General features: G+C 44.2%; 2 protein-coding genes across 2 annotated transcripts; both read left to right on the forward strand.

Moving 5' to 3' along the window:
- The first annotated feature begins 38,008 nt into the window (after nt 1-38,008).
- LOC103633583 (40S ribosomal protein S20-2) lies at nt 38,009-44,225 on the forward strand. The gene is made up of 3 exons (XM_008655281.4): nt 38,009-38,380; nt 42,248-42,361; nt 43,721-44,225. The coding sequence occupies exons 1-3, from the start codon at nt 38,095-38,097 to the stop codon at nt 43,861-43,863; spliced, it is 543 nt and encodes a 180-aa protein (XP_008653503.2). The 5' UTR covers nt 38,009-38,094; the 3' UTR covers nt 43,864-44,225.
- A 2,520-nt stretch (nt 44,226-46,745) lies between these two features.
- On the forward strand, nt 46,746-48,770 carry LOC103633593 (UDP-glucuronate 4-epimerase 3). The gene has a single exon (XM_008655290.3). It carries the CDS (start codon nt 46,938-46,940, stop codon nt 48,375-48,377), a length of 1,440 nt encoding a protein of 479 aa, XP_008653512.1. The 5' UTR covers nt 46,746-46,937; the 3' UTR covers nt 48,378-48,770.
- The last annotated feature ends 12,178 nt before the right edge of the window (nt 48,771-60,948 follow it).

The raw sequence follows: 60,948 nt of genomic DNA on the forward strand, positions 1-60,948 counted from the left end.
ATTGCACAATGAAGCAAATGTACAAAGGATCGTGTATATATAGGCTAAAGGATAGATAGTGTAATGGATTATAAACATCAGATATGTACAAAAACTCTGAAAAGGCTAAGTTCTGCTTCTGAAAAGGCTACATGTCCTACGATAATGTAGGATATTGTTGATTCTGAAAAGGCTATATATACAATCCTGAAAAAGCTATATATACATTCCTGAAAAGGCTATTCATACACTCTGAAAAGGCTATATATACATTCCTGAAAAGGCTACGAAATGGATCTGAAAAGTCTAGATGCTAGTCCAAAAATTAATGCTTCTGAAAAGGCTATGTAATAGTTCTGTAAAGGCTACATGACATAACCAACGATTTCACAAAATTTCGGCAGAGTTTTCTCTGTTTTTTGTCAATCCAACATATACACATAGATAAGCATAACATACAAGTGCATACAATTGTAAACAATTCCAAGCAAGCTCATAAAAGTCTAAACAAGTGCATTACAAGTCCATAGAATTCATACAAGTCCATTAAAATGTCATACAAGCCCGTAGAGGCCAAATGAGTCCATTACAAGTCTATATAATTCATACGTTACATAACAAGTCCATAGAGTCCAAACCAATTCAACGTCTCCTAGTCTTACCCTTGCCTAAAGCGTCGGTGCCTGGAGTGTAACGTTGTGGAGAGCGGTGTCGCCTATGATCTTGTGGTTGTAATGGCTGTGTCGAAGGAGCCCCCTGAAGCTGTGAAGGTCCTATCTCGTCGTGATCGTAGTCGAAGCCAGCACCAAGACCTGTGGAGGGCGTTGCTGTGTCGGTACACGATGGTACATGGACGTCATGTGCAACATTAGTCCTGCAGCCACAGCGAGCAGCAGCTCCACGTAGGCGCCTAGATAAACGCTGCATGCCAAAGACATATTAGTTTACAACATATTCATAACAAGCTAAAGGCTATAAACGATGCATGTGGGCTTACCTGCAAGAAGCTGCGCATGCTGCTGTCGCCCACAGTCAAAAGTTGGCGACCAATGTCCTCTACCGACCGTCGCAATGTGTTACCCTGTACAACACAATTTGCATCACACATACAATTTATACATGTCGAGTATTAAAATCGAGTAAAACTTACCACTCGATCTAATATGGGTGCCGCCTCCACTTGGGTTCCCAGTCTAGTGGACAGGTCATACTCCGTTTCTTCATCGTTAGAAGAATCAATGTCGGCGTAGTCTTCCGTTGTCCACTGCTGGCGAAGCTTACAACGAGTCGCACCCTGGTACCAAGCTTGGTACCGCCTGTAATCACTGTTGTTGTGCAACTCATCGTTGGAATATACATTCTCAGCACCCGATTTCCATTCATTTATAAATATCAGATGATGTTGACGAAAGTCCGTTATCTTCTTTTGCTTCCGCAGGTCAAATCTACACACAAATCATATCATATAAAGAACACAAAGTTAAGAATGATTGATGTTATAAATTGCAAACTGGATTTATAGATTGCAAACTTACTTGTGTAGCTCCTTAGAAGTAGGAACATCTTCAACCGGCCATAGCTGGTTCCTACCAAACTGTCTCTGAACCCTGTGAGGTAGGTGCCACTCAACACACCAGAAACAGATCAAAGGACATTGCATCATATAGAGTTCATCTTCACTGCTGCATACTTCACTAAAGATCATCCCAGCATACTCAGGTGCGTTGTATGGCTGCCATGTGACTTGAAATAAAAATGAAGCAATCTATGTTAAGTATAATAAAACAAATTTCATAATGATAAGATATACATGTTGAGTACTTACGCTAGAGGCAGAAAGGGTGTCAAACTCGTTAACATACTCCATGTATGCCCGCTTAGCTCTGGCAAAAGGAGCTGCCACTTGGTCCCAAATATAAGCATACGTCGGTCGAAGACGTTCATTTCCATAAATCATCCATGGCCAGGGTCTAGGCTGGAAAACACGTGGTCGACCAACTGGTATGCGAAACCTACAAAATGAAATTTATGTTAGTAAGTAATATAGCCTTATTAAATAAAATTTTGAAGATGTCGGTCGAAGACGTACCACATCCATATCTGCAGGAGGTAGACGCAACCGCCTATAGACGAAGAGGAGGACGTACGACGACAAGCCTCACAAAGCTGCCGGTACAAAAAAGAAAGCACAGCGGAGCCCCAACTGTAGTGTCCAGCTGTATCCCAGTCGGTTAGACATGGGATGTACATCCAGGACGCGCAGTCTCCTGTGGCGTCTGGGAAGAGGACACAACCAAACATGTGCAGGATCCAAGCTCGACAATAGAACTGGACTGTATCCTCATCAGCATCAGCAGGGCACACACCAAAAGACTGACGGAGCCATGTGATGCCTACTCCAGCAGTCCTTTCAACGCCCTCAGTAGGAAGCTCTCTACCAAGAAAGGCCTCAACTCTAGCCCTCCAACCGTCAGAGTCACATTGGCCTGTCACTGCTCTGCCACCAACATCGAGTCCAAGTATCTTCTGTGTATCCTCTAATGTGACTGTCATCTCACCAAAAGGAAGATGAAAACTATGTGTCTCTGGCCGCCACCTACATAATTAAAAAAAATAGTGTAAACGAGCTCAATGATTCAAGAATAATTTTACAAAATCCTAACAATACCTGTCCACAAGTGCAGTAATGGCCGCCGAATCAATAGTAGGCAACCCGCGTCGTAACTGGTACGATATTACATCTAGACCTGCTCGTCTGAGGTAATTAGTGTACCTGTCGTCGAACACCATGTCTAGGAACCCATTGTGTGTCCTAGAATGAAGCGTTGCTAGGTCCTACACGGAAAAATATTATATTAGCAACACCATTTGTACAACAACAAATCTACAAAAGATATTTACAATTAAATACCTGGCCTTCCGACAGAAGGCGCCCCCGGTGGCTCTCGTCGTAGAACGGGTCGAGGAGGTGGAACTGTGTCATCCTACAAAATGAAATTAATGTTAGTAAGTAATATAGCCTTATTAAATAAAATTAAGGTAGTATCATTAAACTAAAAATACAAACCTCGCTAATCTGCCAACGACAAGTGCGTGAATTATGACCAAGTCTACCGCACTTGCCACACTCATACTGCTCGAGGTCGGTAAGAAATGGTGTTCTCCTTCCCCTTCTACTCCTACCACCAACCTGATCCATAACCATCTTGTGCCTCGTCCTCTTCCTGGATCCACGCTTGGTCCAACGACTGCTTGGATCAGCGACATACTTTGGGCCATCGTACGGAGGCCACTCACCCGCGTCACGATAAGGAATAAATCTTGGACTCCAAGTCAACACTAGTTTATCAATAGTAAACTCTTGAGGTATCCTCCTCTCTAAGTCAAAGTTACGAGCTCGAGCAGCTGCGATTAGATGAGAACATGGAAAATGGTATTGCCTGGGTGCGCCACAAGTACATGACAAGTCATTAAGGACAACCACATGCTTCCTCGACTCTTGTGACTCGCCGTCAGAAGTAGTACCAGCTTGAAGGAATACCTCATATGTCCCTGACTGTAAGTCAAAACAATCAACAGTGTGTGTGTTTGCCCTTTCCTTTGCCTTCTCTAGAAAGGTCTTAGGCTTTGGAGCCCATCTCTCTCCCTCATTTTGCAATCCAACTGCATGGGTGTGTCTATCATTAAACCATGCCACAAGCTTGTAAAAGGTAAATGTCACTATAGCAGTGACCGACATACCACGTATGCCCAACAATAATTTGTTGAATGACTCGGCCATGATACTACACTGGAACTCATATCTCCATCCACCTAAGTCGTGAGCTCTCGTCCACTTCTCCAAATCCGGCATCAATCCATTCAACCAATCTCTACCTTCGGCATTTGTTGCGACTTTGAGCTTTTCTAACTTTTCTCTAAAGAACTTGTCTTCCAGCTGTCGACATGTCTCCTGGAAAAGCTCAAAGTTATCCTTGACACCATCCTTACGCAGAAGATTCTCAGCAAGGTGTCGAGTACACCACCTGTGATGCAAAGGAGGGTACCCATCGATCTGCTCACGGACCGCGTTGAGTATTCCCTGGTGCCGATCTGATATTACACCAACTTCCTGTCCTGGGCCAACCACATGTATCCGGATCAGTCGCAGGAACCACCCCCAACTGTCTTTGTTCTCTTTCTCAACCAGAGCAAATGCTAGAGGAACTAGCTTGTTGTTTGCATCAACGGATATGGCAATTAGAAGAGTGCTCTGGTACTTGCCGAGAAGAAATGTGTCGTCAATTGAAAAGATAGGACGACAATGCCGGAAGGCATCCACACACTGGGGAAAGCACCAGAACGCACGGAAGAATATCTGTCTCCCATCAATCCATGCATTTGGTTTAGGGATGTACTCATAATGCATGCCTGGATTGACCGCCTTCATTGCATTTAAAAGAACAGGTAGCTGCTCGTACCCAGACTCCCAGTCCCCATATATCATCTTCCACGCACACTGCTTAGCCCTCCAAGCTTTACCATATGTTATCTTGTACCCATCAAACACATTCTCCACGATCCTCATGATTGTCCTAACCTTCATATTTGGTTCCGACTGCAGTATTCCCATAAGTCGCTTCCCAATGAGGGTTGATGTCAATTGGCGATGTTTCATCGTTAACTCATGTTCAGCACATGTGTGTGGCCCCACTACTTTTGTTATCTTCCACTTTGCGGTGATCTTTTGTATCCTAGCACAAACCCTCCATGAACAGTTATCCTTGTCGCATACAACCGTGTAACAACGTTTCTCGTACGAATGAAGTACTCTATACGGCCTCTTACGTAAGACTGCGTAATGCTGCAACCACCTCTTCAAGGCAGTTAGGTCCTTGAAGACCCTACCCTTTTCAATCATCATGCTAGGACCGACCTCAGGAGCGTCTAGCACCTCATCATCCCTTCCTTCTGCATTTGCCTGATGAGAAAGACTAAGATCGCTGAACTCATGCACTCTAGGATCCCGACCGTCTGGAAAAACACGTTGCAACATCTCAATGTCACTCTCTGTGAGTTCACCAACCGGGCGATCATCATCTGAATCGGCAGCCATAGCAAAGGCATATGGCTCCTCTTCATTCCTAAACTCAGGACTGTTGGAGGCAATAAAACCATCACCGAAGCAGCCACGTGCCTCGGTCTGAGGATCAACCACAAGAGTAGGAGTCCCTCCTGCAACATGTACAAGATGATCAGTCCCACGTCAAATGGAATGAGCAAAGTGCTCATGGTCCAAAATGAAGATGTAATGCCAATAAGACTTACTGCAATTGGTTTGTGCCAAAGGGATACATGCAGCTAAATCTGTCTGCAGACCATCTCCTGGCTGACTTAATGGGATCAAATTGGGGCCAGATTGAGCATCAGGAACAGTTGGCACGTCATCGATAGCACGATCAAAGTCTTCAGGGGGACGGTCTACTACAACCGGACGCACCACAACCTCCATGAGTTGCAAATGGGTCTTCATAGCCGAAGTAATATAATTATCCCAATCCAGTTGACAATCAATTGGGATGACTCGTCTTATGACATTTGGTGGATGACCAATATTAAGCAATCTGTCAACCGCAATGTCATCAGCTTCATGGTAACCTAACTTTTGTTTAGCCTTTGTAAACACATCTCTCAAGGAGGGTCTACCATCGAATAGTACCGGCACGTGTCGCATGTCAATGAACTTGGCATTTCCATACGGATCTTGTTCCACATTGCCTCCATGATACAAGCTCAAAAAATTGTCCATCTATTTGAAACACCAATTAAACATTTAATATAAACTGCGGATGGTTATTACCTAACCACAAACCACTAATTACTACCTAAATAAGTATAAATATAACCACCACCCACTAATATACTAACCACCTTATAAATTACTCATATATAATAATTGCAAATTTTGACAGCACCTCCCCTGCACGGGGAGGATAAAAAACATGCACATTTGACTCACATTCATAATATTCAATCAAATTAGCATTTATCACAATAACTAACATTCATTACATTCAAAAACAACAAATCATAGCAATACAATCTAACATATTTAACACAAAATGCTTACACAATAACAAAAACCATATAAAATTTACCTATACGGTCGGGGATGAACGACGACGACGCAGTCGAGGAGCGGGCGCGGCCGAGGGAGGAGCGCGGCCGGGACGGGACGTCGGCCGTGCGGCGGCTGTGGGAGGTGTCCGGCCGTGTCGGGGCGGCGGTGCTTGTGGGGCGCCGGCCGTGGCGGGGCGGGCGGCACGGGCAGGGCTGGCGGGGCGGGCGGCGCGGTCGGGCAACCGGGTCGGGGCGGCGGCGGCGCTTGTGGGGCGGGGCGGGGCTGCCGGGTCGGGGCGGCGACGCTTATGGCGCGTCGGCCGTGGCAGGGCTGGGCGGGCGGGGCGGGCGGGGGTGACCGGTGCGGCGGCGGCGCTTGTGGGGCGGGACGGGGCTGGCGAGTCGGGGCGGCGGTGCTTATGGCGCGCCGGCCGTGGCAGGGCTGGGCGGGCGGGGCGGGCGGGGGTGCCCGGGGCGGTCGGGGGCGGGCGGGGCGGCGCCGGCCGGGGGAGGAGCGCCGACCGTGGAGAAGCATGGGCCGGAGGAGGACGGAGGGCGGCGCCGGGATGCGGCGACGGAGGGCGGCGCGGGGTCCAGTGGCGGCGGAGGGCGGCGCGGCTGGCTTAAGGATGGCGGCGTGAGTTCAAAATTTTGGGACAGAATTTTGTCCCACGTTGAATACAGGGGGTCGGCGCCAAGATCTATGGCGTCGACCCTCCTGACACGTGTACCGCCGCCGACACGGGGGTCGGCGCCAAGATCTATGGCGCCGACACCCTGACACGTCACTGCCAGCCAAGACTCCACGTCAGGCAGACAGGCGCCAATATTATTGGCGCCGGCACACAGAAGCTCGGCGCCAATGATGACGGCGCCGAGCTAAGGGTCCATTTTTTGAAATGAAACTGCCAGGGGCATAATTGTGCAAAAAACACAAAAAGGGCCAATTTGCAAAAAAAGTTGGCGAAATGGACCAACTCTTAGGTTTTTGTCCGATGACCATGCGCTCCACATGAAGTTGCTTCGTCTTGATAGACCCTTCGGTGTGATGCCACGTGGCGCCACAGGTTCCCTCTGGAACCGCCATCACCGAGTTTTGAGGCCCAAACTCAACAAAATCTGCCACCAAACCCATCGTGAGTCTCGCACCACGTGCGCGTACTCCATGACCAGACGCGTGTCCCACTAGTCCTCGATTGCGCCGGCAACATGGTCCACTGGACCACGTCCTCACGCGAGTGCGTGTCCTTGGTGTCAGCCACCACGACTAGTCACCTGGCTGCTCCGGTCCATTAGTCAAGACCCAACACCGCTCTTGGTCCATCAGCATGAGCCCGCATGACCTCCACCTCAGTCGTCGACCACCGTCTTTGTGCTCCACACCTGCACACCACAAGTCGACCGACATGGTTGCACAAGCATAATCTCACACGCTGGTCAGTCAACTAACTACCCAGAGTGCTACTCGTGGACAATCACTCATCATCAACCTAAACCACAAGGGACAAGTAAACCTCTTATATAGTATAAATCATATCAAGTGTTTGATAGACCTAAGTTTGGTTTGAAATGAGCTAGAAATATGACAAGTAAAGGGGTACACGGACATTTAATTGTGGAGTGTTTTAGCACACATTTGGTACTCCAAGTTGAACATCAGGACCAAAGATGATGAAGATTTAGTTTGAGTTCAAATAATAGTTGAAAATCAAATGGTTGAAAGAAAAGGACTCAACAAATATTTAAGGATCATACATCAAGTTGGGTTCATTATTCTAGTGGATAAATCAAATAGGTGTCTTCAAATTTGGTATCAAGAAGTGACCTTAGTTAATGATCGACTTCACTCCAAGTGCCTATGGTAGGTGCAAACATGGCTAATGGAGTGCTCGAGCTTTTATGCTCACAAGGCTAGTGAAGTGGTGGTATAAAAGGACATCAATTGCATCAAGATGAAGAGTCAAGAGATAGATCAAGAAGTAATATGATGAATCAAATAAATCAACTTCAATGAGTATCAAGAATTGTTCTTGGGAAAGAGATTGACTTCACCCTAGGAGGTATGTCGCCCTAAGTGGGATAACCGAGCAGTTGGCTTGGAAGGATAAATGGAGTGGTTATCCAAGGAACATTAGTGGGAGTGGTACTTGATTTAAGCAATCAAAATATTTATTGAGAAAGAGAGCAATCAACACACCCAAAAGCAAGAAAAGCATGGAGAACTAAAAATATCTATGTAAGTGGTATATCCTCACAAAGGTATTCCCACAGTTGGCAACCATAATAATGAAATATTGTACTTGATCATAAGTAGTTTTTTACTTCGTATGGGTGAAGAATTGATTTCTTATTGTTAATTGGTCTTCACGAAGCTATTCTTTTAGACTCCACATTGCTATCGAAGAGTTAAATTGGAATCTTATTGACTATCTTCTACTCCAACATAGCAAAGTTACTATTGTAATGTGTATGATCATATCCGTTACTAGTTTGTGGTTAGTGCATATAGTACATACTTAATCGGATCATGCATAACAAATAAAAGGTTTAAATTCATGTTACACCACTATTGGTTGATTAAAACTACTTGTAGCATATGAGTTTATTTATGAGCTAGTGAACCCAAGTACTTGATCTATTTTGGATTACAACAAGTTATAAGTCCAACCTCAATAATATAACCACTTAATGTGTGTGAAGAAGGCTAGAGAGGGTTCAAACTAGACTTGGAAGCTTAGGCAAGTCTATTTGGTTCAAGTCACATATTGAGAAGTTTATGAAAATGACTAGTGTTCAAGAAGACAACAATGAAAATGGATATTAAAATATACAAAGTAGCATCTAGACCCATATATTTTTTCAAGAGGTATTTACAAGTGGTGTCGAGGTCAATCTTACAAGTGATATCCTACAAAACTTCAAGTGATCTTCAACTTTCAAATCAACTCAACTAACTCTCACCTGTAATAAATTCATAAGAGTGGTGTCAAGACATTTGTTGTAGAGATGGATTTTGGCTAAAGGTCCACATTTAATGAAAATGGTCGTTGTAGTTTGTTTCCAAGAAGTTTGAACCATGTGTCCGAATTAGAAGCTTTGGTTGGCTCTACATCAATGAACAACAAGCCAAAGGAGTAGGAAGAGATGAAGCCTCAACAAGATTGTAGCACTTTTGGATGTAACAGCAAGGAGGTTCCACATTTAATGAAATATGCATAAGAGGGTGAGTTCGACATGGATATGGACTTAGTGGTCTATTTATTAATTGAATCAGAATGAGTGAAAGGATAGATGGTGATCGATTTTTCTTGAATAAGAGAAGCACACAAGTAGGGGAGCAAGCTCATGGTTATATGTTTGATGTGTTTGATGCACATCACATTTGCTTGCTTGCTTGTATCATATTTGTATTAAATTAATACATGCTTGTGTGTAAGTGTTTACTAGAACTAAGACTTGGATGATGATTGATTGAAAAGTGGTATCCATAGCATAGTTTTAGTGTAGCAAGGGGTAAATATAACCTTGTTTATAATATTTTATACTTTAGCATCACTTAGTAGTGATAGAACTCCCACAAATTTCATGTCCATGCATGTGTGTGAGGTTGAAATCAAAGCTTTTTTAGCACACATGTAAGGGCACTACCAAGTTAGGTTCTAGAGTGCCTATACAAATCTTAACAAGTGGTCTTATCATTGATAAGTAACTTAAAATCCAAACCAAGTTAGCAATCACTCTTGTGTGAAATGCAAGATTAGAATGAGCTAATTTCCAAATCTTTGTAGAGTTGTCATCAAATACAAAAATGGGAGATTGTAAGAACTTTGTTTGTTTTTTTATAATTGAAAGATAACTTAAGTGGACTATATGTGTTTATGTTGAAATATACATATGATTAGTCCATGGGTACACTAATGTGAGCTACTTTGAGCCATGGTGGTGAATTGTCTTGGTTATGTTGGCATGCTCAAAGGGTGCGACAAAGGAGCTCATGGCATACGAGGCATGACAAGGTGTTAGGTGGCTAGATGAAGAAGATCAAGAGACATGGCTTGACTATGATAGACTGAGTTGCTAGCACAAAGGGCAAGTCGGAAGCTCATGTGTGATGAACCATGAGACATTGAAGCTAGAGCAAGGACCTAGCACTAATGGATTGGGTGAAACAATTAAGAGCAAGTGAAGTTGTGATCAACGAACCAATAAGGCCATGTGATGACGTAAAGTGGATCATATCATTAAATGCAGTTCAAGCCAAATGTTGATTTATGTTGTTTTTAAGTGGCTTGATGAAAAATGATGGAGGAACTTCATGCTATGAACAATGATAAAAGGCATCGATGTTTCAAACAAGCACCAACTAGTAAATTTTTGTATGCACATTTTGGATCCAGATGGTGTGCTCAGTGGGCGCAAGATATATACTAATTCAAGTAGAATGTCCCTACTTCCAGTCTTCAGTGGCTCGCGCTACTGGCAACTTGTTGCCCGATAAAAGGTGGCATGGTTGGCTACACAATGTATGATTAATGTTCATCATTCGATGAAGGATGATGGATAAACCTCATGCTATGAACAATGATCAAAGGTATCATGGTTAACTACACTATGGATGATCATTGTCCATCATTTGATGAAGGATGGTGGAGCAACATCATGCTATGAACAATGATTAAAGGTTGTGTGGTTGGAAACACCAATGGATGATCATTTCATGAAGAACATTAGATGATATGAAATGGAATGTGCATGATAAAGGTATGACATATATGACATTTCATTTCACTAATCAAATGGTTTGTAGAGAAGTGCATGACTAGGTTTGGGATAGATGGTCAAGTATTAAGAAGGGCAAACTTGTTTGCATATCGATCATCTATTGCTACTAAAGCAATCTTACTTTGAATGTATTGCTAGGATTGAGTGGTGAGTGAAAGTTGAGAGAAAACCCTTTAAAAATGGTTTGAAAATGCTAATTAAGTATTAATGCCATTGATCATCCCAAGGGAGACCATTTGGACTTGGCATTCTTTTGAAAAAGGGTTTTTGGTCTTCTCTTAACTAAGGGTTGAATCTTTGCACTAGAATTTTAGATTGATCCATTATGTTTTGGATCAATTATTCAAGTGGGTTGTGTAGCCTTTTGAATAAGATTTGTAAAAAGTCCAAGATCTTCAAAATTAGAGCTGGGTGAATAAGTTATGGTCATTTTTGGTTGAGCTAGAGAGTCTTGGTTAGAATTTCTAAACACTTGGTCAAATTTCTGAATAAGCTAGCTCTATAAGATGTGTGGGCAGAACCCCATATTTTCTAAGTTAAGGTAGCTAGAAATTTTTAGGTGGGAAGTGCATGTGCGATTTGATTTCTTTGATCAATCGTTGTGCCATGGATAGCCGCCCCAGAATTTCCAAGGCAGGAAGGTCAGAATTTCTTATGTGAGTGTGCATGCACGTGCTGACCATGTTAATTGACCATTGGGGTTGGTTTTAGAAACTCTAGAATTTACTAGGGTAGTGGGCTAGAAATTCCAAGGTGAGGGATAAAAGTCCCCCAATGACTAAATTTTTGCTCTCTCTTTAAATAGAGGAGGCGGTCGGACTAGTTTCAAAAGCAAGTATCCTAGAGGACTTTGTATCCATGTTTTGAGTGGCTTAGTGCCCTCGAACTCACAAGTGATTGATAGTGTTCACGCTCTATAATGAGTGAGCATTTCTAGTGCAGTGCATTGAGTGAGTTGCTTGAGTGGCACTAGATGGAGTGTTGCAAGTCGATGGTGCTTGTTGCTCTTGGAAGTTACCACCAATTAGAATGCTTGGTATCTTGTTGTCGGTGTTTGGACTCGTGGTCCTAACCAACCAGTGAAATAGCGTCGCGTGCCCCAGACCAAGATGGTGATGCGAATTGACACAAGTGATTTATCCTAGTTTAGGCCACGAAGGTCCCTACTTCCAGCAGAAGGGGGATGAGGCTTATATTACTTGCACCAAAGTGCTCATAGTGGGGGTTACAAGCATGGTGGGAGAGGGGAGGACCCCAAGTCCCTGGGAGTGATTAAGGCAAGTGCCAATACCGTATGAGGGATAATACTACTCAGTGTTTGCCATCTCCCCTTGTGGAGCCGTCGACTGTCCTACTTATAGGCCAAGGGAGTGCTAACTTGTAGACGAGATCCGACTACATGTTGTGAAGGGGCGTCTTCATACCCTATATGCAGTATGGCCTTATACTTTGTCGTTGACTGGTGCTGAGGGTCAAGGATGAGGTTGAGGGCTCGGTCATGTACCCGAGCCCCCCTGGCATGGCGTTGCCCATACAGCAGTGGTTGACATAGTGCCCGTCACGGGAAAAAGCTTCTTATGGGATGCGTCAGCTCTACTATTTATGATGACGTTGGGAACGCCCTTTGTCGTAGATATTGAGGAAGAATTGAGCTTGGGCGAGACATAGGTTTGTCCAAGGTTGCGACCGAGCCTTGTCTTGAGATTTGATGACGCGTGCCACAATCGACGGAGTGGCCTTCCACGTGATTCACGGGGGAGCAGGTAGCGAGGGCCGGGTTCGGGCGAGGCAGAACTTGCGCTCGAGGTCTTGGTCCGCATCCTGTCATATTACGCGTCCCGTCAAGGGCTGTCAGGTGGCGTGCGTGCACATAATGATGTTGGTGAATCTGTGACAAGACTGTGGTCTAGTTGAAAGATTCACCTGTAGCTCGACTTGAGGTAGGTGTGCATGTTGAATGTGGTTGTCTCCCAACGGCCCTCAGACAAGCTTTGTCTTTATTGCCTGAGGCAGGCTCGAGCGAGGTGGATATGGCTGTTCTGAGGCAAGGGAGCCTCGGCCAGGACGGAGATTCTCCCGAGCTTACGTCCTGTCCGATACAGGCCTTGGTTGAGGCGGAGTTTTGGGAAGACATCTGAAGGGGACCTCGGGTGAGGCAGAGTTTTGGGAAGACCACTGAAGGGGACCTCGGGCGAGGCAGAGTTTTGGTATCTTGACGGAGTCCTTAGGATTTTAATCGCGCTTTAGGGGCGTAATCTTGGTACCCCTAATTATCGTACCTGACACTTGTGGTATCCATCATGAAGCATGCATGAAGGTCGTGTGTGTGGCTCTAGAGAATTATCTGTGAGTAGTGTTGCGATCGCCCCATGGGAAATCACAAAGAACAATTCTAGTTGAGTGAGATGTGAAGAGCACCAAGTGGTCCGATTGGACCATAGTGTTGGAGCTCTTATGAGAGCACTCCCCATGGTGGAGAAAGTGATCTTGTGTGACCTCCATTAGCAAGAGGATCGATGACAACCTTGGGATTATCTCAATAGGGATTAAGTGGTGGGTAAACCACAAAAACCCGAGATAAAAATCACCTTGTCAAAGTGCCATCATCTTCCTATTGGTTTGCAATTCTCTTCATTAGCTTATATTTACTTATTCATAATATTGTGCTAGTGAGTATTTGTTCCTCTTGTGTAACTACTTTACTTGTATAGTACAGTAGTTTATCTCTTGTGCTAGTGAGTAGTTGTATCTCTCTATATGTGTTTGTGTAGTGTAATAAGAGGGTAGTGCTTGTGCTTTAAGTGTTTTACTTACTAGTATGTGTTGGAGCTCTTGTTGTGCTTTGAGTAATAGTTGCATAGGTTTGTGTAACCTTGCTAACTATATTTGTGTGGGAGAGCTCTCACAAGCTTGGCACCTTAGTTGCTTCAATTAGAATCCTTTGCAAGGGCTTATGATGGATAAAGAGGCGTAGTCTTGGATAGACCTAATAGTTTTAATTCAGCATTTATTTCAATTATTAACCAATGTAATTAGTTTTAGAAAGGGCTATTCACCCCCTATAGCCCACCATGTTGACTCTAGAGAACGATGCCTAATGTTGAGTATTTCTTGCATTGAGGAGGGCTTTGGGGGCAATCGACAAAACTTCTTCGCCCTGCACATAGGGCAGTTAGTGGTGAGAAAGAACTGCTTGCAGACCGCCTAGTCGATGATGTATCTAGTCCCACGACTAACCCACCCCTTCCCCATGATGGATATCTAGTTGGGGTAGGCTATGTGCTCCGATTGACATTGGGGGTGCTCCTCTATGAAACCTAGGACACGTGGCTTCGCCGAACTTGGAGCACTGGGCCCTATTATGCATGGGGTCATCGTCTTTGTTGCATTTGAGAATCCAACCTCTTCCATGCTCACATCCCACACCAATGGAGTTCTTGAGGTTGGAGCTTACTTTGTGTGATTGTTCCTTTCCCAAGTAGCCCTCGGTACCTCTACCATTAGGCCTCTTAGGGTATGTGTCTCTCGCTCCTCGGTTCTTGTGCGTCTAAGGATCCTACTTTCCGAGCTCAAGTTTGCTCTAAAGATGTCATCTAAGATGGAGTCATGCTCGTGACATATGGTCCTGCATGGCTCATAATTTCTTGCTCTCCTAAGCATGGGGTTGTCCTAGTAGGATTTGTGCTTGGGGTGTCTTAAGGTTGTGGCATATTAACATGTCCTAGTGGCAGTGCCCTCTCTCCAACATGGGTGGAAGACGCCTTGTCCTCTCTTGGACTTATACTAGGGCCGCTCCAAGGCATGATACCCATGTTGGGTCCAATGTTGTAGTGGATCTAAAAGCAAGATCATAAGAGCATAAAAAGAGAAGAAATAAATAAAAAGAAAGTTATTCATTACTATCAGTTATTAACCCAACGCTAGGTGCTCACAAATGAGCCTATGGGTCCCGTCGTGGGCGCATGCAAGGGGGATAGGGAGAAGAATCCATAGATTGGGACACCCCCTTTAAAGTGTTGCTTGTGCTAGCTCATCCGAGGTGACCTCCTTCCCCTCATAGGATGTACTTGGCTAGGCCCCTGCACCTGTTGGGGTATGTTGACATTAGGGCAGTGCCCTAGTGTGTGCCGTGGCCATGTCCTTCAAGCCCTTTATATCCCTTGAACAAGAGCCTCCTCATCAGGATTGTGATGCCACTTGTCCACTAATAGACATCGTTTCCATCTACTACTCAAATACATTGTCATTCAAGTCAAACACCAATAGAATAAGTATAGGATTTGGTATATTTGGATAATTTTGCCACTACTTGGTTTGTTTTTTCAAAACAAATTCATTTTCTAACTTCTAAGTCAAAAACACCTTAGTTTTGCAACTCAAGACTAGTTTTGATCAAAAGCCAAAAGCTCCCCCTTTTCCGTAAGAAAGATTTCTCTGCCATAAGATAATAGTTTTGCAATCATAGGGCTCCTCTTGCTGATAAGAGGGTTTTCATCAAAAGGACAATTTTAAAACACAATAATTTTTGGAATACACAAGTGGTCGTTGATTCAATTGCTTTGGCCTTAATTTCTCCTTGTTTGGCATTAACCACCAAAACGGAGAAACTAGTGGCCTCAAACCTCATTGCCTCACCAAAAATCGTGAATTAAGAGTAAGAAGGCAATGAACACTAAGGGCAACTTGAACAAGGTACATTGATACCATTATGCGGTGGAAGCCTTTTCCTTTGTCCAAGTCCACCATTTTACTTTCAATCCACCTTTGAGACTACATCAAAATCACTTGAGCAAACATATTAGTCTCAAAGGGTCAAGTTGTAGCATATCCTCCCCTTAAAGATATGCATCAATGCATAGGGACTTGTGTGGTCCAGTGATGACATTCTACAACTTGAGCACCAAAATAAACAATAAAGCACAATTAAGCTTAAAAGAACATGATCAAAGACATAAAGACATATGTATGCTATAGATCAATCCAAGTTTCACGAATCTAAGACATCTAGCTCACTACGCAGCTCACAAAACCTTCTTTCATTTAAAGGCTTGGTGAAGATATCGGCTAGCTGGTGATTGATGCTAACATGACAAATATCGATATCTCCCCTTTGCTGGTGGTCTCTCAGAAAGTGATGACATATATCTATGTGCTTAGTGCAGCTGTGTTCAATGAGATTATTCACCAAGCGGATTGCACTCTCATTATCACATAGGAGTGGGACTTTGCTCAGATTGTAGCCAAAGTCCTGGAGGGTTTGCCTCGTCCAAAGTAGTTGCACGCAACACTATCCTGCGGCACCATACTTGGCCTCGATGCTGGATAGGGCAACAACATTTTGTTTCTTAGAGCTCCATGACACCAGGGACCTTGCCAGAAACTTACAAGTCCCCGATGTGCTCTTCCTATCAACCATGCACCCAGCATAATCAGAGTCTGAGTATCCAATCAAGTCAAAGGTAGACCCCTTAGGATACTAGAGCCCGAAGTGAGGCGTATGAACTAAATATCGAAGAATTCGCTTCATGGCCACAAGATGACATTCCTTGGGTAGGATTAAAATCTAGCACACATGCATATGGAAAGCATAATATCTGGTCTACTTACACGAAGATAAAGCAAGGATCCTATCATAGACCGGTATACCTTTTGATCTACGAACTTACCTCCCGCGTCGAGGTCCAAGTGTCTGTTGGTTCCCATCGACATTTTGATGGGCTTTACTTCCTTCATCCCAAACTTCTTTAGAAGATCTTGTGTGTACTTTGTTTGGGAGATGAAGATGCCATCCTTAAGTTGTTTCACTTGGAATCCTAGGAAGTATGTTAGCTCACCCATCATTGACATCTCGAATTTCGATTTCATCACCCTGCTAAACTACTCACAAGACTTTTGATCAGTAGAATCAAATATTATATCATCGACATATATTTGGCATATAAAAAAATCACCATTGCAAGTCTTAGTAAAAATAGTAGGATCAGCTTTCCTAACCTTGAAAGCATTAGAAATAAGGAAATCTCTAATGCATTCATACCATGCTCTTGGGGCTTGCTTAAGTCCATAGATCATCTTAGAGAGATACACATGGTCAGGATACTTGTCATTCTCGAAGCCATGGGTTGCTCTACATACACCTCTGCCTTGATTGGCCCGTTGAGGAAGGCGCTCACGTCCATTTGGTAGAGCTTAATGGAATGGTAAGTAGCAAAGGCTAACAATATGCGAATAGATTCAAGCCTAGCTACAAGAGCAAAAGTCTCCTCAAAATCCAAACCTGCAACTTAGGCATAACCTTTTGCCACAAGTCTCGCCTTGTTTCTTGTCACCACCCTATACTCATCTTGTTAGTTGCGGAGCACCCACTTGGTTCCTATAACATTTTTCTTTGGACATGTCACCAAGCTCCAGACTTAATTTCCCTTTAAGTTGTTGAGCTCTTCCTGCATGGCCATCACCCAGTCCAGATCCTGCAAGGCTTCTTCTACCCTGAAAGGTTCAATAGAAGAAACAAAAGAGTAGTGTTCACAAAAATTAGCAATACATGAACACGTAGTAACTCCCTTGTTGATGTCACCAAGGATTTGATCTACCAGATGACCCCTTTGAATATTGGTGTGGACTTGGGTTGGAGGTGCCTTTGGTACTTCTTCCTCTTGGTCGTCTTGTTCTTGTGCTCCCCCTTGATCCATGCAATCATCTTGAGGTACTAGTTCCTCATCTTGAGTTGGGGGTTGCATCATCATTGACAAAGAGTGTTGATCTTGCACTTGTTGTTCCTGCGGTCGCACATTGCCTATTGCCATAGTCATCATTGTGGCTATCAGAACCTCGTTCTCATCTATGTCATCAAGATCAACTTTCTTTCTTGGAGAGCCATTAATTTCTTCTAATACAACATCACAAATGACTTCAACTAGTCCAGAGGACTTGTTGAAGACCCTATATGCTTTTGTATTTGAATCATAACCATGTAAAAACCCTTCAACGGCTTTGGGAGAAAACTTTGAATGCCTACCTTTCTTAACCAAAATGTAGCATTTGCTCCAAAATACACGAAAGTAAGAAATATTGGGTTTGCTAGCTCGTATGTTGTCTTCTTGAGGAGGCGATGAAGATAGAGGCGAATTATGGCAAGGCTAGTCGTATTCACGACTTCCAACCAAAACCGCTCTGGCCGACTGTTGGCACAAACAATCAGCTATCACACCAGACTATCTGGTGAATTATAGCCGGCGAAGTCCCGGATAAACCCGATAGCGTCCTATTCAGCCGCTGACCAGCTCGGGCACTGTACACTGTCCGGTGAGGCCCATACTGGCCCAAGTTTGGCCAAACATAGCCAAACTTCTTTATTCCATTTTTGGCTCTACTTAAGAAGTTCCCTATCACTTAGGTGAACATAATTAGCTACTAAAACAATTGACTAAGTTCTAGAACCATACCTTTGTTCCTCTATTTCTATAGGATTTACATTATGTGCAAACTCAAGCCCAAACATGCTCTTTTGGACTTGACATCTTCAATTTGTTTGATTACAACATGTGCTCATGCTCATACCAAGATGGTTCATTTATAGTGGTGTGTTGAAAAATTAATCACCAAAACACTTAGAAATGGCCCAAGGGCACATTTCCCTTTCACTAACATAGAGTCGTACTACAATGATGTGGGTGGTAGGATGAAAGGTCCACTTGGGTCCTGGCTAGACTCACATCTCATCACACTCCCTAGAATATTTCTACATTGCCTTATGCCTATGGAGAGGGGCGATTCACTGGGCCAAGAAGTGGGCAAGGAGGGTCTTTGTACAAAGCCTGGCTCCAATGAGCTCTTTAATTTTCTAAATTGCCCCATTGCCTTTGCCCATCTCGAGTACATCCTCCCACCATGCTCTGTTGACCACTGTCTCCCCCATCGACATCTCCAAGTAGGTGCTTTGGTGGTGGTGCCATACGTTCAAAAGGTCTTCCAATGTTCCCACTTCCTTGAAAATATTTGAAAGTATAAGAGGAACAACAAGGCCTGGTCCAGAGCTAGAAATACACCTTTCCAAAAGGATTATGGTCATTTGAGGTTGATGCCACAAAAACATAATGGAACAAGGAACACCATGGCCTCACTCCAACAAAAGCCTCACAAAGATGGACAAAGTGGAGAGGACAAGGACAACATTGGGCATAAGGTGCCCAATTGGAAGACCATAGTGGTCAAGAATACAATGGAAAAAGTGAGAGAGAGGGAAGTGAACTCTGACTGTAAGATGATGATGATAGAATATGGTGTACTCATCAACCTCCTCCTATGGGAGACATAATGGAAAGGTTGCAAGATGAATGTTACCCGAGAGCGGTGGTGGGACCTACCTAAGTATCTCTCATACCTTGTCTAACCATTTATCATTTAGAACACACGCTCGTGGGAGATGGTCAAGGATGGAATGATCCACCTTCACGCACGGATAAGATTGTAGTGGGCATCTCATGCATGGGAAAGAGGAGAAAGATGACTAGGAAAAGAAGAGACTAGGTCACTACATGTTCACATGAAAAGAGTAAGGCATCGTGTAGAGCCATATTTTAAGACTCCCCCTCTCTCTACCCACTAGGCATAGTAACCAAGCATTGCATAACCTGCATAAAAAGGTGAGCCATGCAACATAATGGGAGTATGGGAGTAACCACCCAACCACTTAGGTGATTACATTGAGAATCACATCATACGAGATAAAATACATGTATCATATGACCTTGGGTCCCGAGATTTTTCTTAGGAATCGCAAGAGTGTTCCTAATTATCTCCTCATTCAGAAAACATAGATAAATAAGTTTCCTCTGACATAATGATGAGCCTCTTGGTCCAAGAGTTGTTATCTACTGCCAAAGGGAACAAACCAAGATGTCTCTAAAACCAATGCTTCGACTTCTAGGTTGGAGTTCATAATGACTGACAGTTGTCACTCCATGGTGCAATCATAAGGATCAAATACGAAACCCAAAAGATAAGCTAAATCATACTATTAGTCTACTCTGCCATGATGGTCGCTTCTCCCAAACTAGTTTAATCCTCCTCTTACATTTGGTAGCCCCTAGGGCTCAGCTACCATAATGTCCAATGGCTCCTCAGTGTAACCTAAGACCGAGCATTCTTAGGATTTGTTCCATAAGGCAAATAATTGAAAAATTGGGGTTCGCTTGCAGTAACACTCAAACTGTTGCCCTAAGTGACTCTATCAGCGCCGAGTGAAGGCCATACCCTTGGCTGCCACCAATACACATGTAAGGATCTCGGATAGGGTGAATCACTTTGAAAACCACCATAATGGGACCACCGATTCTAGGACCCCGAGTCATAGGAACCCGCCGTAGCCCTGACTAAGTGAGGGGCACAACACTAAATGACATTATAAAGAAGTATCCAAATGGGATAACTCCTCAACTATTAAAAGGCATGGTGGCCTTCCGTGTTGCCTAAGCATTATGAGGCCAGACACCTCTAGTGTCATGGACCTCCAAGGGTGAAATATTCTGTCAATGAGACACCTTGTGTCATGGGGCACTAATTAGACAATATGTACTTATGGCACGCTATGCCCTAGGGCACCCACAAGACTAAGTGTTTGGGGTGTCTCATGACCCTTGTCGCTTGAAAGCATAAGTCCTCAAGCCACTCACATCCTGAGGAACTTATGATCCTAGGTCCTTGGGGGTCCCTCGTATCTCTATGCACTCATAAGTGTAAGTCCTTAGTGGGCTCTAGTTTCCTATGGCACTTATAAGTATAGGTCCCTTGGACCCATCATATGTCGAGGCACTTGTAAATATAGGCTCTCAGGACCCTCATGCCTCAAGACAATAAGAAGTTTGCAAACACGCATAGCAGTATGTCCCCCAAACATTACCACAATTAGCCACTCAGGGTACACCATTGGCCTTAGGTTCCTTAGAGAATCCTCGACCTTATATTTTGAGGGTAGCTGAGACTCAGACTCTTTGAGGCATAGGGTCTTCGAGGAGCTTAGAATTAGGATAGTTAACCTCATGATAGAAGGATGTGTTGGGCCCATTGAGGATAGTACGATTTCGAGAGACGCCCCCACATCTAAGCTCCCAATGATAAGTTCATAGTGAAACCTTAATGGATAAGTCTCAAGGACAACACATTAATGTGTGATCGGTGACAAAACGGGTCTGTCAGATGTTTTGTTACCACGACTTAGGTTGTAGGGCACTCAAGATCACTAGATTGTGCGTGCATCGATCTTATAGACACATGTGTGCACACAATATGTACTACAAAGTACAACCAATTGCAAAGGCTACACTAGCTACCAACACATCGTGCCAAGTGATATAATCCTTAGTGTTTGTAGACACAACTTATCATACTCGCCCCTATCGCTAGTATGATAGTCACCCTGAGAAGGAACAACTGCAAATGAAGAGAAAAAATAAGGCTCTAAGGACCACATTAAATGCGACAAATGACCTTATAGTCAAGCCTTCACCCTAAAATGCTCCTAAGGGGCAGGTGTAGTCACTGTTACTATAAAGATGTTCCATCGTGTTTAAGACTATACTTAATCTAGCAATCATGCTCGTTACTAGGGATGAAAAATCACTATAACCATGACTAGGTAGTACGATTGTACTTTCATGTATTAAAAGCACTAGGAACTGTAATAGGCTCCTATCAAGACATACTGACACCATAAAGGCACATGTCCTTCACTTTGAGCATAACATCAAGAGGTCACCTCCACACAAAGGATTAAGACTGGCGCATGCACTAGCATAAACTAGATGACTACGAGCTACAAGATCTGAGGTGGTATAGATACAAGACCATGATAGGATGGGGCAGTAGGCTTGATGACAGGTAGAGCCCACAAGTAGAACATGCATGTGAGCTCTATCCCCTTGATCTATAAAAAGGGAGGGGGTGAGCAACATTTAAGGAGGTCGGTCTAGGAACCACTCTAGGGCATTCATTCTATGTCCAACATCCCATTTCCAACATAATACATGAAGGATTATGGGGAGGCTACACTAGCGCAAAACAAAATTTTCGACCCCATAAAACCAGGAACTACTGCGGTTATAAATCATGGAATTACCACTAGACGTGCAGGGCAGCGGAAGACGTCTCGATGTAGATGAATGTGTCGAGCAGTGCTGTGCAGTTGTCGGTGACCTTCACTTCCTCGTGCGATTCGTCCTAGTTCTCTAGATGCAGTACCTCCGAGGTATCTACACGTAAAGGGAGGAAGCACCGTGTTCTGAACTGGTAGGTTCGCGACGACGGCTAGGCAAGGGTGAGGGGCGGATGACTACTTGTTTACTGGTGGCGAATTAGGGTTCTCTTAATCACGCCCCTGCCCCTCATTATATATGCGTTCTAGTGGGCTTCTAACTCCAAGGCCCATCAGTAACCCTAAAGCCTTGTATAATTTTGAATCTAATCTGAGTTAGGCTTCTTTCCCTTTAAGTGTGTGACCCTATAGGTTCGCGTACATATAGACATGGTCCAAGTACTCTTACTTGGCCCAGTAATTGACATTGGCCTCTAGCAAGACATGCCAACTCCTATGCACACGTAAAGATCATATCAAACGAACCATTGCAACATTACATACATGTTGTTCCCTTTGTCTCATGATACTTGGTCTGGATCTAAGCTGACCTCTCTTTCTCGATACAGTGAATTGGAATCCTTTCATTGGTTAACACTTAACCCTAGCACGACCATGCATTTCTTGATCCAATCACTCGAGGGGCCCAGAGATATCTCTTTCAAGAAGAGAGGGACAAATTCCATCTTGACTGACCATGCCTCACACCAAGCTTCCTGACAAACCCAAACCTACCTTTATAACTACCTAGTTACGGAGTAGCGTTTGATAGTCCCTAAGTAAGTTAATTCACATCTTGAGAACATGTGACAATCTTAGGTCTAAGGATACAATATACATGTTGCAAAAAAGAGAACTATATTAAAATATCTCACGTTGGGTCGGTCCAGCCTCATGTCATACATGCGCCCACATTATTAGTTTAACATATCCATGTCCATGACTTGTGAAATGTAGTCATCAACTAATACATGTGCTAGTCATCGACTCTGACTAGGGACATCATTTAGAATAACCATACAAATAAAAAATCTCACAAACAATTCACATAATTGCTAATCAATACAAGGTGTGAAAGTCGCCTAGAGGGGGTGAATAGGCAAACCTGAAATTTACAAACTTTACCTGTATGGCTCAATAGAAGACACAAAAGAGTAATGTTCACAAAAATGAGTGACACGAGATCGAGTGGTTACCCCCTTATGAATATCGTCGAGGATGGAGTTCACGGGGTGATCTCTTTGAATCGCTTGGTGGACTCTTGGGTGTGGTGGTCTTTGACCCTGTTCTTCTTGATCATCTTCCTTGTCTTGATCATTGGCATCTCCCCCTTGATCATTGTTCTCCTCTTGAGGTGGCTCATCTTCTTGATCTTCTTCTTCATTGTCTTGTGCCTGATCCTCATCTTGGGTTGGTGGAGATGCTTGCATGGAAGATGACGGTTGCTCCTGTGCTTGTGGAGGCTCTTCGGATTCCTTAGGACACACATCCCCAATGGACATGTTCCTTAGTGCGACGCACAAAGCCTCTTCATCATCTAATTCATCAAGATCAACTTGCTCTACTTGAGAGCCATTAGTCTCATCAAACACAATGTCACAAAAAACTTCAACTAGTCCAGTGGACTTGTTAAAGACTCTATATGCCATTGTGTTTGAGTCATAACCAAGTAAAAAGCCTTCTACAGCCTTAGGAGCAAATTTAGATTTTCTACCTCTATTAACAAGAATAAAACATTTGCTACCAAAGACTCTAAAATATGAAACATTGGGCTTTTTACCGGTTAGTAGTTCATAGGATGTCTTCTTGAGGATTCGGTGAAGGTAGAGCCGGTTGATGGAGTAGCAATCAGTGTTGATTGCTTCCGCCCAAAATCGGTCCGAAGTCTTGTACTCATCAAGCATGGTCCTCGCCATGTCAAGTAGAGTTCTATTCTTCCTCTCCACTACACCATTTTGTTGTGGTGTGTAGGGAGAAGAGAACTCATGCTTGATGCCCTCATCCTTAAGAAAGCCTTCAATTTGAGAGTTCTTGAACTCCGTCCCGTTGTCGCTTCTTATCTTTTTGATCCTTAATCCGAACTCATTTTGAGCCCGTCTCAAGAATCCCTTTAAGGTCTCTTGGGTTTGTGATTTTTCCTGCAAAAAGAACACCCAAGTGAAGCGAGAATAATCATCCACTATTACAAGACAATACTTACTCCCGCCGATGCTTATGTAAGCTATCGGAGCGAATAGATCCATGTGGAGTAGCTCAAGCGGCCTGTCGGTCGTCATGATGTTCTTGTGTGGATGATGGGTACCAACTTGCTTCTCTGCCTGACATGCGCTATAAATCCTGTCTTTCTCAAAATGAACATTGGTTAGTCCCAAAATGTGTTCTCCCTTTAGAAGCTTGTGAAGATTCTTCATCCCAACATGGGCTAGTCGGCGATGCCAGAGCTAACCCATATTAGTCTTGTCAATTAAGAAAGTATAGAGTTCAGCTCTATTGAAATCAACTAAGTATAGCTAACCCTCTAATACTCCCTTAAATGCTATTGAATCATCACTTCTTCTAAAGACAGTAACACCTATATCCGTAAAAAGACAATTGTTGCCCATTTTTCATATTTGAGAAACTGAAAGAAAGTTGTAATCTAAAGAATCTACAAGAAAAACATTGGAAATAGAATGGTCAGGTGATATAGCAATTTTACCAAGTCCTTTGACCAAACCTTGATTTCCATCCCCGAATGTGATAGCTCTTTGGGGATCATTGTTTTTCTCGTAGGAGGAGAACATCCTTTTCTCCCCTGTCATGTGGTTTGTGCACTCGCTATCAATGATCCAACTTGAGCCCCCGGATGCATAAACCTACAAAACAAGTTTAGGCCTTGTTCTTAGGTACCCAAATGGTCTTGGGTCCTTTCACATTAGAAACAAGCACCTTGGGTACCCAAACACAAGTTTTGGAGCCCTTGTGTTTGCCCCCAACATATTTGGCAACTACTTTGCCTGATTTGTTAGTTAAAACATAAGATGCATCAAAAGTCTTAAATGAAACATTAGGTTCATTTGATGCAGTAGGAGTTTTCTTTTTAGGCATTTTAACATGTGTAGAATTCCTAGAGCTAGATGCCTCATTCTTATACATAAAAGCATGATGGGAAACAGAATGAGACTTCCTAGCATGAATTCTCCTAATCTTGTGCTCGGGATAACCAACAGGATATAAAATGTAACCCTCATTATCGTGAGCCATGGGAGCCTTGCCCTTTACAAAATTAGACAATCTTTTAGGGGCATTAAGCTTGACATTGTCTCCCTGTTGGAAGCCAATGCCATCCTTAATGCCAGGGCATCTCCCATTATAAAGCATGCTACGAGCAAATTTAAAATTTTCATTTTCTAGTTCATGCTCGACAATTTTAGCATCTAGTTTAGCTATATGATCATTTTGTTATTTAATCATAGCAATGTGATCATGGATAGCATCAACATTAATGTCTCTACATCTAGTACAAATAGTAACATGATCAACACTAAATGTAGAGGGTTTGCAAGCATTTAATTCATCAATCTTATCATGTAACATTGAATTTTCATTTCTAAGATTGGAAATAGAAATATTGCAAACAATTAAATCTTTAGTCTTAGAAATTAATTTATCATTCTCAAACTTGAGGCAAGAGAGTGATTCATTCAACTTGTCAATCTTAGCAATCGTACTAGCATTATCATTTTTAAGGTTGACAAGGGAATCATCACAAACATTTAATTTCTCAACCTTAGCAATTATTTTGGCATTTTCAACTCCAAGGTTAGAGATAGTGTCATGGCAAATGCTAAGCTCACTAGTTAATTTTCACATTTCTATACTTCCTGAGCATAGGCATTTTTTACTTTAACATGCTTTTTGTTTTCCTTAATAAGGAATTCCTCTTGGCTATCCAATAGTTCATCCTTCTCATGAATAGCACCTATCAATTCATTTAATTTTTCTTTTTGTTGCATGTTTAGGTTGGCAAAAAGAGCAAGCAAATTATCTTCATCATCACTAGAGCTATCCTCATCACTAGATGTTGTATATTTAGTGGAGGCTCTAGATTTTACGTTCTTCTTCTTACTGTCCTTTGCCATGAGGCACTTGTGGCCAACGTTGGGGAAGAGGAGGCCTTTGGTGACGGCGATGTTGGTGGCGTCCTCGTCGGAGGAGGAGTCGGTGGTGCTTTTGTCGGAATCCCATTCCCGACACACGTGGGCATCGCCGCCCTTCTTCTTGTAATATCTCTTCTTTTCTTTCCTCCTTCCCTTCTTGTCGTCGCCCCTGTCACTATCATTAGAAATAGGACATTTTGCTATAAAGTGACCGGGCTTACCACACTTGTAGCACACCTTCTTGGAATGGGGTTTGTAGTCTCTCCCCTTCCTTTGCTTGAGGATTTAGCGAAAGCTCTTGATGATGAGCTCCATTTCCTCGTTGTCAAGCTTGGAGGCGTCGATGGGGAGCCTACTTGATGTAGACTCTTCTTTCTTCTCCTCCGTTGCTTTGAATGCGACGGGTTGCACCTCGGGTGTGGAGGTGCCGCCTTGCTCGACAATTTGTTTGGAGCCTTTGATCATCAACTCAAAGCTCACAAACTTTCCTATCACTTCCTCGAGAGACATTAGCTTATATCTAGGATCACCACGTATTAATTGAACTTGAGTAGGATTGCAAAATACGAGTGATCTAAGAATAACCTTGACCATTTCATGGTCATCCCATTTGGTGCTCCCGAGGTTGCGCACTTGGTTGACCAAGGTCTTGAGCCGGTTGTACATGGCTTGTGGCTTCTCTCCTTGGTTGAGGATGAATCGACCGAGCTCCCCTCGATCGTCTCTCGCTTGGTGATCTTGGTCACCGCATCTCCCTCGTGCGCGGTCTTGAGCACGTCCCAAATCTCCTTAGCACTTTTTAGCCCTTGCACCTTGTTATATTCCTCTCGACATAGAGAGGCGAGGAGTATAGTGGTGGCTTGGGAGTCAAAATGCCGGATTTGGGCGACCTCGTCCGAATCATATGTTTCATCCCCTACGGATGGTACCTGCGCTCCAAACTCAACAATGTCCCAAATGCTAGTGTGGAGTGAGGTTAGATGATGCCTCATTTTATCACTCCACATACAATAATCTTCACCGTAAAAAACCGGTGGTTTGCCTAATGGGACGGAAAGTAAAGGAGTGCGTTTAGAAATGCGGGGATAGTGTAGGGGGATCTTACTAAACTTCTTGCGCTCATGGCGCTTAGAAGTGACAGACGGAGTGTCGAAGCTGGAGATGGATGGTGACGAGGAATCAGTCTCGTAGTAGAACACCTTCTTCGTCTTCTTTTTCTTGTCGCCACTCCGATGCGACTTGGTATGTGAAGGGACTCCCTTCATTTTGTTGCCGGACTCCCCCGATGGAGCCTTCCCGTGGCTTGTAGACTTGTCACCGCTGGTCACGATCTCTTTCTTTGCGTGATCTCCCGACATCACTTCGAGTGGTTAAACTCTAATGAAGTACCAGGCTCTGATACCAATTAAAAGTCGCCTAGAGGGAGGTGAATAGGCAAATCTGAAATTTACAAACTTTAAGCACAACTACAAGACGGGGTTAGCGTTAGAAATAAAACCGAGTCCGAAAGAGAGGGTGAAAACAAATCAACCAAAGAAATAGAGTGGATGACACGATGATTTGTTTTACCGAGGTTCGGTTCCAAAGAACCTAGTCCCCGTTGAGGTGGTCACAAAGACCGGGTCTCTTTCAACCCTTTCCCTCTCTCAAACGGTCACTTAGACCGAGTGAGCTTTCTCCTTAATCAAACGGGTCACTTAGACCCCTCACAAGGACCACCACAACTTTGTGTCTCTTGCTTTGATTACAAGTGTCTTGAGAATAAGAATGGGGAAGAAGAAAGCACGATTGCAAAAGTCAAGCGACAAGAGCAACAAATAACACACAGATCACTCTCTCTCTCTCTCTCTCAAATCACTAATCACTAATGATCACTTGTCTCAATTGTGGAACTTGGAGAGATTGGAGGCTTTGATTGTGTCTTGGAATGGATTACTTGCTCTTGTATTGAATGTGAGAGATTGGAGTGATTGGGTGAAGTGAATGGAGGTGGTTGGGGTTGTATTTATAGCCCCCAACCACTTCCTAGTCGTTGCTCCATTTCTGCCAACCGCGAACGGTCCGCGCCCCTGGTCCGGATGGTCCGCCCCGCACATCAACAGTTGAAATCCCAACGGTCAGCAGTAACGACTATATCAATGGCTATAATGCATTAAATGCATCGTCAGATGTCAGATAAAGGTAGTCGCGGACGGTCCGGTCGTGCACCCCAGACGGTCCGCGAGGACGCTAAAATTCATTTTACCGAACCAGTCACCTTTGGGTTTTTCGATTCTGCGCCGACCGGACGGTCCGCGCCTGACGCCGGACGGTCCGCGCTTGGTCTCGGACGGTGCTTGCTTTTCCATCGGACAATCTGTAGTGTAGACTTGTGTTTTTGCATTGGTTCTGTCCGAGGCTCACCCTAGTGTCGCGGACGGTCCGCCGCAAGGGCCCGGACGGTCCGCACTTAGGTGATTTTTCAAAAAGCTTCTCCTGTCCGGAATAATTTATGGTATTTCAGACAGTCGATTTAGAATAGTTGTAGATGAACTTATGCACCTGTGAAATGATCAACTAGGCAAACTGGTTAGTCCACAAGGTTTGTGATGGTAGTCAATGTTGAGACTATTTCCCTTTCAAGGTGTCTTTCATGGATATTCAATTAAGCAATATATATATATATATAATGGATACAAAGAAATATGCTCATCTTTATGATTATCTCTAGGGCAAATTTCTAACAATACACACATAGCTTAGGCAAGGAATACACTTAGAAACATGTAGAACGATATTGTCTTATGTTCTCTCTAGCTATGTAACTTGTTAGGCTAGAGCTAATACATCCACCAAAGAGGACACGACCCAAACCTCTATTTAAATCTCTATGTTAAAGGTATAATGTTATGACTTCGTAAACATACTCTATGGTGCTAGGACTTCTGCTCCCCTTCCCTCGCTAACTTTTCTTTAGTGCCTTGGTACCCTAGTGTCTTTCCGATGACAACCTCAAAACCCAACTTAATCCATTCTTTCACCTCGTATTTCCACCTTGAGTCAAACTTTGCTTTGCACAAACAATAAGAATTCATTGAAACCCTGTTTTTCTTCTGATCAACTCATGTAACTAATCATGTCTCTTTATCTCTTTTCATTTATACTTGCTATTTTGATCAATCATGACATTTCATCTAGGGATGAAAACGAACGGGAATGGGCGGGAAACTACCTCTCCTGTTTCCGTTACCATATTTTTTTTTACCGAAAACGGGAGTGGGAGCGGGAAAGGCGGTAGCGAAAACGGTTGCGGAATATATGGGTTTACGAAAACGAACACATACGAACGAATATTCAATGAAAACGGACGGTAGCCGGACAGCAGCCGGATGCACACAGGCGCATTGCAGTTGTCGACCATCTTTTTTTTTCAGATATGTCTCATGCAATGACAATAACAATGACACAGGCACACTGCAGTTGCACACATATTTAAGCACACATAATGTTGGGGGCCTTCGTCCTCCGAAGGTCCTCAAAAACATGATTTGACAATGTTTTCCGAGTGGATTATGTGAACAGGTATTTTCGGATCCAGAATTATGAATATGGAGCACGGCCAGGACGAAGCCTGAACCAGACGAAGGTCGAGTGTAGCCGAAGCTGTGCGCAGGGAAGCTTCGGCGCGATGGCAGAAGGGGGAACCGACTTAAAGATGAAAAGACTTCGGGGGCCTCGACAGATTTCCATAAGCCGTTAACAAATGTAATGGACATGGATGTAATTTTACGTGGGCTGCGTCCCGCGTCTATAAATAGATGAACAGTACTCCCGTACTGTTCACGCTGACTTGGCATTGGCTTTTGCATCACGCTTGTACTTTTTACCTTCTCTCAGGACCAAAGGTACATTTGTAATTTAAAATCATTTCTATTTCTCCATGTTAATAAAATAGAGATGATTTTATGTTGATGTTTGTATTTCATGCTTTATATGAATCCTTCGGCATTACTTATTATATTCCCGAAGGTATGTCTATGATAACCTTCGTCCTAAATCATTATTTCCCGAAGGGACATAATGTTTCGAAGGACGAAGGACCTTAATGTGTAACACTTTTTATGTTGCCTTGTTCTTAATTCGAAGCATTTGAGAACAAGTCACCAACATTGGCGCCCACCTCCGGTGAACTCACTTCCACTTTGAGTCTTCGTGAACACCTTCGGAAGCTATAGACCTTCGCTATGGCGCCGAAGAAAGCTTCAGCGGCTGGGGCTGCAGCACTACAACCGCTGGACCACAACCAGGAGACCGTCTCTCTTCGGGAGGCCAGAAGCCAGAAGAGAAAAGCTGTTAGCCCGACGCTTGAGGAAGAAGAGCTAGACCAAGAAATCAGAGAGATGGAGATGCTACATCAACAAGTGCAGAGGAAGAAGGAGAAGATGGCCCGCCTAGCTGAGTTGCAAAGGCAAATTGACGAAGCTTCTGAGGAAGTTCGCCATCTCACTCACGATGAGCAGAACAGAAGGCCTCATCAGAAAGACCTCCATCAGGAGGGCTTCGTCAACGAAGACGACTGGTATGATAATTTCCATCAGGGAAATTTTGTTTTTGATGATGCTTCTCCTCTGTCTGCTGAGCTGCAGGCTACACCTTGGCCTCCATCCTATAAGCCACCCCAGCTCCCCATGTTTGACGGCCACTCCGACCCGAAGCAATTCTTGATGAGCTACGAAGCAACAGTGTCTTCGTACGGGGGCAACGCTGCAATCATGGCGAAGTCTTTCGTCATGGCCGTCAGGAATGTTGCTCAGACCTGGTATTCCTCCCTTCGGCCAGGAACAATCACTTCATGGCAGAAGCTGAAGGATATGTTACTGACCAGCTTTCAAGGATTTCAAACGAAGCCGGTTACAGCTCAAGCCCTCTTCCAGTGTATTCAGGATCACGAAGAATACCTTCAGGCGTATGTCCGAAGGTTCTTACGATTGAGGGCGCAGGCACCAACGGTGCCCAATGAAATCGTTATCGAAGCCATGATCAAGGGGCTCCGTCCTAGACCTGCAGCTCAATACTTTGCTCGGAAGCCTCCTCAGACCTTGGAGAAATTGCTCCAAAAGATGGATGAGTACATTCGTGCTGACAATGACTTTCGCCAAAGAAGGGAGGAGGCCTTCAGATTTTCTGAGATGACCAGGGGCTTCGGAGGAAGATACTACCCGAGGCATGTCCGTTCCATTCACAACACTCAGAATGATGATAAGGGGAGTCAGCAAAACAGGCCGCAGTGCTCCTCACAGGCTTCGGGGCAACAACAAACTTTCTTTCGGCCACCAGCTCCAAGAGGTAGAGGCGCCAGGGGCTTCGGCGGAAGATTCGGAGATCAGCCAAGGAGACTGTTTTGCCTATTCTGTGGAGAGGGCAAGGGCCACACCACTAGGACGTGCCATGTTACAATCCAGAAGCAAAAGGAACTAGCCGAAGCTGCATCTCAACAAGCTCAGTCGAAGCAGGTTATGCATACTGCTTCGTTTCATCCGCCTTATGTCCCACAATACATAGACAACCACCCTGCGGCTTCTGTAGCTTCGGCAAGTCAACCTCAAGCTTCCTGGCAGCAGCTTCCGCCTCCACCTCCATTGCAGCAAGGTCAACAGCCAGAAGGGAGTCAATACGCTCCACATCAGAGGGACTTCAGAGAACAGTCCGAAGCTCGCACAGTCAACAGCACTGTGCCAGAGTCGAAGCACATTTATTGACATATCCTACCTTTGATAGCAGTCTTTTCTATTCAGTTTTATTTTCTGTGAAGCAAAAAACATTGATAGTTTTCATGTAATAATTTCGTTGTTTCCCACGAGGAAAATCTATTTGCTCCACAGGCCTAAGTTGCTGAAGCCTAAAACTTTTTCCGTTACCAAGGAGGACCTTCGGATTAAAAATCCTTCGGAGTAACAGAAAGTCGTTCTAAGGAACGCAGAGTAAGTTTATGAAGTCACAAAAAGCCGTTCCAAAGGGAGCGCAGTGTAAGTTTTCTGCTCAGAAGTCGTTCCTAAAGGAATGCAGAGCCTACAGCGAAAAGTCAACGCTGATACCGCCTAAGTAAAAGGCGAAGAAGCTCCTAAGGGAGGCTTACAGCGAAAAGTCAACGCTGATACCGCCTAAGTAAAAGGCGAAGAAGCTCCTAAGGGAGGCTTACAGCGAAAAGTCAACGCTGATACCGTCTAAGTAAAAGACGAAGAAGCTCCAAAGACGTTCCCAAGGGAATGCAGAGCTTACGAATATATTTTATGTGTATCTCCGGAACAAATGTCACATGCATAACATAACATCATCACATCATTTTGCATAGCATAAGCATCATACATCATATTGCATTTGGCAAGAGAAGGAGATACTCTCAACCTTCGAAAGGATGCTTTGAGAAAGTGACATCGAAATTGTACAGCTTCGGAATACAGCTTCGGAGAATATTTTTACGAAACATGGGCGAGCTTTATCAGATCAATATCGAAGTTGTATAGCTTCGGAGTATAGCTTCGAAGAATGTTTTGACGAAGCATGGATGTGATTCATCAGAATAATTTTAACGGAGAATGCCTTCTTCACGAAGCATGAAAAGAAGGGAAGGTGTTTTTTCGCCAAAGGCTCAAAAATGGTATGTATTTAATGTTTCATGCATCGTAAAGAATTCAATAATGAAAGGAGACTTGTATATTACATTCAAATGTACAAAGTGTTACATAGATTACACTTTAAATGATTTTTCCAAATAGCATCTAATCTTCTCTCAATACTTCTTCGGCGGCCTCATTTAGAAGTTGGTCAACAACCTTGTCCAAGATAGTTTCGGCCATTTGTTTAATTTCTTCGTCGACATTTGATCCAGCAGTTTCTGAGGGAAGAGAACATTTCTTCATTACTTTTGAAAACCTTGAGCAAAGTTTGGAATAAAAATTACAACACAATAAGAGCGACTAATTGGTACCTAATTGCCTTTCGGGCTCTGTACTCCTTTCGGCAGCTTCTGCCACTTTTCTGGCGTCATGAATGCCTTTTTCGCTCCTTTGGATGATCTCTTGCGCCATTCCTCGGCCGCCGTCGTTCCAGATATCAGTAAAAAATTTGCCACCAACCACGCTTGCTTCGGCCGAGGGGTCCTTGACGTCTTCGGAAGATAAGGTAGCTTCGGATTGAGCTAAAAATTTTACATGCCCGCAACCTTTCTTCTCTAAGACAGAAGCAATTCCTCTGGCGCCCGAAAAAGCGCATATGTCGCCACGACTGTTCAGAATCTCTTCGAAGGCCTCTGCTTCGTGGCTAATCCATTCCAGCGGACCTTCGGGATTGCCTCGAGAGAAATTCTCTTCGCTGGAAAAGGCGCCTACGCTGGCGAAGCTGGATTTAATTTTATTCACACATTCTACAGATTTGACATAGCATTTCCCCTGAGATGTGCGAAGCTCCTTAACTTTTGATTCCAATTTGCTGACCATAAAATCACTAAGTTCTCGTTTCGTTTCCTCAAGCGCGCGCTCCTCTTTAGCTCTAGCCAGCTGTTTCTGAAGATCTTTAATCTCGCGTTTTTGAGCTTCGACCTGGGCCTTTGAAGCAGCTTCGTCTTTTTTCACTTTATCTACCAGTGTAAGCAGAATTTTATCTTTTTCCAAAGCTTCGTTTCTCAGTCTGATAACTTCGGAGCGTAAATTATTAAACGCAATTTCATAGCTTTCATCTTCGGCGCTCTTTTGGGCTCTTAGTGCGTTGCTTAGGATCAGGCCCTATACGAAAAAGAATTCATATAAGAAAAAAGGAATGAGTTGCGTAAAAATAAGGGGGTTTTTCAAGTGTTTAATTCCTATACCTTCAGGCTGTTGTACGCAAGACTGTCTGCGAGATCTTCTTTCGTCATGGCGCTTAATCCAGATTCAAGCTTCGGGAAACCAATACTTCTGGCCATTTCTCGGCAGACAGATAGCTCTTTGTTGTCAGGCAGGCAGTATAAGAAGTCATCTTCATTCGTTCCATTGAATATTACTGCCCCCTTCGGATATTTTAGTTCCTTTGCATAATGGATGGCTTCATGAGTTTCTTCTTCAGATAGCTTCTTCCCCGAAGCATGTCGTATCATGTAATCACGCATGCTGGCAGGTGCTTCGGGGATGGCGGTGTCAGTTTCTTCAACTAATACTGGTTCTGGAATTTTTATTGCTTCGGCTTCAAAAGGTTGCTCCTTGTAGGGCTCTGAAGGCCCAGCTTCAGCTTCAGCTTGTTGAGCCGAAGCTTCAGTAGAAGCTTCAGCAACTTCAACACTCTTTTTTGGAATTGTGCTTGAAGACTTAATTGTCTCCAAGACGTCTAGTACATTTACCATTCTTTTCCTTTTTGGGGTCACTGATGGCCCCTTTTGGTTTTTTGCTGTTTCAATATTTACTGCAGGACTCAAAACTTCTAATGTTTTTTCCTTAGTCGGCTTTTTCGCTTCTTCCATTTTTTCTGTGGATGGTGCTTCGGCCATCTCTGCAGTTTCTGGCAGCAAGGTTGGCTGTTCAGCTTCGGTGGCCGAAGAAGCTTCTCCGGTGAACTCAGGCACCGAAGCTGGTTCAATATAGCGTGGCCGGTGTGTGAGGACTTTTATCCTCTTTCTCTTTGATTCTGGCTCGCTAGGAGCAGTTGCAGCTTCCTCTTCTGCAGAGGTTGTGTTCTTTCTTTTCTGCCCTCGAGTGGGATAACGATAGTCAGGGTAAAAGAACCCAATTGCATCAAACACCCGATTGAGTCTCTTCTTTTTTCGGCCTCCGAAGGCTGCTGATAACGCAGTGTTCTCAGCCTTCGAATATGCGCCAAGAAGTTCGTCACTTAATATTTCAATGTTTTTCAACCAGTCGTCGTCAGGTTCGACAAATTTGTCCCCATATTTGAATGTGTATTTTAATCTGACTAGTCCGCCTTCGTCGGACTCTTTGATGGTTTCCTTCGGCATTTCCCACTTTTCTGCAAGTGGCCATACCCTGAAGGCAATATGTTCTTGGACCAAGTCCCTTGTCCCAATAAACGAGCAGACTACTCCGAAGGCCCTTTGGCATTCTTCGGCAGCTTCGTTCATTTCGACCTTCGGCCTTCGAAGACCGAAGCGTTGCCAGATTGGTCGCATAATGATATTCTTCACATTCTCTTGATCTGATAGGTCATTCTTCACATAAAACCATTCCGTCATCCAGGCTCCGGGCCACCTCTTCCGAAAGGTCGGCACAGGGCAGCTTGACCCGGAGCGCGCGCCGAAGCTGTAGCACCCAAAGTTGTTGTGATATTGCTCCTTTCCCCAGGGCTTCGTCTCGTATAATAACTCATGAATGTTACAGAAGCTTTTAGCGTTTGGTTCCAAACCTTGGCTCCTTGCAGCCCAGACAAATATCCCCATTCTTATAATGGCTTCAGGAGTAATTTGATGCAAGAAGATTTGAAATGTTTTCAGTACCTCAATAACGAAGTTGCTTAAGGGAAATCGAAGCCCAGCTTTGAGAAAGCTTCGGAAGATTACGACCTCATCTTCTTCGGGGGTGGGGGTAGTCTTTTCTCCAGCGTCAGCCCTCACAATAGTTATATCTCGAAAGTATCGCCCCCTCATATTATCAATATGGCTCTGTTTGATGGCGGTTTTCCCAAAAACCGCGTGACTTGGTCGCCACGGTCGATCTTCGGCCTCTTCCCCGCCACTTTCTACATCAAAACTGTCGCTGTCATCAGTGTCTTCGGACAGACCTTCAAGAATTTCCTTGGTGATCTTCTCTGTATTGGTCTCCGCCATCGCCATAATGAACCCCAAGTTCTTTTCTTCCTCAAGACTCAGCTTCGTCTCAGCAGCGATCTTTTTACCTTCAGGCATCTTCGGAAGCGCTCAAAAACTGTTTCTAAGTCCGAAGCTTAAAAATCAAAAAGATCAGCAAATCTTAGTGCACAAGAGCTAAAAATTTTAGTGGGCCGAAGCAGAAGGCAAGTGTGCGTACCAAATCAGTTCGCGATGTGATCTTATTTATACGCCTAGGGCGTTGAAAATTGAAAGGCCCCGCTTGTCAGTAGATGTTGCTATTCTAGCAAAGGGAAGGTGTTTTTTCGGACCTTCGGCTCAAGGCCTTCGTCCATATCGCAATCTGAATTTATTATTTACAAATTAATATTGCGAGGGGCTACTGTTGGGGGCCTTCGTCCTCCGAAGGTCCTCAAAAACATGATTTGACAATGTTTTCCGAGTGGATTATGTGAACAGGTATTTTCGGATCCAGAATTATGAATATGGAGCACGGCCAGGACGAAGCCTGAACCAGACGAAGGTCGAGTGTAGCCGAAGCTGTGCGCAGGGAAGCTTCGGCGCGATGGCAGAAGGGGGAACCGACTTAAAGATGAAAAGACTTCGGGGGCCTCGACAGATTTCCATAAGCCGTTAACAAATGTAATGGACATGGATGTAATTTTACGTGGGCTGCGTCCCGCGTCTATAAATAGATGAACAGTACTCCCGTACTGTTCACGCTGACTTGGCATTGGCTTTTGCATCACGCTTGTACTTTTTACCTTCTCTCAGGACCAAAGGTACATTTGTAATTTAAAATCATTTCTATTTCTCCATGTTAATAAAATAGAGATGATTTTATGTTGATGTTTGTATTTCATGCTTTATATGAATCCTTCGGCATTACTTATTATATTCCCGAAGGTATGTCTATGATAACCTTCGTCCTAAATCATTATTTCCCGAAGGGACATAATGTTTCGAAGGACGAAGGACCTTAATGTGTAACACTTTTTATGTTGCCTTGTTCTTAATTCGAAGCATTTGAGAACAAGTCACCAACACATAATGACAAATTTGTTGTTGCCGCATAGAACAGTTCGAGTTTTCCATTTAACTGTCTAACTGAGCACTGAGGAGTGTACTAAACTAATAACTAAAGCAAGAGCAACTACAAGACGGCGGCGTGGCGCTGAACGCCTGAACCTGTGAACCGCTGCGCGCAGAAAGGAGAAGCCGAGATGCGAGCACTCGAGCAGGGTCGGCCAGCCAGGTCCCAGGCGCCGCTGCCGCAACCTGGCCACCTGCTGCTGCTGCCGCAAGCTGGGGCTGGCTGGGGGCTCTGTAATGCTGCTGCCGCCGGCCACCGCAGACCCGCAGTGGCTGGCTGGTGGATTCTACGGTGCTGCCTGCTGATGGACGTATGGACGAACGAGGTAAATGGCTAGCTAGTGTCGTGGACTCGTGGTGGACTGGTGGGCCGTGGGCGGTGGACAAGGGGCAAGGCCTGTAGGCTGTAACTAGCGTGGGCCAATCTGCCAATGTTTAATGGGCTTTGCATCCGGGAAAATATGGAAAATTCCCGGTATAATACGGGATACCGTAAATACGGGCGGGAAACACTCTCAACCGTTTTCGGACCCGTTCCCGGACATACCTATCCCGGTTCCCGTACCGTTTTCTTATTTTCCCGAAAAAACGAAAACGAACGGTTCAAAACGGGAATACGGTATGGGATGGGACGGTATTTTTCCTGATCGTTTTCATCCCTAATTTCATCCTCAATTCCTCATACACTATAATATAAGCAATCATCAAATGTAAGACATTTAAATCCATCAACCTATGTATTTTTTGCCTTTGCCAAATTTACTTCCCATTTCTTCACTCATTCTCTCTTGATTGAACTTCAATCGTACCAATCAACTATCAATCGTACCAATCAACTATCAATCGCTTCTCATTCATCGAAGCAAACCATTAACATAGTTTATATATAACTTTCGTGTTGGCTTGGAAGTAAAAGGAGCCAAACCTAAGGAGGAAAAACTTTTCATAAATAACTAAATGCGTTATTTAAATAACATCCTTGAGATTTCTCATCCTAGAAAAAGACAGAGACACTGGGGGTTTGAATTTCTAATGTAGTTCTTCTTGGAAAAACAAACCCTAAAAATAATGTTGATAAAGACTAGATGGGCCGTCAAAAGCCTTGTTGCAGTTGGGCCGACACATCCACTTCTCATATAAATAACCTCGAACCCATACTCCGGCGAAAACCTATAGCTTGCAGCGCCACCTACACCGAGCAGCCAAGCGAGGAAGCGAAGACCCATTTCCCCGAGCGCAAGAGTACCATGGCGGCGGCGGCAGTTTATGGCGGCCTCAAGGGGAAGCTTGGCGTCGAGGATGCCCCCGAGCTGCAGCTGAATCGCATCCGCATCACCCTCTCATCCAAGAACGTCAAGAACCTGGAGAAAGGTATAACCAAACCTCATGATTTCAGACCCATATCTTCTAATGTGATCTAGTAGTTTAGCTAATCTAGCTAGTACGGAGTATATCGTAATGGCGTAGACAAGCTTCCGTTGATAGCTGATTCGTATATTGTTTAGAATTATGTTTTGGATCTGCCTGTCGAATTCGTCGCATTCCGTGTTTGTCTCGAGAACATGTACAAATCTGTCTCAGACAGTTAGTCGCTGGTCGGAATTGCTGGCGCGTCAACCCATTTTCTTTTGTATTGGTTTGCCGAACAATGCTCCTATGCGCGATTTGATCTACTGTTTGCCTGTGCACAAGCAGTGCAGCCTAAGTGCTTTGTTTGTCCTGTTGGATTGTACTATAGAAGAAAGGATCAAAGGAATTGACAACTGATATTTAGGGGGTGTTTGGTTTCTAGGGACTAATTTTTAGTCCCTACATTTTATTCCACTTTAGTTCTAAAATTGCTAAATATAGAAACTAAAATTTTATTTTAGTTTCTATATTTATCAATTTATAGACTAAAATGAAATAAAATGAATGGACTAAACATTAGTCCCTAGAAACCAAACACCCCTTTAGTGGGTGTTTGGTTAGAAGGGACTAATGTTTAGTCCATCATTTTATTCCATTTTAGTGTATAAATTGCAAAATATAGAAACTAAAATAAAGTTTTTGTTTCTATATTTAGTAATTTTGTAACTTAAATGGAATAAAAATGTAGGGACTAAATATTAGTCACTAGAAACCAAACACCTCCTTATATTTGCACTCGTCTCCTTTGTATATGCTTTTTTGTACTTCCTCCGTTCCAAAATAGTATCCGTTTTAGCTTTTTTTTTGTTGATATTTAACTAGATGATGCTAAATGTAGACACGTATATAGAACACATACTATGGTTATTAAAGTGGTAAAACGTTAAAACGTTATGAGCCGACTTTTTAACATTTAAACGTTTAAACGAATGTTGAAACGTCTTTTCAGACTTAACATAGAAATTCAAATATAGAATAAGTTCATACATAAGTTGAGTTATTTGATAAATTGAAATAATCTCCAAGAGCATTGCTAACATGAGAAGAATTAGCTAATGGATCAACCCATTCATTGTCCCAATCAAAGTCTTATAAAATCAAAGGATCAAAGTAGTGTTAGGACACTTTGACAATGTCTCCATAGTCACCAGCTAGATGTTGTTTCACCCTCTTGATACCTCCTTTTATTTGTTTGGGGCACAAAGCACATTGAATCAGCTCTCGCAAATAGAGCTTGAATGATTGTGTCATGGACCTTCGGTCCATGAGAATAGCTGTCTTCTCCGGCGAGGTTATACCCCTCTGCCGCAGGCTTGGTTCTAGGGTAGCAGCCCTAGGCGCTTGAGAGTCATTTCAAGAGAGAGAGATTGGTTTGATAATATATTCCTTCTTCCTTTGTCTCAGGCCTATATATAGGCCACCGGTTGACCAACTAGGCAACCACTAATTAGGCAAGTGACTAATTGAAATTATCTCCCCTACAATTTAGGTCTATCAATTTAGCCACCAAATCAGCCACTTTCCTTTGCCATGTCTTCCTTGCGCGCGCTTTCCTTTGCCATGCCTTCCTTGTGCGCGCTTTTCTTTGCCATGCCTTCCTTGTGCGCGCTTTCCTTTGCCATGCCTTCCTTGCGCGCGCTGCTGCCAGCGCCCGTGCCTTCCTTGCGCGCGCTGCTGCCAGCGCCCCCTGCGGCCTCTCGCTTTTGGCGCACATAGGTGCGGCCCCACATGCGTGACCACTCCCTATGATGCCCATGACATCTCCCCCTCCCTTGAGGACCAGCTCGTCCTCGAGCTGCTATAGACTTACCTGACACGACTTAAGGTTAAACCTTTTACATCTCGGCTTACCTTTATTATTTAAGACGAAAATACAAAATAATTGTGGAACTAAATTATAAATTTGAACTGCAGCTATGTCCTCCTGTCCTCCTGGATCCCAAGGAAAGAGCTGAACTACGGCCTTCACGTTGGATGAAAGGTGGAGGAACCAACCCGTTCTTATGTTGGGTCTGTCCAGCACCAAGGCAGGTGCTCGAATGAAGGAGACGACCCTCTTTGGCCGTGCAGGGGGGCTGCATACCCAGATCTCGACTTCTGCAGGGGGTTCAAAAAGTATAGACGATACCTGGTGGTTGGGCGCGCAGGCTGCGAGTTGGTGCAGCGATGAGCTGATCAGCAAGTGCAACTTCCGCACCGCCCGCCTAACAAGGAAGCCGCGCACTGCGGCTTGCAGGCGCACCACAGCCTGCTCATGTGATGACGGCCATGGGGTGGCCCTGGAGGCCACAGCAAGGTGCTTCTCCCCACGAAGGGACTGTACCTGGCGGCGTGCCAGGAACCCTCGCGCTGCCGTCTGAAGCCGCACCGCTGCTTGGAGTTCCTTCTCTGTCTTCTCCTTGTAGCGGTGGAACATCACAACAAACTGATCCCACTGCTCTGCGAAGCGGCCAAAACTCTCTTTGAGCCGAGTGAATGCATCTGGAGTTGGAGAGGGCGGGTGGGAGGGCGTTGCGGCGGCTGGTGGTGGTGAGGGATGGGCGGCTGGTGGTGGTGAGGATAACCTGGAGCTGATACCAGGTGTCATGGACCTTCGGTCCATGAGAATAGCTGTCTTCTCCGGCGAGGTTATACCCCTCTGCCGCAGGCTTGGTTCTAGGGTAGCAGCCCTAGGCGCTTGAGAGTCATTTCAAGAGAGAGAGATTGGTTTGATAATATATTCCTTCTTCCTTTGTCTCAGGCCTATATATAGGCCACCGGTTGACCAACTAGGCAACCACTAATTAGGCAAGTGACTAATTGAAATTATCTCCCCTACAATTTAGGTCTATCAATTTAGCCACCAAATCAGCCACTTTCCTTTGCCATGTCTTCCTTGCGCGCGCTTTCCTTTGTCATGCCTTCCTTGTGCGCGCTTTCCTTTGCCATGCCTTCCTTGTGCGCGCTTTCCTTTGCCATGCCTTCCTTGCGCGCGCTGCTGCCAGCGCCCGTGCCTTCCTTGCGCGCGCTGCTGCCAGCGCCCCCTGCGGCCTCTCGCTTTTGGCGCACATAGGTGCGGCCCCACATGCGTGACCGCTCCCTATGATGCCCATGACAGATTGATTCACTGTTGGACAATATGGTTGCACAAAATCAGTACTCACCAATATGGTCTGCTGTGGGCGCAGTGCCGCAGTTCGTGGCCGGAGGAGAAGAGGAGGGTGGCGGCACAGCGGCTGGCTGAGGAGAGCAGCGGCTGGGCTGCTGTGGGCGCAGTTCGTGGCTCCACAGTGGCCGGCAGAGAGCAGTGGCTGGCTGAGGAGAGGAGACCGGTGGCTGGCTGAGCCCCACAGCGGCCGGCGCAGAAGAGGAGGGCGGCGGCCGGCTCTGGCTGAGGAGAGGAGAGAGGAGAGCAGAGCGGCGGCTGGTTGACCCAGAAAATGCTAAAGGCCCAAGAAGACCCGGGATGGGTAGAACGTCCTCAGAACGTGTAGAACACCCTAAAACGTTATTTGGACGCTTAAACGACATTTAAACGCTCGAAATGGACATTCTACGCCCTAAACCTAAAACGTTCGGACGTTCCAACTTTTAAACACGTTTTCTCGTTTAAACGATGTTTTAATAACAATGACACATACACCAAGTATTGTATGAAGTTACTAAAAAGGCCAAACGAATTTTATTTTGGTACAGAGGGAGTATCTTTTATCGTTATAGGATGCCTAAACTGTATTAATCATTTGTAATGATGCACGCCTACACCACTATCTATTGTGCTGTTGCTGTAGAGATACTTCTTATAGATTATCGTACTGACGATTGTGTGTGATTTCTGGTACATTTCAGTTTGTGCGGATTTGGTAAAGGGAGCCAAGGATAAGCATCTGAGGGTTAAGGGGCCTGTCAGGATCCCTACTAAGGTTCTCCACATCACCACCCGCAAATCCCCTTGCGGTGAAGGTATCGAGCTATTTCCTAGCTTCTGTTTTAGCTATTTCCTAGCTTCTGTTGTTGAAAGTGTCTGGATTGGCTTAGGTTAATTTGACTGATTTGAGTTTTTGGTACTTCCATTAATAGGATACATTGATATGTACACTAATATAGCATGTGCTTTGACATTAAAGTGCCTGTAGTTCCCACAATATTATGTTATCGTTATTTTAGTTTTAGTTAGTTTGCTGTTTGAATATCAGTTTTTTTTCTAAATGGGTTTATCTTTCTATTTTATGCTATTGTAACATGTAAAACTACTATATCTATCCTATGCCTTGGTAGGTAGTTTTGTTTTTTCTATGTTATCTCAGTTCCAAATTATTTGTCATTTTGGCTTTCCTAGGTCCATGACTTTTGGTATGAGCCTAGATATAAGTTATGTCTTGATACATAGTAAAAACTATGTATCTAGAAAAGCCAAAATGTATCTAGAATAGCCTTTTACCAGTGTACCTTGCTAATTGCTATGCTGTTTTCTCGGTAGTTATATGTGTCAACTGTTGTCGTATTGTGGTGGGAATGGGATTCATGCCATCTCTACTACACGGCAACAATTACTATGCAATCAAGCCTTAGGTGCAAGCATGCAAGCGAGCCTCCTGTTTTGTTAGATGATGATCCAACTTTAGTTTATTATGGATTTTTTTTAATAAATCTACGTGAGCCGGTGGTGGAAGGGTTTAAGTGTTAAATGAAATATATGGTTGGATAATGATCTAACGAGCCTGGAGGCTCGCTTGCACGCTTGTATTTAAGGCTTGATTGCATAGTAGTTGGCACGCTTGTATTTAAGGCTTGATTGCATAGTAGTTGTCGGTTGTCGCCCTACTACACAATGTAGTACGATCAAGTTGTTATTGACGACTTCTTGTCTAAGAGTGTTGAGAAGACACATTCTAGGTACTATCAAGTTGTTATTTATGACCTTGTCTAGAATGTGGAGAAGGTCACACCAAGCACCCTCTCGTTCTTTAAGATGCGTTTAGTTGCGGGACAACTGGAGACAATCTCCTGGTGTTCTCCCTCGTCCTTCCAATTTTGAGAGACAACTGAGAACAACACTGAGATTAGTCTTGTTCCAACCTCTGACCCTGAACCAAACAACCTTATTTAAGGGATAGTCCTATCCCATCTCGTTCTGTTATTACAACCAAACGCACCCTAAATTCTTGAAAAAAACCAATCGGTTTAAGTAAACAATTTTGTCAAATAGAGCGTTGCCTACCTCTGCAACTGTCATCAAACTCTGCCGACGCAGGCTGTATATAATACGATAACTGATATAAGTCATGAATTTGACTGATCCTATTCTAATTTGTTGGTCAGGAACAAACACATGGGACCGGTTTGAGTTCCGCATCCATAAGAGGGTGATCGACCTGATCAGCTCCCCAGACGTGGTGAAGCAGATCACCTCTATCACCATTGAGCCGGGTGTTGAGGTCGAGGTGACCGTTGCAGACGTGTAATGACGATCTATATATTCGTGTTGCTTTTGTTTTTGTGCTCCCCTTGTGTGCCTGTAAGAGAGACATCGAGTTATTGTTAGCTTATAATCCTTTTGTAGCTGTATGTCTTATCTGTGGGCTGCGCAACTTAAAATTTTGGTTCAGTAATCTAGTTTGTCAGGGCAACTAGTTCGCTTCAGTCTTCTGTCAACTATTGTGATGAACCTCGCTTCGTTCAATTTTTTATGATAAACCTTGTATTTAGCACGTGACCGAATTCTATTAGCATAAAGTAAACTGGGTGTCGACCATTATGTGGTACCTATGAGGTTCATGCAGCAGTTTAGTGCTCTACTTGAAGAGTCCATCTCTGTACGACTCTATACATACATGTAGTCTTTTACTTTTACCTATCTCTTATATTTGCTCTTGTGCGGTTGTGCCCCTACTTTAACATATAGCTATGGATTTATCCTTCTTTTTTAGCCTTTCCGTGTTTGTTCCTGTTTTTTAAAACAAAACTTTTGCACGTTTCTACTCCGTTAGCTGTATTTAACAGTGTTATATCTTGATAAAATAGATAAGTAACAATTGCGCCCATTACACCTATTTAGGAGTATAATAGTAGTTTTACCCATATTTTTTTATATTTACGTGTTTTTATGACAATCCAAATTATTGTGTACTACAATTTGAATTTCTTTACATTATTTTGAATTATTTTAAAAGTTTAAAAATTATTTTGGATAACAATTCAAATGGTTTTACAATAATTTGAATTACTTTCAGTTTTAAAAATATTTGGACAGATTATTTTCTCAAAAATAATTTAATTTGCTGATAAAATAATTTATCAAAATATTTTTATTTTGGAAATAATTTAAATTATTGCAAAATAATTTGAATTGTTGTCAAAATAGTTTAAAATGTGGTGGAAATAATTTAAATTGTCATAAAGACGTGAAGTCTAAAAAATAGGGTAAAATTATAATTTCACTCTAAAACATGGGCACCAGTCCAATTATCCACTGTCTTTATTAACAAGACTTAACATCGTTAAGTATAACTAACGAAATAAGGACATACAACAATAAGCATGAGATTACTTCAAAATTCTTATGAAATGAAAATTCCTATGAAATGACATCATCTATAGCAAATTTTGAGAAAATAAGCATGAGATCCAACCTCATGTTTTTTCCATTTGTGTCTTGCATTCCTATGTTTTCTTGTGTATGATCTAAACATATGTTTTGTGACTTTTCTGTGTTATAAATTTTAGTAGAATTCCAATGATATATGCATTCTAATTCTATATTTTTTATTCCTACGTTTTGAGAATCCTATGCTCCAAATAGGCCTAAAGCTACATTAAGCTCTTCAATACTTAAAATTCAGGCTATCTAGTTTTGGACATGTCCAAGGACATCGTGGTATCCCCGTCAAGTCAACTTCCATATAAAAATACTCAAACAAAAAGTTATGTATATCAAAATATAATTTGTTTTAGACTAAACATATATTTATTAGTTAACCAATAAATATAGATTGTATGCATGTCTACAAACATTATTATTCATTTGAATGTAGACAAAAAAAAGTCTAGAATTAGAAAAACTCGGACAGAGGGAGTACGTGACAGTATAAAAGTTGCGTGATTTTTTTTTTGAAATTTAGGTTTTTTTTTGAAAAAAATCATGTTTAGCCTCCTAAACAACTTAATAGTGTTTCTGGACACTTTACTCGCGCTATAGGCATGGCCCTGAGGTACCTAGTGTGCTGGCAGTCGTGGAACATGTTGACGTCTATGTGGCCTAGCTTGGCGCTAGAGATCTTGGCGCTGAGCTAGGCAATACACATGCACGTCTATTCCTCAACCTCGCGTCGATTCAGTTCAAGCCGCTAGCGCTTTCTCTCTCTAACACAGTGTGTTTGGATGTCTCGATTGAGATAAATGGGCCGGTCTGCCACAATCACAACTAGGAATAGTAAGATCAAGAAAAACATGAGCATCCTTGGTAGATGCATCGAGATATAACTCTCGAGAACGACCTCTTTCGCCACAACTTCTTATGATACATGTTTTCCGTCTAAGAAACAATTTGATATTAACACCACTAGAGAAATACCAGAAAAGTTTTAAACTTATAAATAACATGATACTCATAGTTTCAAAACCCTAACAATTTTTAAACCCACGATTCAAAACTTATCTAACAAACCTTAACTACTGTATAAACCATATATCTTAGAAGCCATAACTAATAGTCATACGTCCACCAATCAAACCTAATTAATCTAAACCCTATGAAACCATACTACGCAATATATATATCGAATGGATACATAACAAATGAATCGGTGAGACGCCATACCTTGCTCTTCAAGCTGTTTGGACCAAATCGAAGCTTTCAGACTCGAAAATAAAAACTGAAGTCCGTGGGTGGTATGGAAAACGAAGGAAACGAAAAACGAACGAAACGAGGGAGAAGAAGAATGGACAAGAGTAGCTCTCGACCAAGGAAGAGACGATTTATTAGACTGTCTAGCTTAGCGCCAAGATCTGTAGCGCCGAATTAGACCATGTAAGCGCTAGCATGGCTCGCGGACGTCAGTGAGGTGAAGACCTCGACGCCATAGGCTATGACGCTGAACAGTATTGGGCACCGTGGGTTATGACGCTAAGCAAATGGTCAAAAGACGCCGTCCATGGAGAATTATTTTTATTAAAAGGGCTAAATTGCTTTTTTTTTTTTTTTTGAAAAGTGTCCATCGCCTAGCACCCGTATAAACTCTTGGTGCTCCTTCATATAAAAATCTAACTAAGAATCAGGAAGGTAAAATATAGACGAGAACAATCCACGGGAATACGGGATTTATCCCCAAATGCCCAAATGTAGCGGCCCGCAAACCAAATCCCACTGAAACAGCCCCTCGAAAGCAAATCGGAACCTATCCGGCTATCCCCACTCGAAAAAACGGCATCAGCGAAAGGTCCCGCAAACCCAAGCGCCGCGGCGGACCCGATCACCCCAATCCCAGCCCCAGGCCCGAGCCGAGATCCAGGACCAGCCGCATTGCCGCGGATCGAGGGGATGGCGCCGCAGCTGACCGGGGCACCCGGCTCGGCGGCCGCGGCGGGCGGCGCAGCGGCCGTCAAGCCGCAGTTCCACCACTACCACCACCGCCTGCCCCCGCGCCACCACCACCCCTCGCCGACGTCTCTCCTCTCCAAGCTCGCCTTCTGGTCCGTCTGCTCCCTCTCGCTCCTCCTCGCCTTCCTCCTCCTCTCACCCGCGGCGCCCGCCCCGCGGGCCGCGCCCGAGTCCCCGCGCCGCTCCCTCCACGCGTCCCCCTCGTCCACCGCCTCCTGGGGCGGCGCCGCCTGGGAGAAGAAGGTGCGGGCGTCGGCGCGCGTCAGGCGCTCCCGGGGCCACTCCGTCCTTGTCACGGGCGCCGCGGGCTTCGTCGGCTGCCACGCGGCCGCCGCGCTTCGACGCCGAGGGGACGGCGTGCTGGGCCTCGACAACTTCAACAACTACTACGACACGGCCCTCAAGCGCGGCCGCGCCGCACTCCTCGCCCGCTCGGGGGTTTACGTCGTTGACGGCGACATCGCCGACGCCGAGCTCCTCGCCAAGCTGTTCGACGTCGTGCCCTTCACACATGTCCTCCACCTCGCCGCGCAAGCCGGCGTGCGGCACGCACTCGTGGACCCCATGTCTTATGTGCGCGCCAATGTTGCCGGTCTCGTGGCGCTGCTCGAGGCGGCGCGCTCAGCCAACCCTCAGCCCGCCATCGTCTGGGCGTCGTCGTCTTCAGTGTACGGGCTCAACTCCCATGTGCCTTTCTCCGAGCATGACAGGACGGATCGACCAGCCTCTCTCTATGCAGCCACCAAGAAGGCCGGCGAGGAGATTGCTCATGTCTACAACCACATCTATGGTCTGTCACTCACCGCCCTCAGATTCTTCACTGTCTATGGGCCATGGGGGCGTCCGGACATGGCGTACTTCTTCTTCACCAGGGACATCCTTGCTGGTCGGCCAATTACCGTCTATGAGAGTGCCGGTGGAGGTTCACACCAGACTACCATTTCCCGGGATTTCACCTACATTGATGACATTGTGAAGGGCTGCGTAGCGGCCTTGGATACAGCTGGTCGGAGCACAGGCAGTGGAGGCAAGAAGCGAGGTACGGCACCGTTCAGGACTTACAATTTGGGCAACACTTCACCTGTGCCTGTTACACAGCTAGTGGATTTGCTTGAGAAACTGCTCAAAGTGAAGGCTGTGAGGAAAGTTGTTAAGATGCCAAGGAATGGAGATGTGCCATACACGCATGCTAATGTAAGCCTTGCACAACGGGAGCTCGGTTACCATCCATCCACAGATCTGCAAACAGGCCTCAAGAAGTTTGTGCGGTGGTACCTTGAGTACTACCATCCTGAGCTGGCTGAGAAGCAGAAGCTGCGTACCAGTAGCAATGGCAAGGGTTCACGTGGTCGCAATGGCAGCTCAATTAGCGCAAGATGACTGTGTATTTAGTGCCTTTATGGCCTCTCCTGACGGCGTGTATCAGAATTCTACCTCCATTCCTTAATTCATCATATTGAGAGGCTCATTTTGCTCAGCAAATTGTGAAAGTGGAACAGAAGTTAAGAAATACTCACTAGGTAACCATCATAATTCAAAAGTCTGATGCTTCTCTTTGCTACCTCGTAGCTGAGCATTTAGTTTCTAGTTCCATTAGTTGGATCTTACAAAGACACTGTTTCAAAGATTTTTCATGTCATGGGTTTTGGGGGATGACACTCTGTTGCGTAGACTACCATAGATTCTTTTGGTGACTTCTTCCACGGAAGATAACTAAGTATATCATGACTTTCTTTTGTTCAATTGAAGTGACGATGATCAGCAATTTGTCTATGCTTCTTATTTTGATGATGTGCATACTCTTTATCTATAGATATGAGTGCTACATATGCTCACTTGCTCAGTAGCTGCGTTGCAAACTTATTTTTGCCATAAGAATCTTAAGGTCTCATGTGTACATTTTGGGACATGAATATGGATTTTTGTGTCATGAAGTGTGTTTTCAGGTCATACAATGATAAATCATTTGGTGATTGAGGTCTTTTCAATGCATTATTTTTCAATGCTAGAGTTATTTAAGATTTGTAACAGTGTTAAAAATTATCTTATTTGTAGTTATTACTTTATTGGTGTGAATGATGTCACATGAAATTTTGAGGCAAATCAAATGGTTTAGTTTAAGTACTACAATTATCTTTGATACCTGTCTGATTACCAACATGATGCCAAATGGAACAATGCTTATTATTGAGGCACTTGTAGTTGTTCACGTGTTTTCTCAACATACTCCATCGACCCCTTTGTTGGTAATATATGTGGCATTTTATTGATTGAATGTTCAGTCATAATGAAGCTTGCTTATGATTCTGCAATTTCATAATTGTGGTTGCACTATAACTGTAGTTTTTCCCCTGATCTACGTAATTGTTGGCTTCAGCCTTTATGATATTTCCTAAAAGATTGTTTTTATGATTGTACCCATGCTTCTAAGTAAAGGAAAAATGCATTATGGGACTCTTTGGTGGCTTGCATTAGCCTATATCTAGGCTTCTGCAGTGTACTTCGCCTGTTTGGTTGTGGAAATCTTTATGCAGGCTTAAACAATGTTCAAAGTACTAGCTAGTACATTGATTAGGCGATGTAGATTTACACAAGCTGATGAACAAATAAAGTGGAGATATTCTCATCTCTTTCTACCTGTACTAGAAACATAAGTTCTCTACTAAAACATGGATGTGACTGCATATAACACAATGTAAGGAACCAAACACAACTGTACCAAATGTGTCTTGTTTGTGCAGGATAACTAAACACTAAGATATTGTACACGATTATTCTGGCTTAGATTGTGCTGCATAAGGTCTAACACAAGCAAAAGCCAATGGAAGCAATCAATCAATTACACCCTATGTTGAGGATTTCTTTCGCGTGCATGTTAGATTAATCGGGTCTCTCACAGTAGTTATGGATGGGGACCAGCTTTCCTAGTGTGCGGAATGCTGCATCATTGTCAATTTATAAACACAGTGATGCTCTTACATGCGTGCCGATGAATGAATGATGTATCTAGCATCACTAGGTTTGGTTAGATCCAGCTTGATAATAGTTAGCAACTAAGAATTAGGCAGAGTGAACCATAAGATACCGATGCATAATGGTGTGCTATCTATATTAGTAAAAGTTATAGTTATTAAGACAGGTTGGCAATAGCATGTTGAAATTAGCGTATGTTGCGAACGTTGCGACCAATGCAAAGTTCCAGCTTTACTCGTTGACCAAGAGAACATAGGCTGCTTAGTGCATCCTTCCTTCTGTTTCCGTCCATCCACATGCGTTGGCCCTCTTTTCATGGACTGCGATTGATGATATGCATGTGCTCTCTTATTGCCAGCCACGCCACGAGTTCTACTTCTATGCCCTCCAGTCATCTACCACTTCGTTCAAATGGCCTCGCTCGGCTCTGCTATGGTTACCATATTGATGTAGCCATGTAGGAAGCGAGCGGCACACTTCTTCAGTTATCTGAGTTCCAGTCCAGTGCCTATTTTGCTCGTCTCCCTGTTTCTGTGCATGGACACGTGACAGATGTTTACTTATGGTATGTTTGGTTTGTGGAATCACTCTATACTTCATGAGGTGATGCCTCATAAGTTCATTCCATCAATTTTGGTGGAATCAACACACTCCTCATGTATATACTAATTATTAGCTTATGAGAAATGAGGTGGTGATGGATCAATCCATTCTATTCCACAAACCAAATAAAAAAGTGAGGAGTGAGAAGAAGATGTATCACTTTATTCTTCAAACCAAACACACTATTAGAGTTTAGATGCATGCCGGATGGCTCCATCAGGTATTCAGGTAACCAAAGATACAGCTGGTGATCGAGGGCCGGAGAGAGTGGAGACGTCGGGTGTTGGCACTCGGGAAGTTGTGTTGTGAAGGACTTCGTACTCGACAGCTCGATCGAGCTAAGCTAAAGCAAGCCAGACATTTTAGGGCCTGTTCGATTAAAGGTGGAAGGTGGATTGAGCAGGATTAGAGTGGATTAAATCTACTTCTATTAAAAAGCCTTAGGACGCGTTCGTTTTGGCCTGTTGGGCGCGTTCCGGGCCTGGTTCCGGGGGGAAAGAAATGGCCTGGTTTTGAATTCGGTCGTCCATCCAAAAGGTGTTCGTTTAGGGCTGGGAAGAAATGGACTGGTTTCGAATTGGCCCGGTTTGGACTTTTTTTTCTTCCACCACTGTCTGGCATTAATCCCGGTCTGGTGGCGTCTGGATCCAATCCGTAACGCTGGCGGCGGAGGAGGCGAAGAGACGACGGCGCGAGGTGACAGCGTGGCGGCGCGAGGTGACGGCGTGGCGGCGCGAAGCAGCGGCGACGGCCACCCTCCCCGCTGCCTTCTCACCAGTAAGCTCTCGTCGCGTGTCACACCCGGTTTCAGAAGGCAAACCGAATGTGAACCATGTACGTGCCAGGATCAGAAATTCACGTACACGGCGATTACATAAATGACTCATCATAGCACAATGCTTCGAATAACAATAAAGAGTAAGTAATAATATAAAGACTAGAGTCATTTACATAATATAATCAAAGTACACAGAATAGAAACGTAGCCAACGTAAATAAACCCACCACAGGCAGCTGACTGGGGGTGGTCGCTAGCCTAATCCTCGAACTCGTCGAAGTCCTGGAATTCCTGGAGATCCGCCTCGACGCCTACTTCTTTACTTGAGTATAGATTGCACCAAAGGCAACCTGGTATTTTGTGAAAGCAAGGGTGAGTACACATCAACGTACTCAGCAAATGTCCTGTTTGGCTGAAGTGGACTAGCTTTATGTGGGGTTAAGGTCAAAGCAGATTGCTTTTAGTTGGTCAGGTATTTATTATTAGTGGAAGCCAAGTTTTATCATATAACTAACCCGTGAACCATTTCCTCATCGAGGAAACCTCATTATCATCATCGAACCGAAATAATAAAAAGAACCATTGTATCTCGAACCATCTGTATCTCTAATCAAAGCGGATCCCAAGGCCGCTCATAACCGTGAGCACGGCTGATATATCAGTTTCTAATCCTCTGCAGAGGTCGCACACTTTACCCATGAGTCGTGATTCCCGTTTTGCCCGGGGATCATGACTCCCCATTGATCACTTCCTAGGTGGTCCGGCAGGGTATCACTACGTAGCTTTTACGAAGATTCCCTAGAGGTCATAGCCGCCCGTTAGGTTTCTCCAGTTTGATAAACACAGTACCTCTCCCCACAGGAGGGTGACTAACAAAAGCAAAACGAAAGAACCTCGGCACCCAGCCTCGGCAGAGCAAGCACTGTGCCTGGACCCCATTGACGGCACGACGGCGAAGCAACTACACCTCTAGTTCCTCTAATTAATTAGCTAAGGGCCTCTCATTTCACCCTCATGGTTGTACTGTTATCCCGGGTGGTCTCTCAACGAACAGGTCCTTACGGAGAGGCACTCGAGAAACTGCTCGAGCCCCCTAAAGTATCACCAATCCAACATCATAATCATAATGACAACATCGTATCATAAGTGTTCACATCATGTTCATTGATTAAAGTAAAGCAATAGCATGAAGCTAACCATAGTAACCTAAAAGGTAATCAAGGACAAGGTAAATAGAAAGCTAGTCAATCCTTAGGTTGTTCATAGTATGCGGGACAGTGAATTATAAAGTAAATGAGACATAATGGGTCAGAGGACACTTGCCTTCACCAAACAGATGCTCAGGGTCTTCAAACTTGTAGAACTCGAAGAGCCTGATCACTTGGTCGCCAACGCTTGGTCTTCGATTCCTCGAAGCTCGGGAACGACGCTATAATCGTAACGCAAAGCGAAGACAAACATGTACAAGCAAACAAACACATATATGCATAAGAACATTTCACCATTCAAATAAAAACATAATAAAAACATGCAATACGAAATAGAGCTTGCTACTACGGTCACGCGAGGAAAAAGAAATGTCGAACTCGAAGCTACGACCGAGAAGATATCATGTTTACGCTAAATCAATATTAACTATAATATTTAATTTGACATTATCAAATATAAATAATATCTACCATTTAGTTTCGGTTAGCCTGTTACAGTAGCAGCTATCAGTTAAACCAGTACTTTAATTAAAGCGAGAGATTCTAAGCGAGGCGAATTTACGACGCGTGAAACAAAACGACAACGTGCAAACGACACACGGATACACGCGACATATTACGCTGACGACACATGAAACAGTGCGTGCAACCAGCATGAATAACACACGAATCAGCACGCGACCACGTGCGGAATACCACGCGCGACAGGCGAGAAAATACTAAATAGACGACATATTTATACTAGACAAGTATTAAATAAATAAACAATAGTTAAATCAATATTAGCCAAATATTAAATATAACATTTAAGGTATCATAATCACGCTAATAGGTATCTACAAACATATAATTAAAATTATTCATTATATTCGATTGAATTGTTATTTTAATAATAGACAACTACACAAGTAAATAATTATTTAACATGAACGATATAGCGAAATGATTTTACTAAAGTATGCAAATAGCGATTTACACGAACGACGACGCGCGCGGACAACATGTGAATTTGCACGCGTGAAACAACGTGCGAACAAGGTGCGAACCGGACGCACAGCGTGCGCACTAACCTGCAAATGAACGACGACTACACGCACGATATGCGCGGAACAGCGCGCGAACGATGCGTGACGGCACGCGCGACAACACGTGAATTACACGCAAATCAGACATGATGCGCGCAAGGAGTAGATGAGAGGTAGATTGGGGGTAGACGAAGCTCACCTCACAACGATGGCGAACGGTGAGGCGGAGCTGGGCGGGTGTCGGGCGTGACGATGATGGCGAGGCGTGGCTCCCTGCTCGATGGCTGCACGACGACGAGGCGAGTCGGGCAAGATGCGAATGCGGACAGCGAGCGTGGGAGCTGTGCAGGCGGCTGTGCAAGCGCACGGACGCAGCGGGGACGCGGCGAAGCACAGGACGACGCGGGGACGCGGCGAAGCACAGGACTACGACGCGATGCGCTTGCAGTGCGGCGAGGCGTTGTGCAGGCTCGATGGCTCAACTCCGGGTGCGAATGCAGGTGCATGGGGACGCGATGCGGCTCTGCTGTGAACATGGTGATGTGGCGAGCTCCAGCGCGGGCACATAGCAACTGCGTAGAACTGAAAGGGAATTAGGCTTACACCTAGTCCCTAATTAATTTTGGTGGTTGAAATGCCCAACACAAACAATTGGACTAACTAGTTTGCCCAAGTGTATAGATTATACAGGTGTAAAAGGTTCACACTCAGCCAATAAAAAGATCAAGTTTTGGATTCAACAAAGGAGCAAAGAGGCAACCGAAGGCCCTCTGGTCTGGGAGCACCGGACAATGTCCGGTGCACCAGAGGACTCCAACTCAAACTTGCCACCTTCGGGAATTTCCAAGGCACTCGCGCTATAATTCACCGGACTGTCCGGTGTACACCGGACAGTGTCCGGTGCGCCAAGGAAGATCAGTCTCAGGAACTCGCCAGCTTCGGGAAACTCCAACGGCTAGCCCGCTATAATTCACCGGACTGTCCGGTGTGCACCGGACTGTCCGGTGTGCACCGGACTGTCCGGTGCAACTCCGGAGCAACGGCTAGTCGGCGCCAACGGCTACCTGCAGCGCATTAAATGCGCGCACAGCGCGCGCAGAAGGCAGACGCGCCCATACTGGCACACCAGACAAGGAACAGTGCATGTCCGGTGTGCACCGGACATCCTGGAGGGCCCACAAGTCAGAAGCTTCAACGGTCGGAATCCAACGGAACCGGTGACGTGGCAGGGGCACCGGACATGTCCGGTGTGCACCGGACTGTCCGGTGCGCCATCGAACAGACAGCCTCCCAACGGCCACTTTTGGTGGTTGGGGCTATAAATACCCCAACCACCCCACCATTCATTCCATCCAAGTTTTCCACTTCCCAACTACTACAAGAGCTCTAACATTCAATTCTAGACACACCAAAGAGATCAAATCCTCTCCAAATTCCACACAACGCCATAGTGACTAGAGAGAGTGATTTGCTTGTGTTCTTTCGAGCTCTTGCGCTTGGATTGCTTTCTTCCTTCTTAATTCTTTCATTGACATCAAACTCACTTGTAATTGAGGCAAGAGACACCAAACTTGTGGTGGTCCTTGTGGGAACTTTGTGTTCCAAGTGATTGAGAAGAGAAAGCTCACTCGGTCCTTGGGATCGTTTGAGAGAGGGAAGGGTTGAAAGAGACCCGGCCTTTGTGGCCTCCTCAACGGGGAGTAGGTTTGCAAGAACCGAACCTCGGTAAAACAAATCCGCGTGTCACACTCTTTATTTGCTTGCGATTTGTTTTGCGCCCTCTCTCGCGGACTCATTGATATTTCTAACGCTAACCCGGCTTGTAGTTGTGATTATTTTTGAGAATTTCAGTTTCGCCCTATTCACCCCCCCTCTAGGCGACTATCAATTGGTATCAGAGCCCGGTGCTTCATTAGAGCCTAACCGCTCGAAGTGATGTCGGGAGATCACGCCAAGAAAGAGATGGAGACCGGCGAAAAGCCCACTACAAGCCACGGGAGCACTTCATCGGAAGAGTCCCGCACCAAGAGGAGGGAGAAGAAGAAGAGCTCCTCCGACAAAGGGAAGGAGAAGAAATCTTCTTCTCACCACAAAGAGAAGAAGGAAAAATCTTCTTCCCACAAGCCGCATCGGAATGGGGACAAGCAAAAGAGGATGAGGAAAGTGGTCTACTACGAGACTGACACTTCATCAACATCGACCTCCGGCTCCGATGCGCCCTCCGTAACTTCTAAACGCCAAGAGCGTAAGAAGTTTAGTAAGATCCCCCTACACTACCCTCGCATTTCCAAACATGCACCTTTACTTTCCGTCCCATTAGGCAAACCACCAACTTTTGATGGTGAAGATTATGCTAGGTGGAGTGATTTAATGCGATTTCATCTAACCTCACTCCACAAAAGTATATGGGATGTTGTTGAGTTTGGTGCACAGGTACCATCCATAGGGGATAAAGACTATGATGAGGATGAGGTGGCCCAAATCGAGCACTTCAACTCTCAAGCAACAACGATACTCCTCGCCTCTTTAAGTAGAGAGGAGTATAACAAAGTGCAAGGGTTGAAGAGCGCCAAGGAGGTTTGGGATGTGCTCAAAACCGCGCACGAGGGAGATGAGCTCACCAAGATCACCAAGCGGGAAACGATCGAGGGGGAGCTCGGTCGGTTCCGGCTTCGCAAAGGGGAGGAGCCACAACACATGTACAACCGGCTCAAGACCTTGGTGAACCAAGTGCGCAACCTCGGGAGCGTAAAGTGGGATGACCATGAAATGGTTAAGGTTATTCTAAGATCTCTTATTTTCCTTAACCCTACTCAAGTTCAATTAATTCGTGGTAATCCTAGATATACTAAAATGACCACCGAGGAAGTAACCGGGCATTTTGTAAGTTTTGAGTGCATGATCGAAGGCTCGAGGAAGATCAACGAGCTTGATGATCCATCTACATCCAAAGCTCAACCCGTCGCATTCAAGGCGACGGAAGAGAAGAAGGAGGAGTCTACCCCAAGTCGACAACCAATAGACGCCTCCAAGCTTGACAATGAGGAAATGACGCTCGTCATCAAGAGCTTCCGCCAAATCCTCAAGCAAAGGAGAGGGAAAGACTACAAGTCCCGCTCCAAGAAAGTTTGCTACAAGTGTGGTAAGCCCGGTCACTTTATTGCGAAATGTCCATTATCAAGTGACAGTGACAGGGATAACGACAAGAAGGCCAAGAGGAGAGAAAAGAAGAGGTACTACAAAAAGAAGGGCGGCGATGCCCATGTTTGTCGGGAATGGGATTCCGACGAAAGCTCAAGCGACTCCTCCGACGACGAGGACGCCGCCAACATCGCCGTCACCAAGGGACTCCTCTTCCCCAACGTCGGCCACAAGTGCCTCATGGCAAAGGACGGCAAAAAGAAGGTTAAATCTAAATCCTCCACTAAATATGAATCCTCTAGTGATGACAATGCTAGTGATGAGGAAGATAATTTGCGTACTCTTTTTGCCAACCTCAACATGCAACAAAAAGAAAAACTTAATGAATTGATTAGTGCCATCCATGAAAAGGATGATCTTTTGGACACCCAAGAGGACTTCCTTATTAAAGAAAATAAGAAGCATGTTAAGGTTAAAAATGCTTATGCTCTAGAAATTGAGAAATGTCAAAAATTATCTAGTGAGCTAAGCACTTGCCATGAAACAATAGACAACCTTAGAAATGAAAATGCTAATTTGTTAGCTAAGGTTGATTCTCATGTTTGCAATGTTTCAATTCCCAACCCTAGAAATAATAATGATGATTTGCTTTCTAGGATTGAAGAATTGAACATTTCTCTTACTAGCCTTAGAATTGAGAATGATAAATTGCTTGCTAAGGCTAAAGATTTTGATGTTTGCAATGTTACAATTTCCGATCTTAGAGATAATAATGATATCTTGCGTGCTAAGATCGTAGAACTTAATTCATGCAAACCCTCTACATCTAGTGTTGAGCATGTTTCTATTTGTACTAGATGTAGAGATGTTAACATTGATGCTATTCATGATCATATGGCTTTAATTAAACAACAAAATGATCATATAGCTAAATTAAATGCTAAAATTACCGAGCATAACTTAGAAAATGAAAAATTTAAATTTGCTAGAAGTATGCTCTATAGTGGGAGACGCCCTGGCATCAAGGATGGCATTGGCTTCCAAAGGGGAGACAATGTCAAACTTAGTGCCCCTCCTAAAAGATTATCTAATTTTGTTAAGGGCAAGGCTCCCATGCCTCAAGATAACGAGGGTTACATTTTGTACCCTGCCGGTTATCCTGAGAGCAAAATTAGGAGAATTCATTCTAGGAAGTCTCACTCTGGCCCTAATCATGCTTTTATGTATAAGGGTGAGACATCTAGTTCTAGGCAACCAACCCGTGCTAAGTTGCCTAAGAAAACTCCTAGTGCATCAAATGAACATAGTCTTTCATTTAAAACTTTTGATGCATCTTATGTTTTAACTAACAAATCCGGCAAGTTAGTTGCCAAATATGTTGGGGGCAAGCACAAGGGGTCAAAGACTTGTGTTTGGGTACCCAAAGTTCTTTTGTCTAATGCCAAAGGACCCAAAACCATTTGGGTACCTAAAGTCAAGAACTAAACTTGTTTTGTAGGTTTATGCATCCGGGGGCTCAAGTTGGATACTCGACAGCGGGTGCACAAACCACATGACAGGGGAGAAGAAGATGTTCTCCTCATATGAGAAAAACCAAGATCCCCAACGAGCTATCACATTCGGGGATGGAAATCAAGGTTTGGTCAAAGGTCTTGGTAAAATAGCTATATCTCCTGACCATTCTATTTCCAATGTTTTTCTTGTAGATTCCTTAGATTACAATTTTCTTTCTGTATCTCAATTATGCAAAATGGGCTACAACTGTCTTTTCACTGATATAGGTGTCACTGTCTTTAGAAGAAGTGATGATTCAATAGCATTTAAGGGTGTGTTAGAGGGTCAGCTATACTTAGTAGATTTTGATAGAGCTGAACTCGACACATGCTTAATTGCTAAGACTAACATGGGTTGGCTCTGGCACCGCCGACTAGCCCATGTTGGGATGAAGAATCTTCACAAGCTTCTAAAGGGAGAGCACATTTTAGGACTAACCAATGTTCATTTTGAGAAAGACAGGATCTGTAGCGCATGCCAAGCAGGAAAGCAAGTTGGTACCCATCATCCGCATAAGAACATAATGACGACCGACAGGCCACTGGAGCTCCTACACATGGATCTATTCGGCTCGATTGCTTACATAAGCATCGGCGGGAGTAAGTACTGTCTAGTTATTGTGGATGATTATTCTCGCTTCACTTGGGTATTCTTTTTACAGGAAAAATCTCAAACCCAAGAAACCTTAAAGGGATTCTTGAGACGGGCTCAAAATGAGTTCGGCTTAAGGATCAAGAAAATTAGAAGCGACAATGGGACGGAGTTCAAGAATTCTCAAATTGAAGGCTTCCTTGAGGAGGAGGGCATCAAGCATGAGTTCTCTTCTCCCTACACGCCACAACAAAATGGTGTAGTGGAGAGGAAGAATCGAACTCTATTGGACATGGCAAGAACCATGCTTGATGAGTACAAGACATCGGATCGGTTTTGGGCCGAGGCGGTCAACACCGCTTGCTACGCCATCAACCGGTTATATCTTCACCGAATCCTCAAGAAGACATCATATGAACTCCTAACCGGTAAAAAGCCCAACATTTCATATTTTAGAGTCTTTGGTAGCAAATGTTTTATTCTTGTTAAAAGAGGTAGAAAATCTAAATTTGCTCCTAAGACTGTAGAAGGCTTTTTACTAGGATATGATTCAAACACAAGGGCATATAGAGTCTTTAACAAGTCCACTGGACAAGTTGAAGTTTCTTGTGACGTTGTGTTTGATGAGACTAACGGCTCTCAAGTAGAGCAAGTTGATCTTGATGAGATAGGTATTGAAGAGGCTCCGTACATCGCGCTAAGAAACATGTCCATTGGGGATGTGTGTCCTAAGGAATCCGAAGAGCCTCCAAAAGCACAAGATCAACCATCCTCCTCAATACAAGCATCTCCACCGACTCAAAATGAGGAAGAGCCTCAAGTTGATGAAGAAGAAGATCAATCAAATGAGTCACCTCAAGATGATGGCAATGATCAAGGGGGAGATGCAAATAATCAAGAAAAGGAGGATGAGCAAGAACCAAGGCCGCCACACCCAAGAGTCCACCAAGCAATCCAACGAGATCACCCCGTCGACACCATCCTCGGCGACATTCATAAGGGGGTAACTACTCGGTCTCGTGTTGCACATTTTTGTGAACATTACTCTTTTGTTTCCTCTATTGAACCACACAGGATAGAGGAAGCACTCCAAGATTCGGATTGGGTGGTGGCGATGCAAGAGGAACTCAACAACTTCACTAGGAATGAGGTATGGCATTTAGTTCCACGTCCTAATCAAAATGTTGTAGGAACCAAATGGGTCTTCCGCAACAAGCAAGATGAGCATGGTGTGGTGACAAGGAACAAAGCTCGACTTGTGGCCAAAGGATACTCCCAAGTCGAAGGTTTGGATTTCGGTGAAACCTATGCACCCGTAGCTAGGCTTGAGTCAATTCGCATATTATTGGCCTATGCTACTTACCATGGCTTTAAGCTTTATCAAATGGACGTGAAAAGTGCCTTCCTCAATGGACCAATCAAAGAAGAGGTCTATGTTGAGCAACCTCCCGGCTTTGAAGACAGTGAGTATCCTAACCATGTCTATAAGCTCTCTAAGGCGCTTTATGGGCTCAAGCAAGCCCCAAGAGCATGGTATGAATGCCTTAGAGATTTCCTTATTGCTAATGGCTTCAAAGTCGGAAAGGCCGATCCTACACTCTTTACCAAAACTCTTGAAAATGACTTGTTTGTATGCCAAATTTATGTTAATGATATTATATTTGGGTCTACTAACGAGTCTACATGTGAAGAGTTTAGTAGGATCATGACACAAAAGTTCGAGATGTCTATGATGGGGGAGTTGAAGTATTTTCTAGGATTCCAAGTCAAACAACTCCAAGAAGGCACCTTCATTAGCCAAACGAAGTACACTCAAGATATTCTAAACAAGTTTGGGATGAAGGATGCCAAACCCATCAAGACACCCATGGGAACTAATGGGCATCTCGACCTCGACACGGGAGGTAAGTCCGTGGATCAAAAGGTATACCAGTCAATGATTGGTTCATTACTCTATCTATGTGCATCTCGACCGGACATTATGCTTTCCGTATGCATGTGTGCAAGATTCCAAGCCGACCCTAAGGAAGCTCACCTTACGGCCGTAAAACAAATCTTGAGATATTTAGCTTATACTC

Source organism: Zea mays, chromosome 1 (genome assembly GCF_902167145.1).
Source record: "Zea mays cultivar B73 chromosome 1, Zm-B73-REFERENCE-NAM-5.0, whole genome shotgun sequence".
Lineage (NCBI taxonomy): Eukaryota > Viridiplantae > Streptophyta > Magnoliopsida > Poales > Poaceae > Zea > Zea mays.

Excerpts from the sequence above, each read along its gene's own strand:
- LOC103633583 (XM_008655281.4), top strand. The coding sequence starts at position 38,095 with ATGGGCCGTCAAAAGCCTTGTTGCAGTTGGGCCGACACATCCACTTCT. Across the intron at positions 38,381-42,247 it reads CGTCAAGAACCTGGAGAAAG|TTTGTGCGGATTTGGTAAAG; the intron begins GTATAACCAAAC and ends GGTACATTTCAG. Across the intron at positions 42,362-43,720 it reads CAAATCCCCTTGCGGTGAAG|GAACAAACACATGGGACCGG; the intron begins GTATCGAGCTAT and ends TTTGTTGGTCAG.
- LOC103633593 (XM_008655290.3), top strand. The coding sequence starts at position 46,938 with ATGGCGCCGCAGCTGACCGGGGCACCCGGCTCGGCGGCCGCGGCGGGC.